This window comes from Gobius niger (genome assembly GCF_951799975.1).
Source record: "Gobius niger genome assembly, chromosome: 23".
NCBI lineage: Eukaryota > Metazoa > Chordata > Actinopteri > Gobiiformes > Gobiidae > Gobius > Gobius niger.
Window position 1 is genome coordinate 809,524 of NC_136874.1, and position 54,677 is coordinate 864,200.

Genomic DNA, 54,677 nt, shown 5'->3' on the forward strand with positions numbered 1-54,677 from the left:
GCCGTGGTACTCCGCCTCCTCGTCCGAGCCCTCGCTGGAGCGCGACGACAGGTTCTCCACGGAGCTGTGGCGTTTGGGCGTCTGGGCGAAGGAGGGCGGCACCGGCGTGACCGTGGCCGTGGAGGAGAAGGTCTCGGAGCTGTGGCGGCGCCGGCCCTGAGGGTGGGCGCGGATCACTTTGGCCGAGCGGTCCGGGTCGGGGGCGGAGTCAAGGAGGAACACGCCCAAGTGGTGCTCGTCCTGCGGCGCCGGGAGCGGAGAGGGGAGGGGCAGGCGGGCGCTGGGGGCGAGAGGAGAGACGCTCATTAATCATACAAGCAAGACTTTAAACACGATATATCGCAAATACATATCGGATCGGGATGTTGTTAAAGTATAGATGCACCGATCCAGGTCTTTTGCTTCCGATACCGGGGTTTGAGTATCGGCCGATATCCGATTATTAACGGAAACTTTCTTAAAAGCAGCTTCTGTGAGTGTGAGATCAGTAAAGTATTTTCTTCTCTTGCAAACAGATCAATGATCGATATATCTGTTAGGAATCGGGCTGAAAGACATATCAGTATCGTATCGATATCGAGGTATGAATAGTCAAGATATCAATATCTCAAAAGAAAAACATATCGTTATCGTGTTTATATCGAGTTGAACATTCAAAATATTAAAATAAAAAAAGCAAGAAATAAACGATATAGATTTTCATCAATAAAACTGCACTTTTATGTATTTTGATTTTATTTTTCACCAAAACCATAATTATATCGTATCGTGTCGATGTCGATATGTAAGAATATCTCGATATTCAGGCATGAAATTTTGTCCATATCGTTCAGCCCTGGTCATATAAAGTATATGTATGTATAAAGTTATTACCCTTTAGGGAAGAGGAACATTTTAAAATCCAGTTAATCTGTATTTAAACAGTTTATTTTGAATATTACGCTGTTTTACACTAGAGAATATACTAAAAACAGAAGATTTTTTCTTTTCAAATCATCTGGGGACCCGACGCCTCGCGACCCCCACTTTGGGAAGCACTGATGATAAACTGTCATGTGAAACCATGAAACACTTTGTACAGTGAAGATCCTCATCAAAGGCGACATAAAGGTTTATTTGATGGAAGGAACTACTTTCTGATGTTTGAGTCCCTCTGGCTGAACCTGCTCTGTGCTGATTCTGAGCCGTGGAGATCTGGCTCTCAGCTGCAGCACCGGGCGCGACGCTGCAGCTGAAACTGAAGCCTGTGATGGAGCCGAGGATCTTCACGGTAGAAACGTAAAGGTCTGACTGCAGGTGTGGGATGTTTGCAGGATTAGTGCTGTAGTGCTTAGTTGTAGTAACAGTCGTTGTAATGACAGTTTATAGACTCCTTATATCCACATTAAAGGCTTTGTACCTGTTTTTAAAGTCCAAATATCATGAAAGAAGCTTTGTTTACGTTTGAATCCTTGACTCCGCCTCTCACAGCGCCGCCGCCGCCGCCGCGTTGTGTGACTATGTTTAGCCGGTGTGGCGATAAACAAGAATGCTCTGTACTTTCACACCTCCACGTGGCTCGGAAATCACACTTTCTCCGGGATTTTCTTCTGTTCACGTGCTGCAGGGAGAGAGTCCCTCTGGGGGAGGCGGCGTGTTCCAAAAACATGTTGAGTAAGGCGGGTCATGTAACCGGCTGAGCTCGTGACCCCGCAGAGGGCGTGAGACGGAGGATAACGGGAAACTAAACTATCCGGCTCGTTTTAGAGACGTTTTCAGTTTAAATACTGCCCTGAGAAAACTGTTTATGAGCTACACTTTATCACAGAGTCAGAAAGAAACAGATCAAACTCTTTAGATCTTATTCAGATTATTATCACCAGGTGAATCTGAATTAGTAAAGTCTGACTCATTTAGATTCATCCTTAAACGGTGCTTATGTCATTGAGATGCATTGGTTCAGTCCTAGTTTATCCCTAGTTAAGTTCTACATTAGTCCTACTTTAGCTCTAGTTTAGTCCTGGTTTCCTCATGGTTTAGCCCTAGTTTTGCCCTAGTTTAGTCCTAGTTTCCTCATGGTTTAGCCCTAGTTTAGTCCTGGTTTCCTCATGGTTTAGCCCTAGTTTTGCCCTAGTTTTTCCCTTGTTAAGTTCTACATTAGTCCTACTTAAGCCCTAGTTCAGTAGTCCTGGTTTAGCCCTAGTTTAGCTCTTGTTCAGCCCTAGTTTTGCCCTAGTTAAGTTCTACATTAGTCCTACTCTAGCTCTAGTTCAGTCCTAGTCTAGTCCTAGTTTATCCCAAGTTTAGCTCTAGTTCAGTCCTAGTTTTCTCACGGTTTAGCCCTAGTTTTGTCCTAGTTTATCCCTAGTTAAGTTCTACATTAGTCCTACGTTAGCCCTAGTTCAGCCCTAGTTCAGCCCTAGTTCAGTAGTCCTGGTTTGACCCTAGTTTAGCTCTAGTTCAGTCCTAGTTTCCTCACGGTTTAGCCCTAGTTTAGTCCTGGTTTATCCCTAGTTCAGTCCTAGTTTCCTCACGGTTCAGTCCTAGTTCTGCCCTGGTTTCCTCATGTGTTTTGGCTGAAACCGTCCACATTTTTGGCTGTAACGTTTGCCGTTTTGTTTCTCTCGCTCCTTTGACGTCGTGGTGAATATGGTGAGTCGTAGTAGTTTCTTACCTCACGGCGTTCTGCAGCACCATCTGCGCCGCCGAGCCGGTCATCCTGAACGTCATCTCCTGGTACTCTCCTGCTCCTGCTCCTCCTCCTGCTCCTCCCCCGGCCGGGGCTCTCCCGCTCTCCCCACCTCGCGGCCCCTCCCCTCCCGCCGCGGCGCCGCGCTGCAGGTTCATGTAGTCGGCGTTTCCCTCCGCCCCGCTCTCCGTGGAAAGCGTGGAGGGCGGGGACAGGCGCGCCCGGCCGAACTCGATGTTGATGTACTCGCCCGGGCTGCGCGGCTCGTTGGGCGGGTGCTCGTTCATGCTGGGGAGCGTCCTCACCGTGTCCAGGGACAGGCGGTTGGGCCGGCCCGCGCGCCCTCTGTAGGGGGCGCTGCTGCCGCTGCGCACCGGCGACGGCGTGAGCGGCGAGTTCTGGCCCGGCTGCATCACGGCGTAGTAGTCGGACTCGCCGTTCCTTTGGCGTGAGCTCTGCGGGCTCATGAGCACGTACTGGTTCTCCTCGCTCTGGAGCCGCGGTAACGAGCCGGCCTGGCTCGCCGCCTGGCTCGCCGCCTGGCACGCCGCCTGGCACGCCGGCCGCGCCAGCTCCGTGGTGAAGTAGTCGGGCGGCGTTTGGAGCGGGGGCGGGTTCCCGGGCGACATGTTCATGTACTCGCCGTGGCGGTCCAGGCTCTCCATGGACGACTTGGAGCCGCAGAACATCCGCATGTAGCCGCTGTCCTCCAGGGAGCTGCCGCACGGGGAGCTGGCCTTGTAGGGGCCGCCGCTCGCCACTTGGGGGTGCACTCTGGGGTTGGTGATCTGCTTGGGGGCGGAGACGCACATGGGGCTCATGGGGACGTAGTTGTCGGATTTGGGGGTGTGTGACTGCGACGCCACGCCGGGCGTCATGGGCATGTAGCCCTCGTCCGCCGCTAAGTTGCTGCTGGAGCTGCGCGCGGAGCCGATCTCGACGTCGCCGTAGTCCTCCGGGTACGTCACTTTGGGGGACGCGGACTGCGAGCTGTGGCCCATGCGCATGAGCGTGTACTCGTCCAGGGACGCGGAGGACAGCGGCGCGACCACCCTCTGCTGCCGCGGCGTGGTCAGCGAGTGCGTGCGCTTGCGGTAGGCTTTGTCCATGCTGCCCGCGCACTTGGACCCCTCCATGACCATGTACCCGCACGACAGGTCGCTGCAGGAGGGCGGCGTGCTGGACAGAGACTCGGGCGTGTCGCTCCGCATCAGCGCGGGGAAGCGGCCGTCGCTCGGGCTGCAGCCGTACTCGTCACAGAGCAGGAACCCGCTCTCGCCCAGAGACCCGGACATGGAGGCGCTGCAGCTGAACGGCCGCCGCGTCTTGTCCGGCGTGGACAGCGTGGACAGCGGGCTGCAGCCCACAGGCGGCGAGCCGGAGCCGGGGGTGGAGCGGCTGTGGTGCAGGCTGGACGCGGACTCCAGCATGCGGCACGTGCGGCCGCTGCTGAGCGTGTGCGAGCGGCTCATGTTGCTCGGGCTCGCCGTGATCGGGATGGACATGGACACCGGGCGCGTCATGCTCCCGTCGCCCTCGCTGGACGTGCGCACGCGGCACGACGTGAACTTGCGGCCGGGCGACATGGCCGCGGCCACGCTGTCGGTGCGGGAGCGGCGCAGCAGCCCGGTCTGGCTCGGCGGGAGGTTGTTGAGGTTGCGCCGGGTCGGGACAGAGATGGGGTTGGTGCTGGCGGACTGGCTCTTACTGCGCGGCCTGAACTCGGACAGCTCCTTCATGGCTTTCATCGCCTCTAGAATGGTCTCGTGGATGTTCTGCGCCACCACCAGGTCCTCCGCCTGCATCCAGAACTCCCCCGGGCCCGTGACGGCGGAGCGGCCCACCTCGATGAAGAAGAAGCTGTCGGAGTGTCCGCACCTCCGGATGTTCATGAGCTGCAGACTCACGGCGGGGCTGTCGGAGTTCAGCTTCACGAAGCTGATGGTGCGGCTGGACAGGCACAGCCGGTACACCCCCACCAGGTTCTTCACCTGCCCCAGTCCTTTCGCCTTCAGGTTCACCTGCCACACCTCCCTGTAGGCGGAGTTAGCGGGGGCGCCGAGTCCGTAGCTGGACTCCTCGAACCCGACCAGGGAGGAGGTGGACGCGGGGCTGTCGTAGACCTTCCCCTCGGCCATCAGCTCGCTCAGCACCGCGTACCAGCTGTCCTGCTCCTGCTCGCTGTCCGCCGCCACCGCGAAGTACTCGTCCTTCGTGTACAGCGCGACCAGGTGCTTGTGCTTGGCGTCCGCGCGCTTGTTTACGCACAGGCACGAGTCCAAAGTTATGCAGCGCTTGGCCGCGGATCGGTTCCTCCATTTCTTCTCGCTCTCGTAGTACTCCAGGCGCGCGGGGCTCCTCTCCGTGGCCTCCTGCAGCACGAAGAAGCGCCGGTGCCCGTGCTTCTGCTTGCGGAGGTAGCCGCACTTCTTCACGGAGAACAGGTGTCCCCCCGGCGCCGCGGCTGTGCTCGGTGTTGTCGTAGGAGGAGGAGGGGGGCTCGCCATCGCGTTCCCCCTTCAAAACAAACGTGTCTGTCTCGCGTCTCTCTGCGGAAATCTACTCAAAAAGCCCAAACCCTCACGATCTGAAGAGTGTTCGTTAATCCATGTCCTCGCGCGGGCTGGGGGAGCAGAGGCTCGTCCTGGAGCGCCTTCGCCTTTGGGATCTTCTCCGGAGGTGAGGAAAACAACATGTGACGCTGCTGCTCTAAAAACAGACCGAGGCAGCGGGAGGAGGAGGGACCCGCGCGGAAGGGGCCGTGCCCGTCACTCAAGGCCCTCCCGCGCTGCTCATTGGCCCGCTCTGCCTTAATGCGCAGGCGCTCCGGTCCCGCCCCTTGTTCCCAAACAGCCCTGTCATGCAAAAGCGAAATTGGCAATGTCCTTTTTTGAAAAACAACAATCAACAACCGGGCGTTACAGCAGCTGTTATTATCACGCAGAACACGTGGTTTACACTCCCTTTGCACATCGTTTCCAAATATAACACGCACTTCTACCTCTATAAGCGTAAACATAATCATCTATTTATACTTTTATCCAAACACGCGCGTCTAATTGATGCATTTCGCTGATTTAAAGCTGAGGCTGTGCGTAAGAACAGTCCACAGCCGTGAAATGCGCGTGCCCCGGCCATGTAAACAACCCACGGTGTCCTAGTTGTTATGTAAGACGCGCTGTTGTGGCCTATTTTTACTCCGCGGGTTTTCCTCTGTTGCCGCCGCATTGTGCGACATTTGGAGCGCGCGATGGCACCGACCCATTTCCAAAAAATCAGCATGAAACATTCACAATGACCCAGACGTGTTTATTTAAGGGGGAATCCCGGGGTTATCGGGGAAATCCGCGTTCAAAATCACGGGATATTTGGGGGATTCGAGCGGGGGATCGGTGCGTAAAAGGTTTGGCGAGGTTTGGCACGTTTTTACGCACGCGTTATTTCGGTTATGTTTGAAGGGGAAAACAGTCGTCTCATGAGAGGGGAAAGACCTGCGAAGTGCGTCAGAGGGAGAGGGATTAAACCAGGCGGACACGTGCTGCCCTCTGCAGGAGACGGGGAGAATCGCAGCGCTTATGTAAACATTGCGTAAAGTTACAAAAGCGCCTCGATTATGGCTTTTATACTAATTAGGCCTTTACCACAGCGAACCACAAGGGCGAGGCTAATGTTTCTGGCAGGTATACGATGTAAAAACCGATCTACTGTTTATATTAGGGTTTCCACAGATTGGAACAAGTCAAATGTTGTGCTTTTTTATGCTTAAACTAAATATTTTTTATGTCATAATCGCAATAAACTCAGCAAAACCTGCATCTGGACCAAATCCCTTGTTTTTCTGATCAACTCCTGGTGTAAAAAGATGAAATAATGTCACTATTTTCCAAAGAAATGTATAGATTTAAAGCCGGTTAAAGCTTTTTACATGTAAAGCCATCATTTCAGCACAATTCATCTGGAGACTTTACCCTCTAAACCATCTTAACTGTTTTCTCCAATGCGGCTTTACATCTGCCAGTGTAGTGCCTCATTTGAAAGACCTTGTCGTTTCTGAAAAGCTGAGATCTGTGTGGCGGCTGGAGGAAGTTCTCGGTGCTATAATGGAGCCATGTTGGTCCCAGGGAACGGTCTTAGGGTCAAAGGTTTTCTCTGCTCACAGAACCAGGTCAAATGTGTTTCCATCGTCGGGTTAATCCAAAGACGAAAACACGAGACACATGTTCGTGGATCATCCTGTTAATTATGTTTCTCCGTCTCAATCCGCTCAAGAAGGAGCTGAACCTCCAGGAAACGAGAGAAATTAAAGTCACTAAATAACATCAAATCAGATTCAGACTGGCTTTACATTCTAATACTGAAATCATTCCTCTGTTTGTTGGAGCATTTTTATCTGAATATTAAACATGCTCAGATTTTTCTCTTTGCAGCTTTAAAACTCGTATTTTGACAATAACAAATTTGATCATCACAAAAGCTTTGAGATAAATGTTATTTAAATGTGGCTAAACAGCTGCATCTTTTGTCTTTAATCCCGATCCAGAGGTGTGGATGTAAATCCTTTTGTTGCCGAGGATATTCCCTGGATTTTAATCTGTTTATGTGAAACACGTCTCACAAACACGGGGTTAGAGCGGCCTTTTCATCCAGCCGGGACGGAGGTGAGGGGAACGTTAGGACAGCGGTGTTTATCATTAATAACACTGTCATAGACCTGTTTACTGGTGACACAGAGCTGAGCACAGAGCTGAGCACAGGCTGTCGGTGCTCATGGGGCTGAGGTCAGTGGGCCGTCCCGGGTCCAAAGCCGCCTCGCCAAAGGTCAGCGCGGCCCGGACTTAAAGGACCTGTCGTTTGTTTTGACCTCCAGTATATTGGGAGCTCCTATAAATGTGGGGAATAAATCAGTGCATCTAATTATGGTTCAGCTCCTTATATTGAAAGTCATGTGAAAAAGATCACAAGAACAGCCAAATCAAACCTGTACAGTTTCAGAATCATACGGGGCTGTTTACCATTTCATGCAGCAAGTGTGTTTATGCAGCCATGATTTTCTCTCATCTCAGTTACTGCAGAACCTCCTGGTCACAGGCAACAGCCACAACAATCAGGCCTTTAAGACTGATTTACAATAGAGCATTAAAATTTTTTAGACAAAACATCTGTCAGGACGCACCATTGTGGAGGATTGCAGAGGATAAACTTTCTTAACTTTGAAAATGTTATTAAATTCTGTAACTTAAAATGAATGTTTAAATGTCTGCACAGCCCCTGATGTTCTCAGACGGCTCATAGTTCCTCTTGGATCAGTGGCTCCATCACACGAGGAGCTGCTGATGGAAATGTGAAAGTACCCGTTAGGAAAAAGACCTTTGGACAGTCGGCTTTTACCGTCCAGGAGCTAAACTCTGGAACTCTTTGCCTCCTGAGCTGAAACAGGACTTAGATCTGGGGGCTTTAAAAATGAACTAAAAGATATTTTAAAAAGAGATCAAGTCTGCAATCATTTTTAGTCTGCACTCAATGCACTTCCTTTGTGTAATGTCAGAAGTAATTAATTAATGTTACTGTAAATGTATTTTTTGTACTTTCTGTGTGAATTTGAAAAGCCCTTCTAGGGACGGACATTGCAAATTAGCCTTGGCTGTAAATGTTGTAGTGCGGTACATGTTTATTGTTCACACATGTCCCTATCAAATAAATAAATAAATAAATAAATAAAATAAAGCATTTGTATCCATTTATAAGGTAGTTTAATACAGTTATTGTAGAAGTGAGCCTGTGAGTTATGACACAAAGAAGAAAGAAGGAAACAAGGGGGTAAAGAAAGAAGAAGAAAGAAGGGAGGAAAGAAAGAAAGAAGGGAGGAAAGAAGGAAGGAGAAGGAAAGGGGGTAAAGAAAGATAGAAGCAAAGAAGGGAGTAAAGAAGGAAGTAAAGAAGGAAGGAAGAAGAAAGAGTTTTATACTGTTTCTGTATTTGTTGTGATGTTAGAAATGTTAAGTTAAGTCAGTTTGTTTTACTCACTCTTTAAAAAAAAACAAGTATATGGCCTTAAAATTTGACTAAATAACTTTTTTTGGCCATTTTTTTAACACAGTTTTCGAGAAATTGCGGCTAAAATGTACATAAAGTTCTGATGATTTCACATGTGAAAGCTCCCATGTGTTTAGGTTGTTAGAAACAAATAGAAGAATCTTCATATTTTTCATGTTTTCATGATTATAAATGTATCTCATCCCCACATGTTTATTGTTCTGTTCGGAAAACCCAACAGACCCAAATATAAGCACATTCCTCATTGTTTTTCCCACGTGTAAATGTCACAACAATCCGTGTATTTACCGCGAACCCGTGTTATTTCCCACAATCCCTGGCTTTAATCCCGGTAACTGGCCCGTCTTTTGTTATTGGAGGGTAATCCGGGGGTCGTGAGGTGTTTGTGCTGCTGAGACGGGGATTAGAACGAGGCAGGGGTAATTCAAACACATGTCACTGAACCGGATTGACCTGAAATTAACACCGGGCAGAGGCAGAGGTCAGAGGGGGGGGCGGGGGGGGGGCATGGGTGACCCTAATCTGGGATCCAACGCCTAAACACTGGTCTATTAAACTAACATTTTCTGTGTTCTAGAGAAATTGAAAGCCATAAAAAAGACAATGTGTGGAAGATTTAGTCATATGTGATGTCTACCTGTTTTTTGTTTTGTTATTTGTACTTTTTGTATTTGTTTATACGCATTTTTCCATGTTTTGATCACATTTGATATGTATTTTCCCGCTGCAGTACCGTCTGTGGCCAGCAGAGGCGCCCCTCGCCGCTGTTGTGGCGGAAGCAGCGCGTGACGCCGCCGAGTGAGAGCGCTCCGTAACAGACTGGACTCTGGAGTTTGAACGCTTCTTTAATGCAGGTAAAACCAATAAAACCCCCAATAAAAACCTTCTCTTTCCCCGCGAGGTGTGAAGCAGCTGCTCGGCCGTCACTCCCGCCTCCACACCGGGCCTCAGGCGCACAAACACCCCGACAGAAGTCACCGAAGAGCGGGGAGTAGCTCCGCTCAGGTCCGCTGTACCTGCTAGCTATACACCGGTCAGTCAATGCGCCTCCTCTCCATTAAAACGCTTCAATCTGCGCTTCAACCAACATTTTGCTTCTGAAACTTTGCCAGACGCTTAACAACTTGTGTTCCTACAGTTTTGTTGATTTGGAAGTTACGTTTTGTAGTTTTGTCGTTTTTGTCAGATATCGTCGCCCTGTCCGATAACGGGCGCACACGCCGGTAGCCTGTGTGACAGTTGAGTTTTTTGTCTTATTTATTCACTTTTTCCGTTTCTTTTCACTCCAGGCTTTGATCATGAGCTCCAAAGAGGCCGTGCAGACCGCAGCCAAGGAGTTCATCCAGTTTGTCAACAAAGGAGTGTCGCCTTACCATGGTAAATCACTGCAAGATCAGAGTATTTTCACTTATCAATGTGACAGACTTTAGCAGGTTTGATATTCTTGTCTCCAGATTAAAATCTCTTCAGCAGGATTAATAAATAACAGTGTCTGATTGTAATTAAGTCTTTAAGAATTATCAATAAAGACGATTATCAAGTACAATCATATACAAGTAAGATCATATCAACATTTACAATATCGAGTTTATCTCCAATGTCAAAAGTGTGGGTTAAATTGGGAATATATTTGGGGGAAATAAAAAATAAAACTGGACGAAACTTTCAGGAAAAGAGTGGAAATTGTTGATTAAAAATGAGGGGGAAATGGGAATAAATGGAAAAAAATGGCTTAAATTGTTTTTGGGAAAAAATAATAAAAGGGGGGGGGGGGGAAATGTATTAAAATTTGGAGAAAAATTGCAGAATATTTTGAAAAAAAAACTGGAGAAAAGAGCGGTTACTACTGATTGAAATGAAGGGGAAAACTTATACAAATAATTGGGAATAAATGTGGACAAAAAATTGGGTCAAGAATTGGGGAAAATGGGGAAAACTTAAATGGGAATAAATAGTAAAAAAAAACATGGGTAGAAATTGTGGGAAAATGGCGGCTGAGGGAGAATGGGTAAAACTAAAATAAAATGTGTCAAAATTTGTGGGGAAATGTGGAAGAAATGGGTTAAAAATCAGGGGAAGCAACAAAAACATGGGGGAAATAAAAGAAAATGGGACAAGATTAAAAATGGAGGGAAATTGTAGTTTCTTCAGTCGCAAAAACATTTATAATGAACAAGTGTCAAACATATTCTTTAATTGTAGTAGATTTATACAAGTTTCTGAAAGTTGTTTTTACTGATCTTCCAAATCCAAATCCAGAGAGTTAAAAATATCTCTTCTTCATTGTCCCAAAAGTCTTTAGATATTCCTGTTTGTTCCCCAGCTGTTTTAAGTTTATTTCTCCACAGAAGTGATTGTTAAGTCTAGTTTTGTGCTTGTGTCGGCACTTCTTCCTTCAGATAACGGCCACGATCATTCAGATGTAGCGTCTCTAACCTTTGCACTTTGACCCTGGTCTGCAGAATAATAACCAGCTCCTTCAGGTGTGGCTGCGACATCGTCTTGATAAGGATTAAGTAAGTGTTTGTCTCTGATTCTTGCAGTGGTGGATGAGTGCAAGCGGCGCCTGCTGGCGGCCGGATTCATCGAGCTCAAAGAGTCGGAGCCCTGGGACGTCAAGCCCTTAAACAAGGTTCATGTTTACATTAAGAAACAAACTGATTCTAGTCAGAGCCTCAGTTACTCGTGAAACAGAGAAACACTGACAAGGGGGAGCTTTATTAACTATAATCCAGTGTGTGAAGCTTCTAAAAACTGCAGGGGGCGCTGTATACTCATCTTTAGGTGGTTCTTCACAGACATTGAAAAGCGTTGACTCTGACTCTGTTCCCTGTAGAAAACATTTGATACATGAGTTTATTCTGACAGTTTCAGGTGAAGCTCAGAGGAACAGGCGAGGGCGATACGGCCTAAAATCTACCATATCAAAAAGAAATATCACCATAACGATATATTTGACGAAATAATGGACAAATTACTTCAAAATCTCTGCCTCACGTGTATCGTGAAGATTAAATCAGTGATATTTCATTCATTTTTTTAAATATCAGGACATGAAAATTATATCACGATACCGATACTGACCTCGTGTCTTCCCTCTGCAGTACTTTGTGTCTTCCCTCTGCAGTACTTTGTGTCTGAAATACCTCGTGTCTTCCCTCTGCAGTACTTTGTGTCTTCCCTCTGCAGTACTTTGTGTCTTCCCTCTGCAGTACTTTGTGTCTTCCCTCTGCAGTACTTTGTGTCTTCCCTCTGCAGTACTTTGTGTCTTCCCTCTGCAGTACTTTGTGTCTTCCCTCTGCAGTACTTTGTGTCTTCCCTCTGCAGTACTTTGTGTCTTCCCTCTGCAGTACTTTGTGTCTGAAATACCTCGTGTCTTCCCTCTGCAGTACTTTGTGTCTTCCCTCTGCAGTACTTTGTGTCTTCCCTCTGCAGTACTTTGTGTCTTCCCTCTGCAGTACTTTGTGTCTTCCCTCTGCAGTACTTTGTGTCTTCCCTCTGCAGTACTTTGTGTCTTCCCTCTGCAGTACTTTGTGTCTTCCCTCTGCAGTACTTTGTGTCTGAAATACCTCGTGTCTTCCCTCTGCAGTACTTTGTGTCTTCCCTCTGCAGTACTTTGTGTCTTCCCTCTGCAGTACTTTGTGTCTTCCCTCTGCAGTACTTTGTGTCTTCCCTCTGCAGTACTTTGTGTCTGAAATACCTCGTGTCTTCCCTCTGCAGTACTTTGTGTCTTCCCTCTGCAGTACTTTGTGTCTTCCCTCTGCAGTACTTTGTGTCTTCCCTCTGCAGTACTTTGTGTCTTCCCTCTGCAGTACTTTGTGTCTTCCCTCTGCAGTACTTTGTGTCTGAAATACCTCGTGTCTTCCCTCTGCAGTACTTTGTGTCTTCCCTCTGCAGTACTTTGTGTCTTCCCTCTGCAGTACTTTGTGTCTTCCCTCTGCAGTACTTTGTGTCTTCCCTCTGCAGTACTTTGTGTCTGAAATACCTCGTGTCTTCCCTCTGCAGTACTTTGTGTCTTCCCTCTGCAGTACTTTGTGTCTTCCCTCTGCAGTACTTTGTATCTGAAATACCTCGTGTCTTCCCTCTGCAGTACTTTGTGACCAGGAACTACTCCAGTCTGATCGCCTTCGCCGTGGGAGGGAAGTTCCTCCCGGGAAACGGCTTCTCGATGATCGGCGCTCACACCGACAGCCCCTGCCTCAGAGTGAGTGTTTCTGCTGCCGCTGCCACTGACTCCGGGGCCGGCTCTGACTCCGGGTCCGGCTCTGACTCCGGGTCCAGGCCCGGCTCTGACTCCGGGTCCGGGCGGGGCTCTGACTCCGGGTCCGGGTCCAGCTCTGACTCCGGGACCAGGCCTGGCTCTGACTCCGGGTCCGGCTCTGACTCCGGGTCCAGGCCTGGCTCTGACTCCGGGTCCAGGCCTGGCTCTGACTCCGGGTCCAGGCCCGGCTCTGACTCCGGGTCCGGCTCTGACTCCGGGTCCAGGCCTGGCTCTGACTCCAGGCCCGGCTCTGACTCCGGGTCCAGGCCGGGCTCTGACTCCGGGTCCAGGCCGGCTCTGACTCCGGGTCCGGCTCTGACTCCGGGTCCGGCTCTGACTCCGGGTCCGGCCCCGGCTCTGACTCCGGGTCCAGCTCTGACTCCGGGTCCGGGTCCAGCTCTGACTCCGGGTCCGGCTCTGACTCCGGGTCCGGGTCCGGCTCTGACTCCGGGTCCGGCTCTGACTCTGGGTCCAGGCCGGGCTCTGACTCCGGGTCCGGCCCCGCCTCTGACTCCGGGTCCGGCCCCGGCTCTGATCCGTGCCCTGTGTTCCCTGTGTTCAGGTGAAGCCGCGGTCGAAGCGTACGAAGCAGGGCTGTGTGCAGGTGGCGGTGGAGTGCTACGGCGGCGGCATCTGGAACACCTGGTTCGACCGAGACCTGACGGTCGCCGGGCGCGTCATCGTTAAGGTGAGTCCAGTTTGAACGTTCCCCCGTCCACCTGCCGCGTCAGATCACTGTGAGTTTTCTTTCCTTCGCTCAGAGCGGCGCTCAGCTCGTCCAGCGTCTGGTCCACGTGCCGCGGCCGGTCCTCAGAATCCCACACCTGGCCATTCACCTGCAGAGAGACATCAACGACTCGTTCGGCCCCAACAAGGAGAACCACCTGTGAGGGCACTCTGTTCACTGCAACGTTCACTGCACTCTGTTCTCTACACTCTTCTCTACACTCTTCTCTACACTCTTCACTGCTTCGTACCGTTTAAACGATTCCAGTCTGGTATCAGAAAATGAAAGTATTGAAAGCAGATTTGGGGAAAAAGAAAAAAAACTCTGTCTTTAGATCCAAGTGTTGATGCTGTTGGTCCAGGGACAGGATTTTTAAAAAATATTATTCCCCATTTTTGCCCAATGTTTTTTTTTTTTTCTTTCTTTTTTTTAGATTTTTAGCCCAATATTTCCACAATTTTTCCCATCCTTTTTTCTTCTAATTTTTCTTTTATCGTTTTTCCATTTTTTCCCCACAAATTTTTCCTCATTTTTATCACTAATACTTTCCGTTCTTCCTTCCATTTTATGCAATGTTTCCTATTTTTTCCCCCAATTTATTCCCCATCTTTCCCAATTTTTTTACACATTTTTTTCTTGTTTTTGCTAAATTTCCCCCTTATTTGTATTACTAATATTTTCCCCTTTTCTCCCATTTATTCACAAATGTTTTCCCATTTTCCCCCTATTTTTTCCCCATTTTATTACTAATATTTTCACCATTCTGTCCCATTTGTCTGCTTTTTCACACACACTGCAGATGAACCCGATATTGTAGATGTGCAGATCTTTGAGTATCGCTCATGTATCGGTAAAGTCCTGGTCTCACATGTAGCGTGTGCATGTGCAGAGTCCCGATCCTGGCCACGTCGGTGCAGGAGGAGCTGGAGACGGGCTGCGCCTCGAGCGGAGACGCCTGTGCGGCCGTCACCACGGTAACGCCGCCGGCAAACTCAGGCAAAGGTCACTTCACATGGGTTTTCCTCAGCTGAGTTTCTGCTCCAGGCCGAGAAGCACCAGCCGGTCCTGGTGAGGGCGCTGTGCTCCGAGCTCCAGGTGGACCCGGACTCGCTCCTGGACTTCGAGCTGTGCCTCGCCGACACTCAGCCCGCGGCTCTGGGAGGACTTTACGAAGAGTTCATCTTCTCTCCTCGCCTGGACAACCTGCACAGCTGCTACTGCGCCCTGCAGGTCAGACAGGAGTACTGCACGCTCACACACTGTTTCCTTACTCTACATCTGCCTAACATCTGGACCTGTGTGTTCCAGGGTCTGCTGGAGTCGTGCAGCGGAGCGTCTCTGTCCACAGATCCCAACGTCCGAATGATCACGCTCTACGACAACGAGGAGGTCCGTCTTTACCTTTTAACTCATTCCACTCTTAATGCGAGACACTGCAGGTGAACAGGGATAAAACATAAATGTAGAGACGTCAATGTGAAACTTTTGCTGAACATCACAGATATAAAAAATGTGTTGCATTTTTCTGTCATTTTATGTTTTCACATAAAAATAAGGCATTTTGAGCATTAAAATGGCCAAAATTGCCTATATTTTGGGCAACAAAATCAAAATAATGAATTGAGCCAGATTAAATGTTATGGTTTTATTTTATTGACATATTAGTAAGATTTTTTCAGAGGGGATTTTGGATATTTTGTTTAGTTTTTCAATAAACTAATCATCAGTGAAAAAATCTGTAAAAACTCAAATTCCACCTGCTGAATAAATCAGGCTAGGAATTAGATATTAAAAAATCCCTCTGAAAAAACCTTCAGAATGTTGTTGTGTCTCAGCCTGTAAAGTTTGGAGTCTGTGGGAGCTTCTATAAGGGCTCAGGCTCTGCCCGAGTGCGGCTTCTCTCATTCAGAGAAAACCAGCCCTGAAGTTTTGTAGCGAGTGCGCATGCTCGGCCCGTTCTTCCACTTTTCCGCTCCAGCGTCTCGTAGGAGGAAAAACACCATATTTGGGTGAAAGCGTCATCACGGGGCCCCTTAGCAGGACACGTGGATGTCAAATCTGTCAATATTTATGAATGTAAACCCGCGGGAAAGACGGCCTTTCTACTTCCGGGTCGCCCCCACCTCGCAGACAAAACATCATAAAATAAACATCATCATTTTTATATCTGACATGAAAACTAAGATGTAAAGGGAGGAAAACAGATACAAATCTCCACTTCCACCACTGCGGGAAACATCAATACTTTCACCTAAAGTGTCTCCACTTGAGTCGCTCCCTCAGACTCCACTTGTTCTGATGTCGTTCCTGCCCTCCTGCGCCCCCTGCAGGTGGGCTCTGAGAGTGCACAGGGCGCCCAGTCCAACCTGACGGAGCTGATCCTCTCCCGGGTGTCGTCGTCTCCGTCCAACCTCACGGCGTTCCAGCAGGCGGCGCCGCTGTCCTTCATGGTCTCCGCCGACATGGCCCACGCCTGCCACCCCAACTACACGTCAGTAACGTCAGTCCGTGATCGGGCCACTGGGGGGAGCCACTAACTGCACCGTCTTGTTCCTTTCAGGGAGAAGCATGAAGAAAACCACCGGCCTGCGTTCCACAAGGGCCCAGTCATCAAGTTCAACAGTAACCAGCGCTACGCCACCACCGCCGTCACCGCCGCCGTCATGAGGGAAGTGGCCAGTCGAGCCAACGTCCCGCTGCAGGTGACCCCCCCTCTGCCCCCAGCATTAATACACTGTGACTATATCCTTTGTTCCGTTGTCTTTCAGGACGTGATGGTGCGCAACGACAGCGCGTGCGGCACCACCATCGGGCCCATCCTGGCGGCGCGTCTGGGCGTCCCGGTGGTGGACATCGGCGCCCCTCAGCTCTCCATGCACTCCATCAGGGAAATGTGCTGCACGTCCAGCGTCCTGCAGAGCACCACGCTGTTCAAGGTGACGCCGGCGCCGACCAGAACATCCGGAATCATCCTTTCACTTCACATGAACTCACCCTGGTTTGTGTTCCAGGGCTTCTTCGAGCTGTTCCCGGCCGTGCGGAGCTCCCTGGTCCTGGACTGAAAGTGTCCTCTCTGAGAGACGCCTCACTGGAACTGTGTTTCAAAGCACGGGGGGAGTTGGGAAGTGGCAATAAAGTGTGACAGTTTTGTGAGAGCGTCGTCTTTTACTGTGTGCTAAGAGGTTCTTTTATAATAATAATAATAAAACATTTTATTTGTATAGCGCTTTTCAAGACACTCAAAGACGCTTTACAGAAAACAAGAATAAAATCACACATAAAATGAGCACATTAAAAAAGAGGGCAGTTACTCGATATTAAAAGCCTTTTTAAAGAGGTGAGTTTTGAGTTCTTTCTTGAAGGTGAGGAGGTCAGAACAGGCACGGAGCGGTGGGGGCAGTGAGTTCCAGAGTGTGGGGGCGGCGATGGAGAAGGCTCTGTCTCCCCAGGTTCGGCGCTTGGTCTTACAGGGTACTGTGTACTAAGAGGTTCTTTTACTGTGTGCTAAGAGGTACTTTTACTGTGTACTAAGAGGTTCTTTTACTGTGTACTAAGAGGTTCTTTTACTGTGTGCTAAGAGGTACTTTTACTGTGCGCTAAGAGGTTCTTTTACTGTGTACTAAGAGGTTCTTTTACTGTGTGCTAAGAGGTACTTTTACTGTGCGCTAAGAGGTTCTTTTACTGTGTACTAAGAGGTTCTTTTACTGTGTGCTAAGAGGTACTTTTACTGTGCGCTAAGAGGTACTTTTACTGTGTACTAAGAGGTTCTTTTACTGTGTGCTAAGAAGCTCTTTTACTGTGTACTAAGAGGTACTTTTACTGTGCGCTAAGAGGTTCTTTTACTGTGTACTAAGAGGTACTTTTACTGTGCGCTAAGAGGTTCTTTTACTGTGTACTAAGAGGTACTTTTACTGTGTGCTAAGAGGTACTTTTACTGTGCGCTAAGAGGTACTTTTACTGTGCACTAAGAGGTTCTTTTACTGTGTGCTAAGAAGCTCTTTTACTGTGTACTAAGAGGTACTTTTACTGTGCGCTAAGAGGTTCTTTTACTGTGTACTAAGAGGTACTTTTACTGTGCGCTAAGAGGTTCTTTTACTGTGTACTAAGAGGTTCTTTTACTGTGTGCTAAGAGGTACTTTTACTGTGCGCTAAGAGGTACTTTTACTGTGTGCTAAGAGGTACTAAAACCACAGGCTCGTTTGTTTGGACTATTTTAACTTTTATTGTTTCAAATGACATTAATTAGTCTGTCTGTGAAGTAAGTTTGGATTAGAATCAATTTTCGACGCAGCATTAAGTATAAAGAACATGATTTATTTTGGGGAATTAGATCATGATGGAGCCAGGTGTAAATGTCTGGTTTATATTCACATACTAGGTTAGATCAGTCATGTGGAATTATGTGTGAATGTGGAGTTTGTTGGAGTTGAGAGCAGATTTTGTCCCGAGAGTGAGAGAAAAAGTTAAATCTATGGAGGAAAGTGAAATAATGAAACGTATTATTGAGGAAATGACTTTATCTCTGGTTTTCAGGTGAAAACTCAGAATAAACTAAACCAATATATGAAAAAGTAAAAAAAAAATGAAAATGTTTTTTATTTTTCTGATATTAGCATGTAGCTAATGATTAGCCGCCGTTGCTATGGAGGCGCGTGCCCTCCCAAAGCGTGTCCCTCCTCGCGCCCCCTAAAGCTCCAGTTAAAACCTGTTAGAAAATGGATAAAAGCCTCTGAATCCACTCAGACGTGGACCCGGCCCGGCCCCGGCGGCTGCACGTCTGTCCCACCAGGTGAGACCCGAATAAAAGCCTCTTTAACGGCTTTTTTAATGAAAAACCCGTTAACGGCGGTAATTTACCGCCACCTGCGCGGCCGCGGGGCCGTTACCATGGCAACGTGTACGAGCAGCGCGAGAGCGTTGGGGAAAGTTTAAGTTTTGACGCTGTTTTTCGTCTAATGGAGCTGTTTCTGATGTCCAGGCCGAGGGAGGAGGTGAGGAGTTCGCTGATGTTCTGGTACAGATGATAAATATTATACACAAACCAAATACTAAAGTGTTTTTGTTTTGGAAAGAAACTTCGACCTGCGCAGACGTAAAGAGAGGTAGCTTGTTTGCTAACGTTAGCTGCTGTGTCATAATAACTACTAACTGGTACTAACTACTACTAACCAGCACTAACCACTACTAACCAGCACTAGCTAGTACTAACCAGTACTAACTAGTACATATTATGAACTTGCTCAGCTTTGTTGGACTGTGTGGTTTATTCATTATCAGGGGAAACTGTTACTGTTTTCATTGATAAGGTGGAAATTGTTGTGCAGAAAATACTTGTTTTTTTATTATACAAAACACTACTGGGAAAAAGCCTGTTTGGAAATGATATTGATTCATAAGTTACATTTTAACTTAACAAATGATAAAACATTACAAATGAGGACCAGCTGTGTCACCAAAGTCTGTGGAAGATCCATAAACCTGACACATCCATCTTCAGTCCTTTTGTCTCCTCTGGGGACGCCTTTACGAGACAGTCACGTGACCTTAGCTCAGAGCAGACCTGGACTGTGGGTCAGTTTCTGTTTGATGTGGACAATATGAATGATTAGATCACAGATTGTGTCTCTGTGCTGCATGTTTCTGTCTCCAGCTGAGAGCAGAGCGGCGGGGCTGAGGTCATGATCCCGCGGCGTAAGACGACCCCAGTGAGAGATGTCCCGCACACGCGCTTACACAGCGACTCGGAGCTCACGGTGAGGACGGGCTGCACCTTCATGTGTGATTACAGCAGAGATACTGGACACTGCTGCTGTCAGAGGGGCTTAAGGGTCTGTGTGAGCGCAACATGAGCAGCTCCTGAAAGTCCGCTGTGCTGGAGGTAATCCACGGGGATTACATGTATGATACTTTAGGTTACTCTAGAACAGGGGCCTCCAACCTTTTCACTCTGTAACGTACTTTTATGTACAGAAAATGGCTTCAACAGTATGCATGCGGCTTAGGTGGAGTTGAGTTTACATCTGCACAGCGCCACCTCCTGTTCATAGAGTTCACTTTATTAGGCTTTTGACTTTGGAGCCTTTTTATAAATGTAGTGGAGCAGAAAGTGTTATATTTATCTTTCTAGTGTAGTGGAGTAAAAGTCATTCAAAGTGTCTCGACTGAAAGACATTACGGGTCAAACGTTCCCTAAAGCACCAGGATGAAGCTGTGGAAGGAGCCGGTGTCTTCTGTCCTTCACTAAAGCACCAGGATGAAGCTGTGGAAGGAGCCGGTGTCTTCTGTCCTTCACTAAAGCACCAGGATGAAGCTGTGGGAGGAGCCGGTGTCTTCTGTCCTTCCCTAAAGCACCAGGATGAAGCTGTGGGAGGAGCCGGTGTCTTCTGTCCTTCACTAAAGCACCAGGATGAAGCTGTGGAAGGAGCCGGTGTCTTCTGTCCTTCACTAAAGCACCAGGATGAAGCTGTGGGAGGAGCCGGTGTCTTCTGTCCTTCACTAAAGCACCAGGATGAAGCTGTGGAAGGAGCCGGTGTCTTCTGTCCTTCCCTAAAGCACCAGGATGAAGCTGTGGGAGGAGCCGGTGTCTTCTGTCCTTCACTAAAGCACCAGGATGAAGCTGTGGGAGGAGCCGGTGTCTTCTGTCCTTCCCTAAAGCACCAGGATGAAGCTGTGGAAGGAGCCAGTGTCTTCTGTCCTTCCCTAAAGCACCAGGATGAAGCTGTGGGAGGAGCCGGTGTCTTCTGTCCTTCACTAAAGCACCAGGATGAAGCTGTGGGAGGAGCCGGTGTCTTCTGTCCTTCTCTAAAGCACCAGGATGAAGCTGTGGAAGGAGCCGGTGTCTTCTGTCCTTCACTAAAGCACCAGGATGAAGCTGTGGAAGGAGCCGGTGTCTTCTGTCCTTCCCTAAAGCACCAGGATGAAGCTGTGGGAGGAGCCGGTGTCTTCTGTCCTTCCCTAAAGCACCAGGATGAAGCTGTGGGAGGAGCCGGTGTCTTCTGTCCTTCCCTAAAGCACCAGGATGAAGCTGTGGAAGGAGCCGGTGTCTTCTGTCCTTCCCTAAAGCACCAGGATGAAGCTGTGGAAGGAGCCGGTGTCTTCTGTCCTTCACTAAAGCACCAGGATGAAGCTGTGGGAGGAGCCAGTGTCTTCTGTCCTTCCCTAAAGCACCAGGATGAAGCTGTGGGAGGAGCCGGTGTCTTCTGTCCTTCCCTAAAGCACCAGGATGAAGCTGTGGGAGGAGCCGGTGTCTTCTGTCCTTCCCTAAAGCACCAGGATGAAGCTGTGGGAGGAGCCGGTGTCTTCTGTCCTTCACTAAAGCACCAGGATGAAGCTGTGGGAGGAGCCGGTGTCTTCTGTCCTTCACTAAAGCACCAGGATGAAGCTGTGGAAGGAGCCGGTGTCTTCTGTCCTTCCCTAAAGCACCAGGATGAAGCTGTGGAAGGAGCCGGTGTCTTCTGTCCTTCACTAAAGCACCAGGATGAAGCTGTGGAAGGAGCCGGTGTCTTCTGTCCTTCCCTAAAGCACCAGGATGAAGCTGTGGAAGGAGCCGGTGTCTTCTGTCCTTCACTAAAGCACCAGGATGAAGCTGTGGGAGGAGCCGGTGTCTTCTGTCCTTCACTAAAGCACCAGGATGAAGCTGTGGAAGGAGCCGGTGTCTTCTGTCCTTCACTAAAGCACCAGGATGAAGCTGTGGGAGGAGCCGGTGTCTTCTGTCCTTCCCTAAAGCACCAGGATGAAGCTGTGGGAGGAGCCGGTGTCTTCTGTCCTTCCCTAAAGCACCAGGATGAAGCTGTGGGAGGAGCCGGTGTCTTCTGTCCTTCCCTAAAGCACCAGGATGAAGCTGTGGGAGGAGCCGGTGTCTTCTGTCCTTCCCTAAAGCACCAGGATGAAGCTGTGGAAGGAGCCGGTGTCTTCTGTCCTTCCCTAAAGCACCAGGATGAAGCTGTGGGAGGAGCCGGTGTCTTCTGTCCTTCACTAAAGCACCAGGATGAAGCTGTGGGAGGAGCCGGTGTCTTCTGTCCTTCCCTAAAGCACCAGGATGAAGCTGTGGGAGGAGCCGGTGTCTTCTGTCCTTCATGTTTACTGTCTCTTGTGCAGAGGCTGTACATGTTCGAGAAGAAACTGGGCAAAGGCAACTACGGCGTCGTTTACCAAGCGACGCACATCGACACGCAGACGGAGTGGGCCATCAAGGAGATCCCCAAACCCGAGGTTCTTCACACGTTTCTTTTTCTCAGTAACTGTGACTGTAGTTTGTGTCTGAAGTGTCTTTGTGCAGCCGGGACACCCCCGCTGGAACCTCCTGGACAACGAGATCGAGATCCTGCAGAAAGTGGACCATCCCAACATCATCCACCTGAGAGAGGTGCTCCACACCGCACAGGTAACGCCAGTCACTTCCAGAAGTACCTCCATCTGGAAAGTCTGTAAAGTCTGTAAAGTGTGAGTCTGTAAAGTGTGAGTCTGTAAAGTGTGAGTCTGTAAAGTGTGAGTCTGTAAAGTGTGAGTCTGTAGAGTGTGAGTCTGTAAAGTGTGAGTCTGTAAAGTGTGAGTCTGTAAAGTGTGAGTCTGTAGAGTGTGAGTCTGTAAAGTGTGAGTCTGTAGAGTGTGAGTCTGTAAAGTGTGAGTCTGTAAAGTGTGAGTCTGTAGAGTGTGAGTCTGTAAAGTGTGAGTCTGTAAAGTGTGAGTCTGTAAAGTGTGAGTCTGTAAAGTGTGAGTCTGTAAAGTGTGAGTCTGTAGAGTGTGAGTCTGTAAAGTGTGAGTCTGTAAAGTGTGAGTCTGTAAAGTGTGAGTCTGTAAAGTGTGAGTCTGTAAAGTGTGAGTCTGTAGAGTGTGAGTCTGTAAAGTGTGAGTCTGTAAAGTGTGAGTCTGTAAAGTGTGAGTCTGTAAAGTGTGAGTCTGTAAAGTGTGAGTCTGTAGAGTGTGAGTCTGTAAAGTGTGAGTCTGTAAAGTGTGAGTCTGTAAAGTGTGAGTCTGTAAAGTGTGAGTCTGTAAAGTGTGAGTCTGTAAAGTGTGAGTCTGTAAAGTGTGAGTCTGTAAAGTGTGAGTCTGTAAAGTGTGAGTCTGTAAAGTGTGAGTCTGTAAAGTGTGAGTCTGTAAAGTGTGGAGTTTTATGGAGCGACTAAAGTGCAGATGTTGTTAGTTCAGTCCTTTTGTCGCACACTCGCCCTGTGTGTATTTCTGCTGAAAACGAGCTAAAAATCCCAACACTGAGCACCGTGATGTTTCCACCTGCCTTTAAAGTGTCGTCATGGTAACTGGACGGTGTTGTTTCAGAACCTGTACCTGGCCTTTGAGCTGTGCTCCGGAGGAGACCTGAGGCAGCTGCTGAAGAGGAAGGGCTTCCTCACGGAGGACGAGGCGCGGCCCATCATCTGCTCCCTGGCCCAGGCACTGGTCTACCTGCACCGCAGAGGTGAGAGTACTTTTACTGTAGTACTTTACCCAGGCGCTGGTCTACCTGCACCGCAGAGGTGAGAGTACTTTTACTGTAGTACTTTACCCAGGCCCTGGTCTACCTGCACCGCAGAGGTGAGAGTACTTTTACTGTAGTACTTTACCCAGGCGCTGGTCTACCTGCACCGCAGAGGTGAGAGTACTTTTACTGTAGTACTTTACCCAGGCACTGGTCTACCTGCACCGCAGAGGTGAGAGTACTTTTACTGTAGTACTTTACCCAGGCACTGGTCTACCTGCACCACAGAGGTGAGAGTACTTTTACTGTAGTACTTTACCCAGGCACTGGTCTACCTGCACCGCAGAGGTGAGAGTACTTTTACTGCAGTACTTTGTCCTTATTTACATAGAAATATGATCCAAAATGGCGGCGTGACTCTGGTGCTTCTCCCTCGCGGTTCGTGTCTCTTTAAAGGAACAGGCCACCGTTTTTACATACTGAGATATGCTCTTACCTCACTTTAGCCGAGTTAATATATCCCGTCTGGTCTTTGTCCGTGCGCTCACACATACGCAGCCTCTCCCACATGTCACATAGCTCCAAAAAAGCTCACGATAGAAGCTACCAAGCTCTTCCACGTGTTCTCTATTTAAATAAAGTTACGTGAAGTGTTTTCATGTGAAGTATATTTACACAGAAATGTAACATGTGGATTTTATAAGCAGATAAAAAGGGGAACTATATTGTGAGGCGTAATGATACAGTAACTCCTAAAGACTTCCCCGCTCACTTCCGTCAGTAGAAGCTGCGTGACTTGTAGAGCAGCAGAGAACAGTTGAAGAAGCCTGGATAACTTGTGAACGATGCCTTTTACGTGCATCGTGCCGGGCTGTGATAACAAGCAGAAAGTATATAGTGTAGTAATGTTTCACAGATTTCCAACTCACCCCGGACGACGACACAGGACTCAGGAGCTCCACCATGAGGTAGGAATGCGCAGCACTTTCCCAAAATATATTTTCTGCTTGTTGTAAAAGGCTCTGTACAAGTCACGCAGCTTCTATTGACGGAAGTGAGCGGGGAAGTCTTTAGGAGTTACTGCGCGGACGCTGTGCTCCTGTATCATTACGCCTCACAATATAGTTCCCCTTTTTATCTGCTTATAAAATCGACATGTTACATTTCTGTGTAAATATACTTCGCATGAAAACACTTCACGTAACTTTATTTAAATAGAGAACACGTGGAAGAGCTTGGTAGCTTCTATCGTGAGCTTTTTTGGAGCTATGTGACATGTGGGAGAGGCTGCGTATGTGTGAGCGCACGGACAAAGACCAGACGGGGATATATTAACTCGGCTAAGGTTAGGTAAGAACATATCTCAGTATGTAAAAACGCTGGCCTATTCCTTTAATGACGTCTGAGATGTTTAACCAAACTCATCATTCACCAGTGAAGCTCTGTGACCGGTCAGACCAGCGTCGCCGTGGTAACACTGGGGGCGTGTCCATGTTGACTTTCTGAATGGAAGAGGAGTCAGTGCAAACATAGAGAGGCCTGACAGCTCTGATTACTCTGTGATTACACACATGTACAAGTATATTTACAAGTCCATCAGTCGGTTCAGTTTATTTATTCAGTTCAGTTGTCATGTTTGAACTGGAGGTCCATGAGAGCAAAGTGAGGAGGGAGAGAAAGCCCAGCGTTGATCCTGCCAAACAAACAAAAAGAAAGAGCATTAATGTTATGGCCACACAGGTTCTGAATGTCATTAAAGAGCATCACATTTCTCCTGGATTCAGCTGCACTTTCCTTCTGCTATTGTCTCCCTCAGACATCTCGCACCGAGACCTGAAACTTGAAAACGTGCTCCTGAAGGACGGCGTGGACGGCGTGGACGGCGAGGTCGCCCCTGTCGTGGTTAAAGTAATTCCCCGACACGTCCGATCCTCCCTGTGGTCTTTGTAACTCAGTCCTGATCCGTCTGCTGCTGTGCCGGCGCTGTCCTGTAGGTGGCGGACTTCGGTTTGGCGGTGCAGTCCGATGTGGGCGTGGCCGGGGTCGGGACGCTCATGACCCAAGTCTGCGGGACGCACACCTACATGGGTACAAAGCGTCCCAGATGTTTCCCTGCAGCGTCTCCTACATCTGTATAAAAGCCTCTTGTGTCGTTCAGCTCCAGAGGTGATGAGCGGCCGAGGATACAGCCACAGCTGTGACGTGTGGAGCGCCGGGGTCATCATGTACCTACTGTGAGCACCGCGTGTTACATGTACATCACATACATCACATACATCACATACATCACATACATCACATACATCACATACATCACATACAGCACATACAGCACATACATCACATACATCACATACATCACATACAGCCACAGCTGTGACGTGTGGAGCGCCGGGGTCATCATGTACCTACTGTGAGCACCGCGTGTTACATGTACATCACATACATCACATACATCACATACATCACATACATCACATACATCACATACATCACATACATCACATACATCACATACATCACATACATCACATACAGCACATACATCACATACATCACATACATCACATACATCACATACATCACATACAGCCACAGCTGTGACGTGTGGAGCGCCGGGGTCATCATGTACCTACTGTGAGCACCGCGTGTTACATGTACATCACATACATCACATACATCACATACATCACATACAGCACATACATCACATACATCACATACATCACATACATCACATACATCACATACAGCACATACATCACATACATCACATACATCACATACATCACATACAGCACATACATCACATACATCACATACATCACATACATCACATACATCACATACATCACATACAGCACATACATCACATACATCACATACAGCACATACATCACATACATCACATACATCACATACATCACATACAGCACATACAGCACATACATCACATACATCACACACATCACATACATCACATACATCACATACATCACATACATCACATACATCACATACAGCACATACATCACATACATCACATACAGCCACAGCTGTGACGTGTGGAGCGCCGGGGTCATCATGTACTTACTGTGAGCACCGCGTGTTACATGTACATCACATACAGCACATACATCACATACATCACATACATCACATACATCACATACATCACATACATCACATACAGCCACAGCTGTGACGTGTGGAGCGCCGGGGTCATCATGTACTTACTGTGAGCACCGCGTGTTACATGTACATCACATACAGCACATACATCACATACATCACATACAGCACATACATCACATACATCACATACATCACATACATCACATACATCACATACAGCCACAGCTGTGACGTGTGGAGCGCCGGGGTCATCATGTACCTGCTGTGAGCGCCGCGTGTTACATGTACATCACATACATCACATACATCACATACATCACATACATCACATACATCACATACATCACATACATCACATACAGCACATACATCACATACATCACATACATCACATACATCACATACATCACATACATCACATACATCACATACAGCACATGACAAACACATACACAAAACACATCACATAAACGCTCAAAACGATTATTGTCCTGAGCAGGAAAAACACTTTCCATATTTCCCCCAATTTTTTACATTTTTCCCAAATTACAGTATATATATATATATATATATATATATATATATATTTTTTTTTTTTTCATTTTTCTTTTCTACTTTTTTTTCTTTTCATTTAAAAAAAAAAGAAATCCTCTTTTTTTTCAAATTGCTCTTTTTTCTTTTTTTTTCAAATCCTATTTTTTCAAAAATCCATTTCCAAAAATGTTTAATTTTTTCCCAATTTCAATTTTGTTTTCACCTTTTTATAAATATTTAGTTTATTATAATTTTTTTCCTTTCTTTTTTTATATACTTTTCACCCCCATAATTGTCCTAATTACCCCCCTATGTTTCCCCCCCCCCCCTCCCCTTGACATTGGAGACAGACTGGATGTATAAATGTGCATTTCCTCCAAACACATGTTGATATTGTCATGTACACGCGTCGCCTCGTCACGTATGTGCTGTGTGTTCCCTGTTCCCGTGTTTGCAGGTTGTGCGGCCACGCTCCGTTCAACGGCAAATCCAAAGCCCAGCGCCTGGAGAGAATGAGTGAAGGAGTGAAGTTTCCTCAGCCGGTGTGGGCCTCCATCAGCGACACAGGTTCGACTCCTGCGCAGTTATATCGTCTGTAACACGTCTGTAGCAGCATTATACTCTGTGGGTTAGAACATGCTGAAGTTAAATATCCTTTGGTATCATTAAAGTATCTGCTGTATCATTAAAGTATCTGCTGTATCTGAGGTCTCCAGGACATGTTCTCTGTCACCAAGTCTCAGTCCTCCATTTTGGAACTGTCTCCTGTTTGCAGCCAAGACGGTGCTGTCGTGCCTCCTGACCTCTGACCCCGTCTGCAGGATGACGGCCTATCAGCTGCTGGAGAACCCCTGGATCACTGTGAGACCCCACTGTAACCAAACCGGCCTCATTAAAGCCGTAGTTTCAAATATCAGAGCCGTGTGTTTGGTTTCAGGGCGACTTCTCCCGACCGGTGCGACCTCTGAACGTCCAGGAGCTCATGAGCCAGTGGCACCGCGAGCACGGTGAGGGCGCCCTCAGGGTCTGACCAGGGTCTGACCAGGGTCTGACCAGGGTCTGAACCAGGGTCTGACCAGGGTCTGACCAGGGTCTGACCAGGGTCTGAACCAGGGTCTGAACCAGGGTCTGAGAGGTTCTAAAGCTGTGTGTGTTTGTCCAGCAGAGGGCAGTGTGTCCACAGACTCGGGCCCCAGAGCAGACGCCCCCCCTTCAGCCTCCTCCACTCAGGTTCAGCCTCTACACTCGCTCTCCTCACTGTGCAGACTTCCAGACTAATGTGCACTTTAATAAAACACATCAGAATCTAAAACACGGTGCATCATGTAGCAGTACATGTGATGTATGACCCACCAAGTCACCTGTAACGTAAACTTCATGTATGTGTTGTTAATGTTTGCAGAATAAGCTGGAGGTGAACGGACACGTGTGTGAAGCTCCTCAGATCTGCTCCAAGGTCAGAACAGTCTGGACCTTTGTATTATTATTAATAATAATAAAGTGTTTTGACTGCTGCTCTTCCCTCAGTCACCTGCAGACGGCGCCAAACCCTCGCAGCCCAAGAGGAAGCACCCGGCGGCGAGGAAGAAGAGGAGCGCGGCGTCGACGGGCGAGAAGAGCCGCAGCCGCAGGAAGTGACGTCTGTGACGGCGTCTTTAACCACGAGAATGAAAAGAGCCGTGAGCGAGAACCAAGTCTGTGCTGCTTTACTTTAGCGTTAAAACACAAACCTCAGACTTTACTTTCAGACTTTAGTCCTACAGCGAGAAACACAAACCTCAGACTTTACTTTCAGACTTTAATCCTACAGCGAGAAACACAAACCTCAGACTTTACTTTCAGACTTTAGTCCTACAGCGAGAAACACAAACCTCAGACTTTACTTTCAGACTTTAGTCCTACAGCGAGAAACACAAACCTCAGACTTTACTTTCAGACTTTAATCCTACAGCGAGAAACACAAACCTCAGACTTTACTTTCAGACTTTAGTCCTACAGCGAGAAACACAAACCACAGACTTTACTTTCAGACTTTAGTCCTACAGCGAGAAACACAAACCACAGACTTTACTTTCAGACTTTAGTCCTACAGCGAGAAATACAAACCTCAGACTTTACTTTCAGACTTTAGTCCTACAGCGAGAAACACAAACCAGACTTTACTTTCAGACTTTAGTCCTACAGCGAGAAACACAAACCACAGACTTTACTTTCAGACTTTAGTCCTACAGCGAGAAACACAAACCTCAGACTTTACTTTCAGACTTTAGTCCTACAGCGAGAAACACAAACCAGACTTTACTTTCAGACTTTAGTCCTACAGCGAGAAACACAAACCACAGACTTTACTTTCAGACTTTAGTCCTACAGCGAGAAACACAAACCAGACTTTACTTTCAGACTTTAGTCCTACAGCGAGAAACACAAACCTCAGACTTTACTTTCAGACTTTAGTCCTACAGCGAGAAACACAAACCTCAGACTTTACTTTCAGACTTTAGTCCTACAGCGAGAAACACAAACCTCAGACTTTACTTTCAGACTTTAGTCCTACAGCGAGAAACACAAACCTCAGACTTTACTTTCAGACTTTAGTCCTACAGCGAGAAACACAAACCTCAGACTTTACTTTCAGACTTTAGTCCTACAGCGAGAAACACAAACCTCAGACTTTACTCTCAGACTTTAGTCCTACAGCGAGAAACACAAACCTCAGACTTTACTTTCAGACTTTAGTCCTACAGCGAGAAACACAAACCTCAGACTTTACTTTCAGACTTTAGTCCTACAGCGAGAAACACAAACCTCAGACTTTACTTTCAGACTTTAGTCCTACAGCGAGAAACACAAACCACAGACTTTACTTTCAGACTTTAGTCCTACAGCGAGAAACACAAACCACAGACTTTACTTTCAGACTTTAGTCCTACAGCGAGAAACACAAACCTCACACTTTACTTTCAGACTTTAGTCCTACAGCGAGAAACACAAACCTCACACTTTACTTTCAGACTTTAGTCCTACAGCGAGAAACACAAACCTCAGACTTTACTTTCAGACTTTAGTCCTACAGCGAGAAACACAAACCAGACTTTACTTTCAGACTTTAGTCCTACAGCGAGAAACACAAACCTCAGACTTTACTTTCAGACTTTAGTCCTACAGCGAGAAACACAAACCACAGACTTTACTTTCAGACTTTAGTCCTACAGCGAGAAACACAAACCACAGACTTTACTTTCAGACTTTAGTCCTACAGCGAGAAACACAAACCACAGACTTTACTTTCAGACTTTAGTCCTACAGCGAGAAACACAAACCAGACTTTACTTTCAGACTTTAGTCCTACAGCGAGAAACACAAACCTCAGACTTTACTTTCAGACTTTAGTCCTACAGCGAGAAACACAAACCTCAGACTTTACTTTCAGACTTTAGTCCTACAGCGAGAAACACAAACCACAGACTTTACTTTCAGACTTTAGTCCTACAGCGAGAAACACAAACCACAGACTTTACTTTCAGACTTTAGTCCTACAGCGAGAAACACAAACCTCAGACTTTACTTTCAGACTTTAATCCTACAGCGAGAAACACAAACCTCAGACTTTACTTTCAGACTTTAGTCCTACAGCGAGAAACACAAACCTCAGACTTTACTTTCAGACTTTAGTCCTACAGCGAGAAACACAAACCACAGACTTTACTTTCAGACTTTAGTCCTACAGCGAGAAACACAAACCACAGACTTTACTTTCAGACTTTAGTCCTACAGCGAGAAACACAAACCTCAGACTTTACTTTCAGACTTTAGTCCTACAGCGAGAAACACAAACCTCAGACTTTACTTTCAGACTTTAGTCCTACAGCGAGAAACACAAACCACAGACTTTACTTTCAGACTTTAGTCCTACAGCGAGAAACACAAACCACAGACTTTAGTCCTACAGCGAGAAACACAAACCACAGACTTTAGTCCTACAGCGAGAAACACAAACCTCAGACTTTACTTTCAGACTTTAATCCTACAGCGAGAAACACAAACCACAGACTTTAGTCCTACAGCGAGAAACACAAACCTCAGACTTTAGTCCTACAGCGAGAAACACAAACCTCAGACTTTACTTTCAGACTTTAGTCCTACAGCGAGAAACACAAACCACAGACTTTAGTCCTACAGCGAGAAACACAAACCTCAGACTTTAGTCCTACAGCGAGAAACACAAACCACAGACTTTACTTTCAGACTTTAGTCCTACAGCGAGAAACACAAACCACAGACTTTACTTTCAGACTTTAGTCCTACACTGAGAAACACAAACCACAGACTTTACTTTCAGACTTTAGTCCTACAGCGAGAAACACAAACCTCAGACTTTACTTTCAGACTTTAGTCCTACAGCGAGAAACACAAACCTCAGACTTTACTTTCAGACTTTAGTCCTACAGTGAGAAACACAAACCTCAGACTTTACTTTCAGACTTTAGTCCTACAGCGAGAAACACAAACCACAGACTTTACTTTCAGACTTTAGTCCTACAGCGAGAAACACAAACCACAGACTTTACTTTCAGACTTTAGTCCTACAGCGAGAAACACAAACCTCAGACTTTACTTTCAGACTTTAATCCTACAGCGAGAAACACAAACCACAGACGTTACTTTCAGACTTTAGTCCTACAGCGAGAAACACAAACCTCAGACTTTACTTTCAGACTTTAATCCTACAGCGAGAAACACAAACCTCAGACTTTACTTTCAGACTTTAGTCCTACAGCGAGAAACACAAACCTCAGACTTTACTTTCAGACTTTAGTCCTACAGCGAGAAACACAAACCTCAGACTTTACTTTCAGACTTTAGTCCTACAGCGAGAAACACAAACCACAGACGTTACTTTCAGACTTTAGTCCTACAGCGAGAAACACAAACCACAGACTTTACTTTCAGACTTTAGTCCTACAGCGAGAAACACAAACCTCAGACTTTACTTTCAGACTTTAATCCTACAGCGAGAAACACAAACCTCAGACTTTACTTTCAGACTTTAGTCCTACAGCGAGAAACACAAACCACAGACTTTACTTTCAGACTTTAGTCCTACAGCGAGAAACACAAACCACAGACTTTACTTTCAGACTTTAGTCCTACAGCGAGAAACACAAACCTCAGACTTTACTTTCAGACTTTAGTCCTACAGCGAGAAACACAAACCACAGACTTTACTTTCAGACTTTAGTCCTACAGCGAGAAACACAAACCACAGACGTTACTTTCAGACTTTAGTCCTACAGCGAGAAACACAAACCTCAGACTTTACTTTCAGACTTTAGTCCTACAGCGAGAAACACAAACCTCAGACTTTACTTTCAGACTTTAGTCCTACAGCGAGAAACACAAACCACAGACGTTACTTTCAGACTTTAGTCCTACAGCGAGAAACACAAACCTCAGACTTTACTTTCAGACTTTAATCCTACAGCGAGAAACACAAACCTCAGACTTTACTTTCAGACTTTAGTCCTACAGCGAGAAACACAAACCACAGACTTTACTTTCAGACTTTAGTCCTACAGCGAGAAACACAAACCACAGACTTTACTTTCAGACTTTAGTCCTACAGCGAGAAACACAAACCTCAGACTTTACTTTCAGACTTTAGTCCTACAGCGAGAAACACAAACCACAGACTTTAGTCCTACAGCGAGAAACACAAACCTCAGACTTTACTTTCAGACTTTAGTCCTACAGCGAGAAACACAAACCACAGACTTTAGTCCTACAGCGAGAAACACAAACCTCAGACTTTACTTTCAGACTTTAGTCCTCCAGAACTTATTATTAACGTGTTTGAAGGTGAGTCGCTGCAGGAGAAAAGGTGGAAATGTCACGCTGAGACTTTCACTGTGGATTCAGGATCTAAATATGAACAGACTCTAAAGGACGGACAGAGCCGGGTTTAAATGTGTGTTTTATTATAGTGACATATCAAGAGTGGGATGGAAAGAGGCCTGTGACAGACAGGGGGCGCTGTCGGCTTGGTTTGGAGGGACGAGAGGAGCAGCAGAAGAAACTATGGTCGGGATTGTGTTTCAGTTTGAGCTCCAGTCTCTCTCTCTCTCTCTGCAGCGCCGACATACGTGTTTGATTTATTCATGATCATGTAGAAATGACGTGTTTAAAGAGAAAAGTGAACGTCTCGCCACACGGGCAACAACACATTTGTCATATTTTTACATATTTATCTTTAACTTCTTTAAGAGTCTGTGGGAGGAACGAGTGAGGGGAAAGTCAAAGCCAAATGAAGCTCTGAGTGATGGAGTTTCCATGTTTCATTTATGTTTCAAACCATGTGCCATGTGATCACGCTTCAGCTTCATCAGTGTATCTGCGACAGAGCGGCGTGGAGGGGACAGAGCGGCGTGGAGGGGGACAGAGGGGGACAGAGCGGCGTGGAGGGGGACAGAGGGGGACAGAGCGGGACAGAGCGGCGTGGAGGGGGACAGAGCGGGACAGAGCGGCGTGGAGGGGGACAGAGCGGGACAGAGCGGCGTGGAGGGGGACAGAGCGGCGTGGAGCGGGACAGAGCGGCGTGGAGGGGGACAGAGCGGCGTGGAGCGGGACAGAGCGGCGTGGAGCGGGACAGAGCGGCGTGGAGGGGGACAGAGCGGCGTGGAGGGGGACAGAGCGGCGTGGAGGGGGACAGAGCGGGACAGAGCGGCGTGGAGGGGGACAGAGCGGCGTGGAGGGGGACAGAGCGGCGTGGAGGGGGACAGAGCGGCGTGGAGGGGGACAGAGCGGCGTGGAGGGGGACAGAGCGGCGTGGAGGGGGACAGAGCGGCGTGGAGGGGGACAGAGCCGCGTGGAGGGGGACAGAGCGGGACAGAGCGGCGTGGAGGGGGACAGAGCGGGACAGAGCGGCGTGGAGGGGGACAGAGCGGCGTGGAGGGGGACAGAGCGGCGTGGAGGGGGACAGAGCGGCGTGGAGGGGGACAGAGCGGCGTGGAGGGGGACAGAGCGGCGTGGAGGGGGACAGAGCGGCGTGGAGGGGGACAGAGCGGCGTGGAGGGGGACAGAGCGGCGTGGAGGGGGACAGAGCGGCGTGGAGGGGGACAGAGCGGCGTGGAGGGGGACAGAGCGGCGTGGAGGGGGACAGAGCCGCGTGGAGGGGGACAGAGCGGGACAGAGCGGCGTGGAGGGGGACAGAGCGGGACAGAGCGGCGTGGAGGGGGACAGAGCGGCGTGGAGGGGGACAGAGCGGCGTGGAGGGGGACAGAGCGGCGTGGAGGGGGACAGAGCGGGACAGAGCGGCGTGGAGGGGGACAGAGCGGCGTGGAGGGGGACAGAGCGGCGTGGAGGGGGACAGAGCGGCGTGGAGGGGGACAGAGCGGCGTGGAGGGGGACAGAGCGGCGTGGAGGGGGACAGAGCGGCGTGGAGGGGGACAGAGCGGGACAGAGCGGCGTGGAGCGGGACAGAGCGGCGTGGAGGGGGACAGAGCGGCGTGGAGGGGGACAGAGCGGCGTGGAGGGGGACAGAGGGGGACAGAGCGGGACAGAGCGAGTGCCAACAGCCTGTTGACTGTGAAGAGGAGCTGATGTTTCCTTTAAACCGCAGCAAATGTGAATAAAATCAATGTGAATCAGAGACTGTGGCTTATTCTCCATTCTCACCGTCGTCACTACTTCACTTACTCAAAATACTGGAATACATTAGTCATTACAAGTCATTTGAAAGCTAAGACCTACAAACATCTGAATGGAACTGTTTCCTCACTTTGTCGTCACGTTATTGTTGCTTCTTGATTTGAGTAAAGCTGAACTGAAGAACGTGTGTTTGGTTCAGGCGGGGGTTAAGAGGTTAAACTATTGGATTCTATATTTCCTCTATTGTTTAGTCTCCCTCTGACGGCTGTGAGCGCGCCCCCCTCCCTCTGTGCGTCCCCCCCCTCCCTCCCTCCTCGCGCAGCAGCACTCTGTCCCTCCTCCTCCTCCCTCTCATTTACAGCAGCCTCTCGTGCGGAGGATGAAGATGGGGAACTAGCCTCTGCTCCTCTTCTGCTCCTCGCGCTTGGACCGTTGGATGGTCACGTGCCATGAGGTCCGCGCGGCTCTGGGCGGCCCTGTGCCTCGTGCTGTCCGCCTCGTGCTCCAAACACGGTGAGTTGTTCGTGTTTCATGTTTGTATTCGACATTTGGAAATGATGGAGGCGCACTTCCGTCTGGCTCAAACCTGCACGCGGTGAATCACGACTGCGGCGTGACGTCACGGTGTCCGGCGGTTCCTATGGCAACGGCAATTAGCGTAAAAGCCTCGCTCGAGCTGCGCGAGCACTTACGCAGACGTGTTTATGAAGGAGGAGCAGCTGAAACAGTCTTCATGATGACGTGTGGCTTTATCCAAATCTAAAAGAGTCTAAAAGCAACGAAAATACAGGAAAGTCACACAAAAGAAGATAAAAACAAGAAAGAAACCAAAGCCAATGGCAGTGCTGTAATGGCACCCCCTGGTGGCCAGGGGCGGCTCCAGAGACACTTAGTAAACAGCAGTTCTTATGAGCACTTTGACCAAGCCTGGCTCCAAAGAGTTTATGTTTTAGAAGACAAAGAAAACATTAAAGTATAAAAGCAGGAACAAAAAAACATCTTGACTCTTTAGGTCCAGGAGCAGCATTAAGGAGCTCAAATAAAGGATTTGTGCCCAATGTTTACCCCATTTTTACACATTTATTTTACAGTGTTTTGCTGAATGTTTACTCATTTCTTAATCTGTTTTTCTAATATTTAGCCATTTTTTCATATAATATTTTCCACAATTTTTCCAATTTTCCCCCAAATGATTCCCCATTTTTCCTACATTTCTTGACATTGGAGATGAACCCGATATCTCCCCCCCATTGTTCTGTTTTCTGGTTCTAGACGATGGGGAAGTGTTGGTTTGTGATTGACCTGCAGTGTGGGGCCTTATGTGTTTCCTCTGCTCATGTCTGATCCCTGGTCTGAGGGACCTGAGGGACCTGAGGGACCTGCAGCTCCACACGTCCCGGACTCTCGGACAGATGGTTCTGACGTGTTTCTAACCCGCGGCGTCTCCGTCGCTTCAAATCTGTCTCCACGAGCAGAAGCGGCAGAAGCGGCGCTAAAACGCTCAGACGAGTCACACACGGAGCCACCATGACTCAGAAGAAAACAGAAGCTCTGGAGCTCTTCACCCCCCCTGAACCGAGCACATCTGTTCTTCACATGATGAACCATTGCAGATGTTCCACACATGATTGTTCTGTTTGCTGGTTCTGATGTTCTCTTATTTTGTGAACTCCTAAAAGCTGTAGTCACCAGTGCCAGAGGAACGAGCTGACTGTGTCTCCTCTTGTTTCCAGGTTGTTTATTTGAGAAGACGTTGTGCGATGGAGACCAGCTCTGCAGCGATGGTGAGAACTTCCTTTATCTCAGATCAAACTGTTCCCTCTCGGTGAATGTGTAATCGATTAGAAACATAGAGCGCAACGATCTGGACTCGAGAAATATGGCGGAAACATCGTGAGAATCAGGCGAAATACATGATCTTCTTTATAGATGCAGCAGGAACCAGATGTTTACACACACTTTGTCTCCCTGCCTGACCTGAAACCAGCAGCAGATCCAGAACGTATGACCCAGAACATACAGTCCCACAGGCTTCTCACAATCATTGGATGAGTTTTGGTCCATTCCTCCAAACAGACCTGGTGTAACTGAGGCACATGTGTCGGCCATTTTGGGTCTTTCCTTTGTGGGAGAAACATCTGCACTTTAGTGTCTCCTTAAGACTCACACTTCACAGACTCAACCACATCTGGAAGCTTTTTAATATCTAATTCTGGCCTGATTTACTGAGCTTTGAACCCCAAAAACAAGGACAAGTATGATTTTTCTTCTAACTAGTTTATTAAAAAACTAAAGCAGATCTAAAATGCCTCTGTCTAAAGCAGATCTAAACCCGGCTCTGACTAAAGCAGATCTAAACCCGCCTCTGTCTAAAGCAGATCTAAACCCGGCTCTGACTAAAGCAGATCTAAACCTGGCTCAGACTAAAGCAGATCTAAACCTGGCTCTGACTAAAGCAGATCTAAACCCGGCTCTGTCTAAAGCAGATCTAAACCCGGCTCTGACTAAAGCAGATCTAAACCTGGCTCTGACTAAAGCAGATCTAAACCCGGCTCTGTCTAAAGCAGATCTAAACCCGGCTCTGACTAAAGCAGATCTAAACCCGGCTCTGACTAAAGCAGATCTAAACCCGGCTCTGTCTAAAGCAGATCTAAACCCGGCTCTGACTAAAGCAGATCTAAACCCGGCTCTGACTAAAGCAGATCTAAACCTGGCTCTGTCTAAAGCAGATCTAAACCTGGCTCTGTCTAAAGCAGATCTAAACCTGGCTCTGTCTAAAGCAGATCTAAACCCGGCTCTGTCTAAAGCAGATCTAAACCCGGCTCTGACTAAAGCAGATCTAAACCCGGCTCTGACTAAAGCAGATCTAAACCCGGCTCAGACTAAAGCAGATCTAAACCCGGCTCTGACTAAAGCAGATCTAAACCTGGCTCTGACTAAAGCAGATCTAAACCTGGCTCTGTCTAAAGCAGATCTAAACCTGGCTCTGACTAAAGCAGATCTAAACCTGGCTCTGACTAAAGCAGATCTAAACCCGGCTCTGACTAAAGCAGATCTAAACCTGGCTCTGACTAAAGCAGATCTAAACCTGGCTCTGACTAAAGCAGATCTAAACCTGGCTCTGTCTAAAGCAGATCTAAACCCGGCTCTGACTAAAGCAGATCTAAACCTGGCTCTGACTAAAGCAGATCTAAACCCGGCTCTGACTAAAGCAGATCTAAACCTGGCTCTGACTAAAGTAGATCTAAACCCGGCTCTGACTAAAGCAGATCTAAACCCGGCTCTGACTAAAGTAGATCTAAACCCGGCTCTGACTAAAGCAGATCTAAACCTGGCTCTGTCTAAAGCAGATCTAAACCTGGCTCTGTGTAAAGCAGATCTAAACCCGGCTCTGACTAAAGCAGATCTAAACCCGGCTCTGACTAAAGTAGATCTAAACCCGGCTCTGACTAAAGCAGATCTAAACCTGGCTCTGTCTAAAGCAGATCTAAACCTGGCTCTGTCTAAAGCAGATCTAAACCCGGCTCTGTCTAAAGCAGATCTAAACCTGGCTCTGTCTAAAGCAGATCTAAACCTGGCTCTGACTAAAGCAGATCTAAACCTGGCTCTGACTAAAGCAGATCTAAACCCGGCTCTGTCTAAAGCAGATCTAAACCTGGCTCTGTCTAAAGCAGATCTAAACCTGGCTCTGTCTAAAGCAGATCTAAACCTGGCTCTGTCTAAAGCAGATCTAAACCTGGCTCTGACTAAAGCAGATCTAAACCCGGCTCTGTCTAAAGCAGATCTAAACCTGGCTCTGTCTAAAGCAGATCTAAACCTGGCTCTGACTAAAGCAGATCTAAACCTGGCTCTGACTAAAGCAGATCTAAACCCGGCTCTGTCTAAAGCAGATCTAAACCTGGCTCTGTCTAAAGCAGATCTAAACCTGGCTCTGTCTAAAGCAGATCTAAACCTGGCTCTGACTAAAGCAGATCTAAACCCGGCTCTGTCTAAAGCAGATCTAAACCCGGCTCTGACTAAAGCAGATCTAAACCTGGCTCTGTCTAAAGCAGATCTAAACCTGGCTCTGTCTAAAGCAGATCTAAACCTGGCTCTGACTAAAGCAGATCTAAACCCGGCTCTGTCTAAAGCAGATCTAAACCTGGCTCTGTCTAAAGCAGATCTAAACCTGGCTCTGTCTAAAGCAGATCTAAACCCGGCTCTGTCTAAAGCAGATCTAAACCTGGCTCTGTCTAAAGCAGATCTAAACCTGGCTCTGTCTAAAGCAGATCTAAACCCGGCTCTGTCTAAAGCAGATCTAAACCTGGCTCAGACTAAAGCAGATCTAAACCTGGCTCTGACTAAAGCAGATCTAAACCTGGCTCTGTCTAAAGCAGATCTAAACCCGGCTCTGTCTAAAGCAGATCTAAACCTGGCTCTGACTAAAGCAGATCTAAACCCGGCTCTGTCTAAAGCAGATCTAAACCCGGCTCTGTCTAAAGCAGATCTAAACCTGGCTCTGTCTAAAGCAGATCTAAACCCGGCTCTGTCTAAAGCAGATCTAAACCCGGCTCTGTCTAAAGCAGATCTAAACCCGGCTCTGTCTAAAGCAGATCTAAACCTGGCTCTGACTAAAGCAGATCTAAACCCGGCTCTGACTAAAGCAGATCTAAACCCGGCTCTGTCTAAAGCAGATCTAAACCCGGCTCTGTCTAAAGCAGATCTAAACCTGGCTCTGACTAAAGCAGATCTAAACTCTGAGCGTGACTCAGGCCCTTAGGTACAGTTTTCCTCCTGTTCCTGTGGCCCAGCAGAAAGAAGGACAGATGAAAAGGTAAACAACATCGTCGGCCAATCACGTCACGCCGAGGCTTTCGAACGGGCCAATCGGGGCGCGGCAGCGGGGTCCGTCTCCGCGGCAACGCTGGCATCACTGCGGCGTGTCCCTGGCGTTTGTTTGAGAGCGATGAGTCACCGCTGCCCACGGAGAAACGGCGCAGGAAGAAAGAGGAAGAAGAGACTTCAGAAACCTCTATTACATTCAATATGAGGAAGACTTTACTGAAGAACAGGAGGAAGACTTTACTGAAGAACATGAGGAAGAACATGAGGAAGACTTTACTGAAGAACATGAGGAAGACTTTACTGAAGAACATGAGGAAGACTTTACTGAAGAACATGAGGAAGAACATGAGGAAGACTTTACTGAAGAACATGAGGAAGACTTTACTGAAGAACATGAGGAAGACTTTACTGAAGAACATGAGGAAGAACATGAGGAAGACTTCATTTACTGAAGAACATGAGGAAGAACATGAGGAAGACTTCATTTACTGAAGAACATGAGGAAGACTTTACTGAAGAACATGAGGAAGAACATGAGGAAGACTTTACTGAAGAACATGAGGAAGAGTTTACTGAAGAACATGAGGAAGAACATGAGGAAGAGTTCATTTACTGAAGAACATGAGGAAGAGTTCATTTACTGAAGAACATGAGGAAGAGTTCATTTACTGAAGAACATGAGGAAGAACATGAGTGAGAACATGAATCCAAACCTGCTCATCTGCAGAAATGATCTTAAATCCAGCCCTTTCATCAGTTTCATGAACTGTTTTCTGTGAGGAATTCAAAAGCATTAAAAGAAATGTTCATCTATTGTCACTGTACATGTTCATCAAAAACACAAAAACGATGCTCGATATATCGGGTTATTTATATATCGGGTCGATTTTATTTGGTCACAAAGCACTTAGTGAGACAGTTGTACATTCATGATGGTGAGTCACATGTGTGACTCCAGTTTCCCCTGGGGGAGACTGAACCTGACGCTGTCACATCTGTACACATCTGCACACGTCTGCACACATCTGCACACGTCTGCACACGTCTGCACACATCTGCACACGTCTGCACACATCTGCACACGTCTGCACACGTCGATGATCATTCCTTCATGCACATATTGTACATGTTTTTAGTGGTGGGAAAGCTGCCCAGACGTGAGGAGAACATGCAGAACGTCCAGATGGGAATCAAACCCGGGACCTTCTTGCTCACCTGCTAACCACTGTGCCACCGTGCTGCCAGGTTTAGAAGCTTCATACACATGATTATAGACCAGACATCCTTAAAGAGGGGGTGTTCTGCTTTAAAGAGGGGGTGTTCTGCTTTAAAGAGGGGGTGTTCTGCTTTAAAGAGGGGGTGTTCTGCTTTAAAGAGGGGGTGTTCTGCTTTAAAGAGGGGGTGTTCTGCTTTAAAGAGGGGGTGTTCTGCTTTAAAGAGGGGGTGTTCTGCTTTATAGAGGGGGTGTTCTGCTTTAAAGAGGGGGTGTTCTGCTTTAAAGAGGGGGTGTTCTGCTTTAAAGAGGGGGTGTTCTGCTTTATAGAGGGGGTGTTCTGCTTTATAGAGGGGGTGTTCTGCTTTAAAGAGGGGGTGTTCTGCTTTAAAGAGGGGGTGTTCTGCTTTATAGAGGGGGTGTTCTGCTTTAAAAAGGGGGTGTTCTGCTTTAAAGAGGGGGTGTTCTGCTTTAAAGAGGGCGTGTTCTGCTTTAAAGAGGGGGTGTTCTGCTTTAAAGAGGGGGTGTTCTGCTTTTGTCAGTCCCATAGCACCAGTCTATATCTCACTACAATGATGACAAACCTTCTGTTGGTCTGTAAATGCAGTAAATTAGAATAACTGCCTTGTATAAAATGTCTCTCTCAAAATGGCTGTAGTGAATGTCTTGAAATAGGCCTCTGTCTCTTTAAGAACCTCTGAGCCTTTAGACACGCCCCCTCCACACGCTGTCTGTGGCATCAGTGGGGAGGGGGTTCTGCTGAGGAGCAGTGGTTGGTTACTCGGCTGGTGACCAAAGCTCGGAGGCGTCTCCAGGAGGTGGGGGCGTTCCTAGGAGGACTCAGGCAAACCTATCCCTAAAATGGCCGCCATCAGAGTTTTTACAGATTACTCAGAAATACGTGAATGTGCCAAGGCAACACTTCAGCCATGTTTTTAATGAGGGAGTGACAGAATAACATGATGGAAAGCCGGAACAAGTCCATTTTGCATAATACCCCCCCCTTTAAATATCGGCCAGAAATATCGGTGGCATATCGACATCGGCCTTACAAAAACCCATATCGGTCGACCTCTACCAAAAACACTTTCAGCTGCAGGTTTTTTCTACTTTAACTTTTGAACGTCCACATTGTCCCTCATAGCTCTGTTTGAGAAGAACCAAACCTGTGACTGTTCTCCTGTGTTCTCCTGTGTTCTCCTGTGTTCTCCTGTGTTCTCCTGTGTTCTCCTGTGTTCTCCTGTGTTCTCCTGTGTCCCTCAGACGGTCTGTTCGGGCAGTGCCAGAGTCCACACCAGCCCGCTCTGCAGTACCAGGTGTCCGTCCCGCTGCTCCACAGGCTGCAGCAGGTCCTGAAGGAGCTCATGGACCAAGGTTCTCCTCCTCGCTCCTCCTCCTCTGTGCTGTTTTCTGAGTCTGTGTCTAACCCAGCGTCCTCCCTCAGGCCTGACGTGGAGAGACGACCTGACGCAGCTGGTCGTGGGCCGAGAGCTCAGCAGAGTCCCCTCGGCCGGGGCCCGGGGCCCGGACAGACCCCGACTGTGAGCAGAGCTTTTATTACTGAGATGTTTGTCCTGCAAAGTTCCACAGACTAAAGCTAAATGAACTCTGCTCGTGAACATCAAACACCTCCCTCCTCTGTCCACCAGGGCGGCGCGAGCGTCCGGCCCGGCGCCGCGCTCCAACCACGACGACCTCCTGCAGCAGTTTGTGGACTACATGGTTCTGGAGCCGTCCCAGTCGTCCGTGCGCAGCCCCCTGGGGGACCCCTACTCCTACAAACAGGTGCAAGCAATCACTTTCATCTTTGGCTACAATTTTTACCTCTTTTTTCAAAATTCTATTTTTTTGTCCTAACTTTTCCCAATGTTTTTTGCCTTTTTCTTCCACATTGTTGCTAAATTTTTCTTTAACTCTTTCTTTGTTTTCTCTCTTTTTTCCCCGATTTCCCCTGTTTTTCTCCAGTTTTTTCCACATGTTTTGTCTATTGTTTCAAACTTTCCCTGAATTTCTTTCCCTATTTTTCATTTATTTCTTTCCCTATTTTTCCCCCACTCTCCCCCAATGTTTCCCAATGTTTGATTTTTTCAAACTTCTTGACATTGGAGAAAACTCGATATTGTCCATTTGTATCTGAATAAATGTCTAAAACAGTTAAACTCCGTATTGTGAAGATCAGGGTTAGTTTGTGAGTGAACTCCTCATGATCCTCTTGTTTTTGCGTTTGTGCAGCAGCCGTTCAGGTTCCAGGACGAGGAGGAGCGCTCCCTGAACTCCCTGGACTCCCTGGACTCCCTGGACCAGAGGCCGATCTTCAAACCCGGGGCCTCGGACCAGGACCAGCAGATCCTCCAGGAGCTGGTGTCGTACCTGGCCGCGCCCTCCTCCCGCTCCGGCTCCTTCTTCCCGGACCTGGGCCTGGACTTCCCCCTGGACTACGGTCAGGACCTGGCCTCGCGGCAGCAGAGTCAGAAGGTCCAGCAGCAGTTGGGCGCTCTGCCCGGGTTCAGCGGTGAGTCTGAGCCTCCAGCAGGTCTTCGTGATGTTCTTGTCCTTACACGACCTGGTCTCATGTCCTCAGACGACTCGGTCCAGACTCTGGCCTCGCTCCTGGATCAGTTCGGTCAGTCTGACCCCGGACAGGCCGAGGATCTGCCGGCGACTCTCAAACAGCTCAGTCTGCAGCGCTCGTACAGCAGCCCGGACAAAGGTGCGGCTCCCACACACAGCCACCAGGGGGCGACGAGGCACAGTTTGGTTTCTTTGTGGAGGATCAGACGATAAACTATGATGTGTTTTTTTCCTTTTCAGATAAATATGGAAACAGCCCGTCGGGGAAGAAGGTACGATCTTTCACATTTCCCAAAGAGAAGCTTTAGGTTGATTTTGATTGATCTCCAGTTCACAGAAGGCTCCATGTCCTACAAGTCCAGCTCCTCCTTAAACCCGTCTGAGTCCAAGAGCCCAGAGTTAAACCGGGAGCAAGAGGAGCACAACAAAAGGTAACACTGGGACATAAATGAATAAACTCAGACTAAACTCCCACTGTTTCAGTGCGGTGGAGCCGGCGCTCAAGTTCTCCATCAAACCCAGCTCCCAGAACATCTCAGCAGACAAAGCCGGTGAGAAAAGTCTCTGTTTCTTTCTCGTGGTTTCCCTGTGGTCTTCCTGTGGTCTGTGGTCCCTGTGGTCTTCCTGTGGTCCCTGTGGTCTTCCTGTGGTCCCTGTGGTCTTCCTGTGGTCTGTGGTCCTCCTGTGGTCTTACAGAGTTGTGTTTGTCCAGTGGTGGAGAAGACGTTTGCAGAGACAGATGGAATCCAGATGCTGCAGAACCTCAGAGAGGTGAGAACATCTGCTGAAGGCTTTATTTATATATATAATATTATTTGTATATTACGTCCTCTGTGTCCTCCAGGGGCACGAGGGGAAGGCGTTGCCGTTGGCGACCCCGATGCAGCCTCCGCGGTCGCGCTGGGCCTTCGCCACGCTGGTCATCATGGCGTGTGTGGGCAGCGTCCTGGTGGCGGCCATGACTATCGCCTGCCTCCGCCATCACGCCACCCGCCTGGCAGCCTCCAAACTGGGCTTAGCTCCAGAGGCCGGGCCCTTCACCCACCAGGAGTACCAGGTAATACTGGAGTACCAGAAGTACCAGGTAATACTCCAGTACAGGGTAATACTCCAGTATGAGGAGTACCAGGTAATACTGGAGTACAGGGTAATACTGAAGTACCCAGATGTTCCAGATGTGTACACGGTTTCTGCCACTTGTGTGTAAAGACTCGAGTACAGGGTAATACTGTAGTACAGGGTAATACTCGATTATAGGGTAATACTAGAGTACAGGGTAGTACTGGAGTACCCAGATGTTCCAGATGTTCCAGATGTTCCAGGTTTCTGCCACTCTTGTGTAAAGACTAGAGTACAGGGTAATACTGTAGTACAGGGTAATACTCGAGTATAGGGTAATACTAGAGTACAGGGTAGTACTGGAGTACAGGGTAGTACTGGAGTACAGGGTAATACTGTAGTACCAGATGTTCCAGATGTTCCAGGTTTCTGCCACTCTTGTGTAAAGACTGTAGTACAGGGTAGTACTGGAGTACCCAGATGTTCCAGATGTTCCAGATGTTCCAGGTTTCTGCCACTCTTGTGTAAAGACTCGAGTACAGGGTAATACTGGAGTACAGGGTAATACTGTAGTACCAGATGTTCCAGATGTGTACACGGTTTCTGCCACTCTTGTGTAAAGACTCGAGTACAGGGTAATACTGGAGTACCCAGATGTTCTAGATGTTCCAGATGTTCCAGGTTTCTGCCCCTCTTGTGTAAAGACTGGAGTGTTTGACTGACAGGACCTGTGTCGTCAGCACATGGCGTCCAAAGGAGCGTTCGGGCGCCTGGAGGCGGCCGCTCTGGGCGCGGTGGGCGGGGCCGGAGGAGGAGGCGGAGCCGGCGTCGGAGGAGCGGCGGTGGGCGGGGCTTACGGAGAAGCGGTGGGCGGGGCCGACTCCCGCGTCAGCAGCGTTTCCTCTCAGTTCAGTGAAGGCGCTCAGCCCAGCCCCAGCTCGCACAGCAGCACCCCCTCCTGGTGCGAGGAGCCGGCGCAGGCCAACATGGACATCTCCACCGGTCACATGATCCTGGTCAGACTCCGCCCCTCGCTTTGACCACAGTGTCCACTCTGTTCCTATGGCTGTGACTGTGTTTGTCCCACAGGCGTACATGGAGGACCACCTGCGGAACAAGGACCGCCTGCTGAAGGAGTGGGAGGCGCTGTGTTCGTACCAGGCGGAGCCCAGCGCGGCGTCTGTGGCCCAGAGCGACGCCAACGCCAAGAAGAACCGCTGCCCGGACTCCCTGCCCTGTGAGTACAGCGAGCGAGCGAGAGTAACCTGTGAGAGGCGGGCTCTGACCTCCTGTGAGAGGCGGGCTCTGACCTCCTGTGAGACCCGGGCTCTGACCTCCTGTGAGAGGCGGGCTCTGACCTCCTGTGAGACCCGGGCTCTGACCTCCTGTGAGAGGCGGGCTCTGACCTCCTGTGAGAGGCGGGCTCTGACCTCCTGTGAGAGGCGGGCTCTGACCTCCTGTGAGAGGCGGGCTCTGACCTCCTGTGTGACCCGGGCTCTGACCTCCTGTGAGAGGCGGGCTCTGACCTCCTGTGAGAGGCGGGCTCTGACCTCCTGTGAGAGGCGGGCTCTGACCTCCTGTGAGAGGCGGGCTCTGACCTCCTGTGAGAGGCGGGCTCTGACCTCCTGTGAGAGGCGGGCTCTGGCCTCCTGTGAGAGGCGGGCTCTGACCTCCTGTGAGAGGCGGGCTCTGACCTCCTGTGTGACCCGGGCTCTGACCTCCTGTGAGAGGCGGGCTCTGACCTCCTGTGAGAGGCGGGCTCTGACCTCCTGTGAGAGGCGGGCTCTGACCTCCTGTGTGACCCGGGCTCTGACCTCCTGTGAGAGGCGGGCTCTGACCTCCTGTGAGAGGCGGGCTCTGACCTCCTGTGAGAGGCGGGCTCTGACCTCCTGTGAGAGGCGGGCTCTGACCTCCTGTGAGAGGCGGGCTCTGACCTCCTGTGTGACCCGGGCTCTGACCTCCTGTGAGAGGCGGGCTCTGACCTCCTGTGAGAGGCGGGCTCTGACCTCCTGTGAGAGGCGGGCTCTGACCTCCTGTGAGAGGCGGGCTCTGACCTCCTGTGAGAGGCGGGCTCTGACCTCCTGTGTGACCCGGGCTCTGACCTCCTGTGTGACCCGGGCTCTGACCTCCTGTGAGAGGCGGGCTCTGACCTCCTGTGTGACCCGGGCTCTGACCTCCTGTGTGACCCGGGCTCTGACCTCCTGTGAGAGGCGGGCTCTGACCTCCTGTGAGAGCCGGGCTCTGACCTCCTGTGAGAGGCGGGCTCTGGCCTCCTGTGAGAGGCGGGCTCTGGCCTCCTGTGAGAGCCGGGCTCTGACCTCCTGTGAGAGCCGGGCTCTGGCCTCCTGTGAGAGGCGGGCTCTGACCTCCTGTGAGAGGCGGGCTCTGACCTCCTGTGAGAGGCGGGCTCTGACCTCCTGTGTGACCCGGGCTCTGACCTCCTGTGAGAGGCGGGCTCTGACCTCCTGTGAGAGGCGGGCTCTGACCTCCTGTGAGAGGCGGGCTCTGTGAGAGGCGGGCTCTGTGAGAGGCGGGCTCTGACCTCCTGTGAGAGGCGGGCTCTGACCTCCTGTGAGAGGCGGGCTCTGACCTCCTGTGAGAGGCGGGCTCTGACCTCCTGTGAGAGGCGGGCTCTGACCTCCTGTGAGAGGCGGGCTCTGACCTCCTGTGAGAGGCGGGCTCTGACCTCCTGTGAGAGGCGGGCTCTGACCTCCTGTGTGACCCGGGCTCTGACCTCCTGTGTGACCCGGGCTCTGACCTCCTGTGTGACCCGGGCTCTGACCTCCTGTGTGACCCGGGCTCTGACCTCCTGTGAGAGGCGGGCTCTGACCTCCTGTGTGACCCGGGCTCTGACCTCCTGTGAGAGACGGGCTCTGACCTCCTGTGAGAGGCGGGCTCTGACCTCCTGTGAGAGGCGGGCTCTGACCTCCTGTGAGAGGCGGGCTCTGACCTCCTGTGAGAGGCGGGATCTGACCTCCTGTGAGAGGCGGGCTCTGTGAGAGGCGGGATCTGACCTCCTGTGAGAGGCGGGCTCTGACCCCCTGTGAGAGGCGGGCTCTGACCCCCTGTGAGAGGCGGGATCTGACCTCCTGTGAGAGGCGGGCTCTGACCTCCTGTGAGAGGCGGGATCTGACCTCCTGTGAGAGGCGGGCTCTGACCTCCTGTGTGAGGCGGGATCTGACCTCCTGTGAGAGGCGGGCTCTGACCCCCTGTGAGAGGCGGGATCTGACCTCCTGTGAGAGGCGGGCTCTGACCCCCTGTGAGAGGCGGGATCTGACCTCCTGTGAGAGGCGGGCTCTGACCTCCTGTGAGAGGCGGGATCTGACCTCCTGTGAGAGGCGGGCTCTGACCTCCTGTGAGAGGCGGGATCTGACCTCCTGTGAGAGGCGGGCTCTGACCCCCTGTGAGAGGCGGGCTCTGACCTCCTGTGAGAGACGGGCTCTGACCTCCTGTGAGAGGCGGGCTCTGACCTCCTGTGAGACCCGGGCTCTGACCTCCTGTGAGAGGCGGGCTCTGACCTCCTGTGAGAGGCGGGCTCTGACCTCCTGTGAGAGGCGGGCTCTGACCTCCTGTGAGAGGCGGGCTCTGACCTCCTGTGAGAGGCGGGCTCTGACCTCCTGTGTGACCCGGGCTCTGACCTCCTGTGAGAGGCGGGCTCTGACCTCCTGTGAGAGGCGGGCTCTGACCTCCTGTGAGAGACGGGCTCTGACCTCCTGTGAGAGGCGGGCTCTGACCTCCTGTGTGACCCGGGCTCTGACCTCCTGTGTGACCCGGGCTCTGACCTCCTGTGAGAGGCGGGCTCTGACCTCCTGTGAGAGGCGGGCTCTGACCTCCTGTGTGACCCGGGCTCTGACCTCCTGTGAGAGGCGGGCTCTGACCTCCTGTGTGACCCGGGCTCTGACCTCCTGTGAGAGGCGGGCTCTGACCTCCTGTGAGAGGCGGGCTCTGACCTCCTGTGAGAGGCGGGCTCTGACCTCCTGTGAGAGGCGGGCTCTGACCTCCTGTGAGAGGCGGGCTCTGACCTCCTGTGAGAGGCGGGCTCTGACCTCCTGTGTGACCCGGGCTCTGACCTCCTGTGTGACCCGGGCTCTGACCTCCTGTGAGAGGCGGGCTCTGACCTCCTGTGAGAGGCGGGCTCTGACCTCCTGTGAGAGGCGGGCTCTGACCTCCTGTGTGACCCGGGCTCTGACCTCCTGTGTGACCCGGGCTCTGACCTCCTGTGAGAGGCGGGCTCTGACCTCCTGTGAGACCCGGGCTCTGACCTCCTGTGAGAGGCGGGCTCTGACCTCCTGTGAGAGGCGGGCTCTGACCTCCTGTGAGAGGCGGGCTCTGACCTCCTGTGAGAGGCGGGCTCTGACCTCCTGTGTGACCCGGGCTCTGACCTCCTGTGAGAGGCGGGCTCTGACCTCCTGTGTGACCCGGGCTCTGGCCTCCTGTGTGAGGCGGGCTCTGACCTCCTGTGAGAGGCGGGGTCTGACCTCCTGTGAGAGGCGGGCTCTGACCTCCTGTGAGAGGCGGGCTCTGACCTCCTGTGAGAGGCGGGCTCTGACCTCCTGTGAGACCCGGGCTCTGACCTCCTGTGAGACCCGGGCTCTGACCTCCTGTGAGAGGCGGGCTCTGTGAGAGGCGGGCTCTGACCTCCTGTGAGAGGCGGGCTCTGACCTCCTGTGAGAGGCGGGCTCTGACCTCCTGTGAGAGGCGGGCTCTGACCTCCTGTGAGACCCGGGCTCTGACCTCCTGTGAGAGGCGGGCTCTGACCTCCTGTGAGAGGCGGGCTCTGTGAGAGGCGGGCTCTGACCTCCTGTGAGAGGCGGGCTCTGACCTCCTGTGAGAGGCGGGCTCTGTGAGACCCGGGCTCTGACCTCCTGTGAGAGGCGGGCTCTGATCTCCTGTGAGAGGCGGGCTCTGACCTCCTGTGAGACCCGGGCTCTGACCTCCTGTGAGAGGCGGGCTCTGTGAGAGGCGGGCTCTGACCTCCTGTGAGAGGCGGGCTCTGTGAGAGGCGGGCTCTGACCTCCTGTGAGAGGCGGGCTCTGACCTCCTGTGTGACCCGGGCTCTGACCTCCTGTGAGAGGCGGGCTCTGGCCTCCTGTGAGAGGCGGGCTCTGACCTCCTGTGAGAGGCGGGCTCTGACCTCCTGTGAGAGGCGGGCTCTGTGAGACCCGGGCTCTGACCTCCTGTGAGAGGCGGGCTCTGATCTCCTGTGAGAGGCGGGCTCTGACCTCCTGTGTGACCCGGGCTCTGACCTCCTGTGAGAGGCGGGCTCTGACCTCCTGTGAGAGGCGGGCTCTGACCTCCTGTGTGACCCGGGCTCTGACCTCCTGTGAGAGGCGGGCTCTGACCTCCTTTGAGAGGCGGGCTCTGACCTCTTGTGTGACCTGGGCTCTGACCTCCTGTGTTTACAGACGACCACGCCCGAGTCAAGCTCAAAGCCGAGATCAACCCGTCACGCTCCGACTACATCAACGCCAGCCCCATCGTAAGCCCCGCCTCCTCCCAGTCCCCTCCCCTTTATTACAATAACCATGGTTTAACTGTCCTGCAGATCGAGCACGACCCCCGCATGCCCGCCTACATCGCCACGCAGGGCCCGCTGTCGCACACCATCTCAGACTTCTGGCAGGTAAACGCCCTGGCCGCCCCTCGCCCCCGCCCTCGCCGCCGCTGGAACACGCTTTAACCCACGTGTGTCTGTCCTGGCGTGTGCAGATGGTGTGGGAGAACGGCTGCACTGTCATCGTCATGCTCAGCGCTCTGGTGGAGGACGGAGAGAAGCAGTGTGACCGGTACTGGCCCGACGAAGGCTCCTCGCTCTACCACATCTACGAGGTACTTTCACACAGCCCAAAGCAAGACTGTCTGTTGGGGGCCCCGGGCAGCTGCGCCTCTGTGCATTTGCTTAGAGGTCAGACCAGATTTGTGTTGTATCTTGTTTTTGTGTGTGATGTAAATGTAGATGTTTCTGCATATTTCTGATGGTTTGCAAATAAATGGCTTCATCATCGTCATCGTCATGGAGAAAGTCCCAGAGATATGATTCTATCTTATTCTAGTCCAGCTGTAGATTGTTTATATTTCCTGTTTCCTCCTCCTCGCTCTCGCAGGTGAACCTGGTGTCCGAGCACATCTGGTGTAACGACTTCCTGGTGCGCAGCTTCTACCTGAAGAACGTCCAGACTCAGGAGACCCGCACGCTCACACAGTTCCACTTCCTCAGCTGGCCGGCCCAGGGCATCCCCACCTCCACGCGCCCCCTGCTGGACTTCCGCCGGTACTACACGGCTCTTCTGTGCCTTAACCTGCGTCATGTTGGAGCTGAACCTTTGTGATGCTTTTGTTCTTTCAGGAAAGTGAATAAGTGCTACAGAGGACGCTCCTGCCCCATCATCGTGCACTGCAGGTAAAGCACTTTAGCTTTCACCTCCTGCCCCATCATCGTGCACTGCAGGTAAAGCACTTTAGCTTTCACTTCCTGTCATCGTGCACTGCAGGTAAAGCACTTTAGCTTTCACTTCCTGTCATCGTGCACTGCAGGTAAAGCACTTTAGCTTTCACTTCCTGTCATCGTGCACTGCAGGTAAAGCACTTTAGCTTTCACCTCCTGTCATCGTGCACTGCAGGTAAAGCACTTTAGCTTTCACCTCCTCATCATCGTGCACTGCAGGTAAAGCACTTTAGCTTTCACCTCCTGTCATCGTGCACTGCAGGTAAAGCACTTTAGCTTTCACCTCCTGTCATCGTGCACTGCAGGTAAAGCACTTTAGCTTTCACCTCCTCATCATCGTGCACTGCAGGTAAAGCACTTTAGCTTTCACCTCCTCATCATCGTGCACTGCAGGTAAAGCACTTTAGCTTTCACCTCCTGTCATCGTGCACTGCAGGTAAAGCACTTTAGCTTTCACCTCCTCATCATCGTGCACTGCAGGTAAAGCACTTTAGCTTTCACTTCACATTATTATTCATGCTAAAGGCTGGACCAGGTAATTGGTAATTCGAGGTCAATAATGAGCTGAACCTGAACGTCCTGAAGGGGGCGCTCTGTTAGGTGCGCCCCCTTCAGGACGTTCTGCTGACACATGTTGTTATGACGTCATCAGCTGCTCGACTAAAGCACTGTCTCCTCAGCGACGGGACGGGGCGCACCTAACAGAGCGCCCCCTCCTGACACATGTTGTCATGACGTCATCAGCTGCTCGACTAAAGCACTGTCTCCTCAGCGACGGGACGGGGCGCACCTAACAGAGCGCCCCCTCCTGACACATGTTGTCATGACGTCATCAGCTGCTCGACTAAAGCACTGTCTCCTCAGCGACGGGACGGGGCGCACCGGCACCTACATCGTGATCGACATGGTCCTGAACCGCATGTCCAAAGGTCTGAGTCCACTTTAACCCCTTCATGTTGTTCCCTCGTGTTGTTCTGACAGTGTGTGCGCCCCCTGCAGGTGTGAAGGAGATCGACATCGCCGCCACGCTGGAGCACGTGCGCGACCAGAGGCTCGGGATGGTGCGCACCAAGGTCAGGCGCAGGACTGACCCGCGCGTCCCAGCTCAACTCAGGATTTTTGTTAATTTATTTATTTTTATATTTTTATATTTTTTATATATATATATTTTAATTCTCAATGTTTGCCCCATTTTTCTTATTTTTGCCCCAATATTTTCTCATTATTTATTACTAATATTTTCCTTATTTCCTCAAATTTCTCCCTATTTTTTTCCACAATCCTTTTCACAATTTTTTTTAGTTTCACCAATATTTTCCCATAAGTTTTGCTCATTTTTAATACTAATATTTTCCAGATTTCCTCCCATTTTTTCCAGATTTTTCCCAATTTTTTTGACACCTTGTTTCTTATCTTTGCCACAATTATCCCCAAATTATTCCCCACATTTCTACATTTCGTGCCATCATTATCGGTATCGGTATCGGCATCAGTATCGAAAAGCAAGTATCGTTAAAGTACTGGGATCTAAATGCTCATTTCCTCCAGGACCAGTTCGAGTTCGCGCTGACGGCCGTCGCGGAGGAAGTGAACGCCATCCTGAAAGCCCTCCCTCAGTGACCCCAGCGTGACCCCAGCGTGACCCCAGCGTGACCCCAGCGTGACCCTCCTGCATCTGCGCCTGAGCTCCAAACAAGACGCCGCCCCAAAAACCAGAGAGGAAACCGCCTTTAACCAAGACGCTCACGACTAACGCTTTACCAGACGCAGACAGGACAGAGGCGCCCGGCGAGGACGGCGAGGGAGACGGCGAGGGAGACGGCGAGGACGGCGAGGGAGACGGCGAGAGAGACGGCGAGAGAGACGGCGAGAGAGACGGCGAGAGAGACGGCGAGAGAGACGGCGAGGACGGCGAGAGAGACGGAGAGAGAGACGGCGAGGACGGAGAGAGAGACGGAGAGAGAGACGGCGAGAGAGACGGCGAGGGAGACGGCGAGAGAGACGGCGAGGACGGCGAGAGAGACGGAGAGAGAGACGGCGAGAGAGACGGAGAGAGAGACGGCGAGAGAGACGGAGAGAGAGACGGCGAGAGAGACGGAGAGAGAGACGGCGAGAGAGACGGCGAGAGAGACGGAGAGAGAGACGGCGAGAGAGACGGAGAGAGAGACGGCGAGAGAGACGGAGAGAGAGACGGCGAGAGAGACGGAGAGAGAGACGGCGAGAGAGACGGCGAGAGAGACGGAGAGAGAGACGGCGAGAGAGACGGCGAGACGCTGCAGGGAGAGTTCACTTCTGTGGCAACAGCCCAAACTGTCTTTACCAGGTTTATTTATCCAGGAAGTGACTCCAACACGGTCGTTCCCGCGCTCACTCATTCACACATACTCTGTGTTAATAATTATACAGAGTCTGACCCAGCGGGGGGGGCGGGACTAAGAGTCACCTCGATTTCCAATAGGTTGAGAGTCACTGAGCCGGTTTATTCAAAAACTAAACCAGATCTTCGCCGCCGCCCTCCCCTCAGCGCCTCGCCGCCGCCCTCCCCTCAGCGCCTCCCCTCAGCGCCTCCCCTCAGCGCCTCGCCGCCGCCCTCCCCTCAGCGCCTCCCCTCAGCGCCTCCCCTCAGCGCCTCCCCTCAGCGCCTCCCCTCAGCGCCTCCCCTCAGCGCCTCGCCGCCGCCCTCCCCTCAGCGCCTCCCCTCAGCGCCTCCCCTCAGCGCCTCCCCTCAGCGCCTCCCCTCAGCGCCTCGCCGCCGCCCTCCCCTCAGCGCCGGGACGCTACGCTTTGCCTCTCGTCTTGTTTACGCCTCCGTCCCTTTAACTCACTGCCTACTACAAGCATGTCACTGCGGTCAGGATGAAGCCCGATGCCCTTCCTCACCTCCTGTCTACCTCCACCTCCTCTTCCTCCCTCCTCCTCCTGCCCCTCCTCTCCCTCTCCTCCTCCTGCCCCTCCTCTCCCTCTCCTCCTCCTCCCTCTCCTCCTCCCTCTCCCCCTCCTCCCTTCCCCCTCCTCCTCCTGCCCCTCCTCTCCCTCTCCTCCTCCTGCCCCTCCTCTCCCTCTCCTCCTCCTCCCTCTCCTCCTCCCTCTCCCCCTCCTCCCTCTCCCCCTCCCCCTCCTCTTCCTCCCTCCTCCTCCTCCCTCTCCTCCTCCCTCTCCTCCTCCTCCTCCTGCCCCTCCTCTCCCTCTCCTCCTCCTCCTCCCTCTCCTCCTCCTCCTCCTGCCCCTCCTCTCCCTCTCCTCCTCCTCTCCCTCTCCTCCTCCTCCTCCTGCCCCTCCTCTCCCTCTCCTCCTCCTCTCCCTCTCCTCCTCCTCTTCCTCCTCCTCCTCCCCCTCCTCCCCCCCCCCCCCCTGTCATGTTTAGATGTCTCACTGTGCGTCTCTTCCTCGTCCGTGTTGAATGTTCTTGCAAATGAAAAAATAAGCTAAAAACAAATTTAAAACTATTCTCTTCTATAAAGATGGGTCTATTTTGTATCTTGTGACTTAATAATAATAAACCTTTTGGTGTTGAAGTGCTGCAATCATGCCCGGAGTCTCTCTCTTTTATCACGTGTTCATTTATTCACCTACGACCCCCAAATACACGATTACACGATCACAACACTGAAACCGCCCTTTCATTTTGAACATGTTTATTTTAATGGAAGTAGATTTTGTCTTTACATGATTTGAACTGTTATAAAGTATAAAGATTTCTAAATAAACAAATATCTCGGGGGTAAATTGACCCAGATTGACCCAATAAACAAAGATTTTAATGCACAATTAATTAATTGATTCTGAGTCTTGTAGAGACAAGGAAATTATAATGAAATTTACATTAAATTATTTTGGGTTTTTAGAGGCAAAATGTCATGATCTGCAGATGGAGCAAATGAAAAGAGAAATATTATATAGATTTTTAAATAAAATTGCAAATGGGAAACACTACATGTAAAAACAAGTAAGATTTTATGATGAATTGTCTGGAGGTTAAAATAAGCCACATTTAACACAAACATATTAAATATCCATGTTTTTATTTTAATCTATAAGGTCCAGAGGTTTTTCTTATTCATTAGTTTATTTGTTTTGTTTATTTATCGTCTTGTGAAAAGGCCGTAAGCGGAACCTTTGTTGTGTGAC

At 50.0% G+C, this 54,677-nt stretch overlaps 4 protein-coding genes across 4 annotated transcripts in view; 3 read left to right on the forward strand and 1 right to left on the reverse strand.

Moving 5' to 3' along the window:
• LOC306982156 (insulin receptor substrate 2-like) overlaps positions 1–5,242 on the reverse strand; it is a 17,855-nt gene extending 12,613 nt beyond the window's left edge. Inside the window, exons 1-2 of the mRNA XM_079581962.1 lie at positions 2,654–5,242; positions 1–280 (exon numbers count right to left, since the gene is read on the reverse strand). The exon at positions 1–280 is cut by the window's left edge and continues 130 nt beyond it. Coding sequence (XP_079438088.1) covers positions 1–280; positions 2,654–5,175 — 2,802 coding nt within the window. The 5' untranslated portion in view covers positions 5,176–5,242. The remainder of the gene's footprint in view (positions 281–2,653) is intronic.
• A 4,230-nt stretch (positions 5,243–9,472) lies between these two features.
• Positions 9,473–16,839, forward strand: dnpep (aspartyl aminopeptidase). The gene is made up of 13 exons (XM_079581882.1): positions 9,473–9,575; positions 10,011–10,098; positions 11,265–11,353; positions 12,812–12,925; positions 13,545–13,670; positions 13,744–13,868; positions 14,599–14,683; positions 14,754–14,939; positions 15,018–15,098; positions 16,040–16,200; positions 16,270–16,411; positions 16,478–16,645; positions 16,721–16,839. The coding sequence occupies exons 1-13, from the start codon at positions 9,570–9,572 to the stop codon at positions 16,769–16,771; spliced, it is 1,422 nt and encodes a 473-aa protein (XP_079438008.1). The 5' UTR covers positions 9,473–9,569; the 3' UTR covers positions 16,772–16,839.
• A 1,821-nt stretch (positions 16,840–18,660) lies between these two features.
• On the forward strand, positions 18,661–28,442 carry stk33 (serine/threonine kinase 33). Its single transcript, XM_079581680.1, has 14 exons — positions 18,661–18,723; positions 19,360–19,462; positions 21,807–21,920; positions 21,988–22,092; positions 22,986–23,124; positions 24,941–25,032; positions 25,119–25,212; positions 25,283–25,358; positions 27,251–27,360; positions 27,569–27,654; positions 27,731–27,800; positions 27,956–28,023; positions 28,196–28,249; positions 28,321–28,442. The coding sequence occupies exons 2-14, from the start codon at positions 19,388–19,390 to the stop codon at positions 28,429–28,431; spliced, it is 1,194 nt and encodes a 397-aa protein (XP_079437806.1). The 5' UTR covers positions 18,661–18,723; positions 19,360–19,387; the 3' UTR covers positions 28,432–28,442.
• A 6,335-nt stretch (positions 28,443–34,777) lies between these two features.
• LOC306981941 (receptor-type tyrosine-protein phosphatase-like N) lies at positions 34,778–52,257 on the forward strand. The gene is made up of 22 exons (XM_079581681.1): positions 34,778–34,950; positions 36,171–36,221; positions 41,738–41,848; positions 41,919–42,015; positions 42,124–42,259; positions 42,707–42,986; positions 43,056–43,184; positions 43,286–43,317; positions 43,376–43,476; positions 43,529–43,596; positions 43,758–43,816; positions 43,890–44,102; positions 44,830–45,120; positions 45,194–45,341; positions 49,510–49,583; positions 49,650–49,727; positions 49,814–49,933; positions 50,209–50,375; positions 50,451–50,504; positions 51,414–51,478; positions 51,549–51,622; positions 52,098–52,257. The coding sequence occupies exons 1-22, from the start codon at positions 34,887–34,889 to the stop codon at positions 52,167–52,169; spliced, it is 2,484 nt and encodes an 827-aa protein (XP_079437807.1). The 5' UTR covers positions 34,778–34,886; the 3' UTR covers positions 52,170–52,257.
• Positions 52,258–54,677: the final 2,420 nt, after the last annotated feature.

What these genes read in the sequence shown, in the direction of transcription:
- dnpep (XM_079581882.1), top strand. An exon ending in CCGACAGCCCCTGCCTCAGA is followed by an intron (nt 12,926 to 13,544) that starts GTGAGTGTTTCT and finishes CCCTGTGTTCAG; the next exon opens with GTGAAGCCGCGGTCGAAGCG. An exon ending in GCCTGCCACCCCAACTACAC is followed by an intron (nt 16,201 to 16,269) that starts GTCAGTAACGTC and finishes TGTTCCTTTCAG; the next exon opens with GGAGAAGCATGAAGAAAACC.
- stk33 (XM_079581680.1), top strand. Translation starts at nt 19,388, where the DNA reads ATGATCCCGCGGCGTAAGACGACCCCAGTGAGAGATGTCCCGCACACG. An exon ending in CGGGACGCACACCTACATGG is followed by an intron (nt 25,213 to 25,282) that starts GTACAAAGCGTC and finishes TGTGTCGTTCAG; the next exon opens with CTCCAGAGGTGATGAGCGGC. An exon ending in CTTCAGCCTCCTCCACTCAG is followed by an intron (nt 28,024 to 28,195) that starts GTTCAGCCTCTA and finishes TAATGTTTGCAG; the next exon opens with AATAAGCTGGAGGTGAACGG.
- LOC306981941 (XM_079581681.1), top strand. Translation starts at nt 34,887, where the DNA reads ATGAGGTCCGCGCGGCTCTGGGCGGCCCTGTGCCTCGTGCTGTCCGCC. An exon ending in CGCCTCGTGCTCCAAACACG is followed by an intron (nt 34,951 to 36,170) that starts GTGAGTTGTTCG and finishes TCTTGTTTCCAG; the next exon opens with GTTGTTTATTTGAGAAGACG. An exon ending in CTGCCCGGACTCCCTGCCCT is followed by an intron (nt 45,342 to 49,509) that starts GTGAGTACAGCG and finishes CTGTGTTTACAG; the next exon opens with ACGACCACGCCCGAGTCAAG.